The sequence below is a fragment of the Odontesthes bonariensis genome, chromosome 11, assembly GCF_027942865.1.
Source record: "Odontesthes bonariensis isolate fOdoBon6 chromosome 11, fOdoBon6.hap1, whole genome shotgun sequence".
NCBI lineage: Eukaryota > Metazoa > Chordata > Actinopteri > Atheriniformes > Atherinopsidae > Odontesthes > Odontesthes bonariensis.
Window position 1 is genome coordinate 24,630,992 of NC_134516.1, and position 72,089 is coordinate 24,703,080.

The window sequence follows — 72,089 nt, forward strand, 5'->3', positions numbered from 1 at the left end:
AAAAACCCGGAACGCTGCTGCTTTGTTTAACCTGGCAGCTCGCGGTCGGCTACCTAGCGAAATTCACTGCCATGTTTTCATCACGCATTGAGGCTTTTCAAATAATAATGATCATCATCATAATAATAATTGTAACGACCCAGAATGAGGGTAAAAGCACACGGACTGGCTTGTTTCCTCCTCTCCCTGTCAATCACTGGACCGCAGGTCATGTCACTCAGGTGTGGGCTGGTGATTGGGGGAGAGGAGTGGGCGTGGGCCTCTCTGTGTGAAAGTCTGGTGTTCTCCTGGGGCTGGTTGCAGAGCAGGGTCTGAGAGTCACCCGTGTTCTGTGATTTTACTGCTTGTAATAACTTAATAAAGAGCCGTTCGGCAACCGCCGGTCTCAGAGCCTCCGTGAAGTCATTACAATATGTTCACGAAAGTTAGACAACGTGTTAATAAATCACTACCATACCTGTCAACAGCCATGGAAAAGTGTGCCCTGGAAATGCAAACTCTCGGGTTGAGATGATGAGATGATAATTCCATAATCCGATCAGAATGGTGAGAACATGGAGAACATATCGTATCAGCCCATTCCAGATGTACAATGACTTTTCGTAGAAGCCTCGACTTTACAAAGTCCTTTCCTTAGCCAATAAGCACCTACGTACGCACCCCATGCTAGATTGTTGTTTTGGCCGACAGCGAGACATAAAAACCGCGTCTGATTGGTTGGAGACTGCTGCAGTTTCCGAATGAATGCAATTCTGAAGTGTTGTCGTTGTATTGTTAAATTATAACAAGGCTTCCATGAGAAGTGGTAGTTGATGAAACGTGACTGTGCCATTCTAAATATTGAAAAACGAATTTTAGGTGGGTATACTGAGCATTTTAGGTGAGTATACGGAAATCCCCCCAAAAAAGAGGTGGGTATACGCCGTATACCTGCGTTCAACTTAGACTACACCACTGCCGTTTTGAGGGAAATCCTCCTGGAACTGTGCGCAGAGCTGCGGCCGGCGTTGGAGCGCAACACAGCGAGGAGGCATGCGCTGCCTGTGCCCACAGGTGATGTGCACACTGGGGTTCCAACCGGAGCATTCCAGAGGGAGCTGGCCAACCGATTGGGACTGTGCTAGTCTACCCTGAGCCGAGCCATGCCAGCCGCGTGGGACAGAATTATCCGCATCTCAGCCACGTATATCAAATTCCCAACAGGCCAACATTAAAGCTCAATTTGAAGCGAGAGCCGGTTTTGTAATCGGAGCTATCGACTGTGCACACATTGCTATAAAAGCGCCATCACATGATGAATTTGTATGTTAACAGGAAACATTTTCATTCATATGTGATGCGTAAATGCAATTAACCAACATTGTGGCGAGGTGGCCTGGTTCAACGCACGATTCATACATTCTGAGTAACAGCATGTTGGGAACAGACTACAGGGTGGCACTGTGCGGGATGGCTGGCTTCTTGGTGAGTAACTTCATTCTTGTAATGGTCCTAATATTATTCCCCGTGACGCGCATTGAGTATGTGCGTCCCCAGTTTCTATCCCGTCTTCACAGCATCATAGTCGGTGGTAAAAGTTAGTTTCTTGCTGTTTTTTGCTGGGTAAACTTCAGCTTAAGACCTTTCTAACAAGCCCCTGATCGTCTCTGTGGGCAAAGAGCAGTGCCACCCATAGTTGCGCCGACTCTCTGTTGAAACAGTCGGTCACCCCCCCCCACCCGCCTGTTTTGGCCACACTGCAGCGGTGGGCAGCCAGTCTCCGCTTCAAATCCACCTTAATGTGGGACCACTTCTTCTTCACCTCTGCTTGTGAGGCTTCTCAGACCCCCCAGCATTAACCCACTCTCATTATCCCACCCACTCCTCTTAGTTTGCTGCTTATGCCGGAGGACAGCGTGTCAAATAACACATTTTTTCGGGCCTCCACTTCAAAAAGTAGCACCGACATCTCGCTTTCCGTGAAGTTCTTCTTTTTTCCCATCTTATTCATTCATTTTTCTTTATTTTCTGATCGTACACAGAGGGGAATCGCAGGTGCAGGGCTCATTTAAATATGATTTGAGTATTTAAGTAGGGGCGTGGACAGGGAGGAGTCGGGTGCTCCGACGTGCGCTCAATTCCATGTTGATTGGGATGTACAAACTAAATGTGCTTGGATTGATGCGTGCGCAAAGATTTGTACATCCGACGTTGGAGGTCATTTGGGTTTGAGTGTACGCCATGTTTCAGTAGGAAATCCACGCAAGTCTTTGTACATGAGGCACCTGTTGTAGTATAAGCAGCAGGATATCAGAGTCTCCTGAGGTGACACCACAGTCTGTAATACAGATGTTGGTCAATTGTTCAGAACAACATACTCACACTCACACGCACCAAATGAAGCACAAGCTGTGTTTGTAGAACCAACAGGAGGCCTTTGATGTCTGCAGTGATTTTAATGGCATTAAGACTCATTAGAGCGGAGTTATTGAATATTTCTGTAGCAGGTTCTGCACTTTGTAGACGGTCCCTTGGCCCTCGCCTCTGCCCCGGCTGCACATGGAGACTAATGTTATTTTCCTGATCCAAGGACAGCTTATTTGATCTGGAACGACGCTTCATTTTGGAGGTATTTATTCAGCAAGTGCGAATCTGTCAATATGTGTTTTTTTAGGTGTGTTGAATCAGTTTTTTGGGGTTGAGGAGTGAACCCTCAGAAAGAAAATTAGGCTTAAAAACATGAAGCCTCTTGTGTTTGTTCTTGTGGACAACTTTCCTGTTAGCTGAAACATTTCAGAGTTCTCCTCAGACTGTATTCAGTGGGCATAAAGGTGTCTTTAACAGAGGGAACGAGGATTTATCTCTGTGCTTCACCCCAGCAGAAGCAGCCAGAGAGGGGGCGGGGCTTGTTCCAAACGCTCAGCTGCTCTCCCATTGGTTATTACTTATGACATCAGAGACGGACAAAGTTCCTACTGGCTCCTGAAGCCGGTGTAGCGGAAGTGGTTCTGGAGGCAGCAGCGACACTTGTAATGTTCACAGCTTCTGTTTGACACCTCAGAGTTTATAAAACTCATACAACACTATCAGAACACATGGTCACCATAGGAACCTTTATAAGTTCAGGCTTTCTAAAGTAACGGGACACACACACATCAGTCCAATCCAGATGTTTTTCTCATCTTTTCATAGTTTCCTGTTATGCCTTCATAACTCAGATGGAATCAGTCAGTGAAAAACACAGCAGGCTGTGAGAGAAAGTAAAGGTGTTCACCAGACCAACCAAGCCTGAACCTGAGGGATGCATCACTGAAATTACTGAGCACATCATCAGACAGGAGAAGAAGAAGCCCATTTTCACTGATATCAGCATCAGACAGCAGATCTGGAGGTGCTTTTCTCTCTACAGCTGGCCTTCACTCCTCTGTGTCTTCTCTCCAACCATCTTTGTCCCAACCATTGCATCTGTGGTGTTCAGCACATCTGCAGCATCAGGCCCGCTGGCTCCGTTCTGCTCGTCTTCTGCAGACGGTGCTTTTTCATGGCAGGAAACCATCCAGTGTGTCAGGATTCTGCAGGAACCACTGGAAGACTTTCACTTCCTCCTTTAGTTGAACGCTTCATCAAACTGACATCATGCAGTTCCTCTATTCGCCACCAGAGGGAGACACATCTCCATCAATGCAGAGTCCCGCTCAGTATTACTGACAGTACTTCACAGCCACTGAGAGGACACATTTAAATCAGTAACATACAAAGAAATGATTTCTATATTTGAGCCAGGCTTCCACCTCCATATAAGACACACACTGTGTCCTCATACAACAAGCAGCTCTCCTGTCTGAGCTTCACATCTTTACAGTTAGCATCAGCACACACAGCATGTTGATGAAGATTCTCACTCATCAAGGTCATGGTAATCCTAAGAGCTCACATCCTCTGGCCTAAAAGGCCTCTAGCAAAGAGCCAGATAAGACCAGAGCCACCCACTCTCCAGATAAAGTGCCTTATGAGCTGCTGAAGTTCTTCAGGTAAATAAGTTTATATTAGTTTCTCTTTTGGTCAGAGGCTCTGGTGCTCTGGAGTTACACCAAGTGTTTCTGAATGTTAGCTGCAACACCTTTAAAACCTGTTTTATCTCCATGCAAACAACAGATAATCCTAACTGTCCTGTAGTTCGTAATGTGTAAGATCTCCATTTATTCCATCTCTTTCGCTGCAGTTTTAAAACTTCATTACATTTGTTTTGTTGTTGAACCACCAAACCAGCTCAGAAGACACAGTATTTAATGGCTATCAGGTTGAGTGGAGGATGTAAATGAACAAGTGGTTCACTTCAAGGCGAGTAAGGACATTCATCTTGAAAATCAACAGATATCAGCTTGCTGCACTTTTGCATGAAAGGATAACAAATCCAAGCCTGCAATTGTTATTAAGTTTTAAACAAGAGGCACAAGACTGAAGCGTTGGAACAGACAATTATAGCAGATAATAAAACACTTGTGATCTGTGGTGATTTCAACATGGACCTCTTAAAGGTACAAACTCCTAAACAAACTTGTGATTTCTTGGCTGCGTTATACGGTAGAGGCTTGTATCCACTGATCACAAAGCCGAGCAGAGGAGCCACAGATAGTGCAACATTAACTGACAACATTTTTTGGACACTGGTTTAAATAGTGGTTTGGTAATAAGTGATGTAAGTGATCATTCAGCTGTATTTGCAACATTTAATGATCCGCTACAGAGGAAGAAAACAGAAAAGCGTAGATATGAAAGGGTAAGGACTGTTAAAGCAATTAATGCTTCAGAAATGAGCTTTAAAACAAGAGTGGAATGAGTTTCATACAGATGAAGTAAATACTGCAGACAATTCATTCTTCAACTGTTATTTATCTCTCTGTGATAAACACTGTCCAACAGTTTTATGTTCACATAAGCATAGTTATGCTGAGAAACCTCGGATAACAAAGGCATTAAAAAATGCATGTAAGAAGAAAAATAAACTTTATGGAGACTTTATCAAAACTAGAACAGAGGTTGCTGAAAAACGCTGAGATGCACAAAAACAGGCTGACCAACATGTTGAGGCAAGCAAAGAAGCAACATTATGATAAAATGTTACGAATAAATCCAAATAATATGAAGCGCCCATGGAACATCCTACATAATGTAATGGTGAATAAGCCTTGATCACCAGATCAACCTAAGTGTTTCATAAAGGACAATAAGGTGTTTGGCAATCTGACTGAAGCGGCTGATGAATGTAACTCAGTACAGCGGCTCGTGAATCCTCTGGTGCACGTTGAGCATCGTCATGCTCTTGAATTCCTTCCTGCAGTCGTCACATTTCATGAGGTCCCTCATTTCCACGAGGTTCTCCTGGTGCTCCTTCAGGGCGGACGGGTACTGGAAGTGTTTGCCACAGTTTGAGCACCACACGGGTATCTTCAGCGACGACCCCTGTTGGTGGTCGGTGCCGCTCACTTCTGCTCTTGACTCTTTTCTCCAAAAGAAACGGGAGCTCTTCTTCTGGCAAATGGCGTAAATCTGGTGTCTTTTCAGCCGTGCATGTGTTTAAAATGCTTGTTGCAGTGGATGCAGTGATAGGGCCGATCGTCCGTGTGGCACTGTATGTGTCTGTTCAGTGTTCTGACACAATCAAATGCTTTAGAGCAAACGGGGCACACTTTGAGGGCTTTCTTTGCCACGTTTTGAACAGGTGCAGATGGGCTCTCCTCAGACGTCCCAGGAGGTGTTTCTAAATGAGCTTCCTTTGTGTCGCTGTCACAGTTCTGAGCGTCAGCGCCTGCCAGAATCTGCTCCAGCGTCTTGCTCTGCAGTGTGTCCTTAAAACATCTGAGGAAACTGGACAAGTGGAGGACAAAAGGAGAAGTGTCAGACCTAAAAAACTATCTACAGAAGATGAACAATATCTGAAAGTGATGTCCTGAAGAAAGAGGAAAAAATCCAGCAAAGACCTGACACAGGAGCTGAGAGATGCATCTGGACCTTCAGCTGATCCATCGGCTGTTGGCCCGAGCCTCATCAGAGATGGGCTCCATGGAAGGGTGGCTGTCAGGAAGCCGTTCTTAAGGAAGGGAAACAGTAAGCGTTGTTTCTAAGTGCTTGTTAAAATGATTATTTTAGATAGTAATTATTGTTTTTTAGGCGATGTGAAAACCGTTTGCTGTGACTTTCAAATCTGCTTCAAAAACTGGACGTGTTTCTTCAGATAAACTCCTGACCAGCTGTGAAAAAGCAGTGAAAATGTCTGGCCTGTATAAACTTTGTGATGTCATACAAGATCAGAGATGACATGGATTGTGATGTCACTACAGTGATGACATCACAGCTTTGTGAAGGCTTCTGTTCTGTTTCTTCTGGTCTGTGGTTCCAACCACAGATTCTGGATGGAAGTGAAGTCCGGATTCCAGAATGTTGATTTGTGTTCTCTGTTAATCTCTGGACGACTTCAGCTGATTACTTCCTGTCACTGTCACGTTGGAAGGTCCACTTCTGCCAGTTTTTCAGCAGCCAGTATCATGTTTTCCACCAGCAGTGTTTTCCAAGACAGAATAATGTCAGTTTGTTTCAAATGTTGCCAAAATAAACTATTACAATTACAACAAATGTCATCTCAGGGCACTTCAATAATAAAGTCCAATTCAGGCCAATTGGAGTTCAATTCATTGTAATTATAATCAGAATTAATCCAATTCATTCATTCAGAGCTATTTAAAAACTATTTCCTCTCTAAGGAAACCAACAGATGGCACCGAACTTGCCCTATTTCTAATTAGATAGAACTTTTTAATAGTTCTAAGATCATATCTTTCTGGTTTTATTTGCATTTTACAAAGAGTCCCGAGTAATTATGAAAGTGGGGTTTTAATTAGAAGAAAAAGCCTCAAAATAAAGTGATTTTTAGGAGTATGCAGGGATTCATTTCCATCTAATGAACAGCTCAGTTATATTAAACAGTGGGCCGTGTGAGCAGCAATCAGGGGAGTAAGGAGTTCACAGATCATAGACAGAGGCAACCGTCCAACTATTCAAAGCTTTTAAAATGAGTAATAAAATCTGACATGTAACCAGGGAAGGAAGGACAAGAGGCAGGGAGGTGGTCAGCCACTGTGTGGCCTGGTGTGGGAATAATCACCTCAGCTGCTGATTTTAGGAGGAGCACCAATAAGCCAAACAGTGTCTCCATCCCAGGAGAAGAGGTGGCTGAGGAACACCTGGGAGTTTACCTGTTGCATATCTCTTATAAGTCTGTGGTGCAGAGTGCCATCTTTCTTCAGCACCATCTGCTGTGGCAGCAGCATCAGAGCCAGCGACTCAAAGAAACTGAGCAAACTGCTAAAGAAGGCTGGCTCTGACCTGGGGACTGCTTTGGAGCTGTGTTTGAGGAGCACTCACTTCACCGACTGCTCCATTCAACATCCACCTGGAAACGCTCGGCAGCCTACCTGTACCTGCCTCAGTCTCCAGCTCCTGTCTCCGTCTGCTTCAAGAGGAATGAACTCTTAAATCTGGCTTTCCTTTGTTTTTTTTTAAACCCCTTGTCCTGTCCAGCATTATGGCAGCAGAATTGTAATTTGAATACCGTTTATGCCAAACACATTTGCTATGCCAAGGGAAACTTTATGAATGTAACGCTCCCCTTGATGCCCATCAGCTCCTTATTTTTATTGATTTATTTTTGTTACAATACTTAACATGATGTGATAGTGTGATAGTGCCGAACCGGACCGGGGGACAGAGAGAGAGGGAGAGTGAAGAAGGGAAGAAAAGGAACAGAAATATGAAGAGACAAACATAGACAACAATGAAAAATCAGACAACCAGCTGCTTCACCTGTAAAAACAAAACTGAAGACAATCCAATAACTTTATGGGGAATCCAGCCTTAGAGGCACCAGGAGCACCTGTAAGTAAGTAAGTAATTTTTATTTGTACAGCGCCTTTCACAGACCAGGGTCACAAAGCGCTTTACAGGTACAATAGAAAAAAAACACAGTTTAAGAAGTACATAAAAGTATAAGTTTAAAAAGGCCAAAGCAACTCAGTGACAATCATAGCAGCCCAAGACAATTAAGATAATTAAGAAAATTAAGAAAAAACCTGAACAAATAAAAAGGTCTTAAGTTGCCTTTTGAAGGCGTCAACAGACTCCATCGAGCGCAGAGAGAGCGGAAGATCGTTCCAAAGCCTGGGAGCAACAGCCTGGAAGGATCGGTCTCCTCTGGTCCGGAAACGCGTGCGTGGCACCATCAGAAGATTCTGATCTACAGACCTCAGAACCCTAGCTGGGGTGTAAGGCTGGATCAGATCTCTGATGTAGGGTGGAGCCTGACCATGCAATGCTTGGAAAGTTAAAACCAAAATTTTAAAATTGATCCTAGAGGAAACTGGTAGCCAATGAAGAGCTTTAAGAACAGGAGTTATGTGAGTCCTCCTATTTGAGCGGGTCAGAATTCTCGCAGCAGAGTTATGCACCAACTGCAGGCGAGAAAGCTCCTTCTTGTTCAGACATCAAAACAGACTATTACAATAGTCCAAACGCGAAGACACAAATGCATGCATAATCAGCTCCAAATCATCCCGTGACACCATTTTCCTAAGTTAAAAAAAGCAGCTTTTGGTCAAGCAGACAAGCAGAGAACAAACATACAAACAAAAAAGCACAAGCAGCAGCAATCACATGGCAACCTTCCATCAAGGAATCGAATCCTGTTCCTCCGCTTGACAGGCGAATTCTAACCTTTGACCAGCGAATTGTCAAGCATTTGCATGACTGAGAGGGTAAATTGACTGTGGAAGGGGTTCCATGGTGTAAAGGTCAGCACTCTGGACTCTGAATCCAGTGATCGGAGTTCAAATCTCGGTGGAACCTTCAGGTGTGTGCTGTCATGGTTGTGTTCTGGAAAGAAGATGAGTTTAGTTGGCTAGTCAGTTGTGAAATGACACCAGAGTGCTCAATTCCAGCTGAGAGGATTCTTTACGATGCTTCTATTTATCCATGCTCTCCCAGAGGAGTGTGTTACAATCCCACTTCTGACTCAATTTGTTGCGACTCCACAAACTCTTTCCGCTGGCAACAAAATTTGGGAAAACTTACCTCATTCTTTGGCTTCCGGAACACTAGTGAACAGGCATGGCTTCAGTTTCCGTAGTGTAGTGGTTATCACGTTCGCCTAACACGCAAAATGTCCTCAGTTCAAAACTGGGCGGAAACATTACTTGCTCCTACTTTATTTATTTCATCCTTTTGTGAAGATGTATGACTGCACGTTAATGATAGCAACATCAACATATTCATAATTATGGATAGGAGGGGAGCCTCATCTGCTATTGTTGACATGTAAAGTCAATTTTTGCAGGTTTTCAAAAGATTTTCTGATGCTATGGTGTGAAACGGACTTTGGCGAATCCCTAGCTGCTGAGCGAAAATGGAAGCCTTCGGTCAAGGAATCAAACCCTGTTCCTCCGCTTGACAGGCGGATTCTAACCTTTGACCATTGAAGAAGATACAGAATGTGTTGCTTGACTGTCGTGCCAATTCTGAGAATACAAGCTGTAAGAGTATCACTGAAAAATTGACAAAAAAACACGTTGCTAAAACCCTTTCATTGTCAAGCATTTGCATGACTGAGAGAGTAAATTGACTGTGGAAGGGGTTCCATGGTGTAAAGGTCAGCACTCTGGACTCTGAATCCAGTGATCCGAGTTCAAAGCTCAGTGGAACCTTCAGGTGTGTGCTGTCATGGTTGTGTTCTGGAAAGAAGATGTGTTGAGTAGGCTAGTCAGTTGTGAAATTACACCAGAGTGCTCTGTTCCAGCTGAGAGGATCTGTGGTATGTGACATCATACCTCTGTGTTGCTAGTTGAAAATGTTTTGGTTTCTTCTTGCATATTCATTTACGATGCTTCTATTTATCCATGCTCTCCCACAGGAGTGTGTTACAATCCCACTTCTGACTCAATTTGTTGCGACTCCACAAACTCTTTCCGCTGGCAACAAAATTTGGGAAAACTTACCTCATTCTTTGGCTTCCGGAACACTAGTGAATAGGCATGGTGCCAGTTTCCGTAGTGTAGTGGTTATCAAGTTTGATTCACACGCGAAAGGTCTTCATTTCGAAACTGGGCGGAAACATTACTTGCTCCTCCTTTATTTATTTCATCCTTGTGTGAAGATGTATGACTGCACGTTAATGATAGCAACATCAACATATTCATAATTATGGATAGGAGGGGAGCCTCATCTGCTATTCTTGACATGTAAAGTACATTTTTGCAAGTTTTCAAAAGATTTTCCAATGCTGTGGTTTGAAACGGACTTTGGCGAATCCCTAGCTGCTGAGCGAAAATGGCAGCCTTCGGTCAAGGAATCGAACCCTGTTCCTCCGCTTGACAGGCGGATTCTAACCTTTGACCATTGAAGAAGATACAGAATGTGTTGCTTGACTGTAAAGGTCAGCACTCTGGACTTTGAATCCAGTGATCCGAGTTCAGATCTCGGTGGAACCTTCAGGTGTGTGCTGTCATGGTTGAGTTCTGGAAAGAAGATGAGTTGAGTAGGCTAGTCAGTTGTCAAATGACACCAGAGTGCTCAATTCCACTTACCTGTGCATGCAAGTGTTCTGAATGTCCTGATCAAGATAAAAATATGTAACATACAGAACAAAAAGCATCCATCTCCAGCTGAAAACATGAAACCTGCAGACTACAAATAAAATGTTCCACTGGGGTGACCGACCCAAGTTGGTTATTAGGAGGAAATTTCATAAATATCCTCAAAACCAGTTTTTCTCAGTGTGCAGACTTCAGGTTTTTGTTTTAAGTTTTGTACAAAGAAAATAGACTCAAATGTAACCTCTCTTCAATGCATATTCAGAACTTATTTAAATCTCTTCCAGAAAAACTCTTGTTTTGATCGTTTTCTTTAAAAGAAAGATTTTTAAAAAGCTAATTGACCACGTGCTCTGTTTTACATATAACATCAGTTATAGAGGTAAACACACAAAGTTAGCATATTGACAGGTTTCAAATATATGTTTCAGTGGCGGCCGTGCTTTGGCTCACTGGGCCTTCAGTGCGGGTTTACCGTCCATTCAGAGTCGCCATTTAAATCCGTCCTGAGTGCCACATGGATCTGGATCTCACTAACCGTGCTGTATGCCAATAAACACAGAGAGACAGCTGTTAGAAGACTTTCTTCTGCAGGTTTCCTTCTGATTTATTTATTTTTAAACACATATTCAGCAGCAGGATGTTTATTCATCAATTAGCCTACTAATAATGAACTATGAGAGGCATTTCACGTGTTGAGAGCAGCTTCCATTGTTATTGTTATTATTATCACGTATATCAGCAGTTCAGAATATTTGATCATTTATTTTTATAATTTAATATTTATACATGTTAATAAAATACATAATACTCACAAGAGTTCCTGATTATTATCTATTTATGGACATAACACTGAGATGCTCCATATGTGAGTCCATTGCTGCCAGTTAACTGCAGCCTTGCACCTTTCAGCAGCAGCTGTTACCGCTGAGCAATCAGTTCCCTCTGCACTGAGGATCATATGAAAGCAGCTCCTGCAGCTTCAGGTTAGTGTCACAGGGCTCTGAACTTTGTGTTAGTGCAGTTTGGCAGCAGCAGGTCCCAGGCAAGCTTTAATTATATTGCACCAGAATGAGGTGAGTAACTTCTAGTCTATCCCAGTGCTTCTAAGTGGTGGCACTGAACCTCTGCTGCCTTAAATGTCTGAGGCAAGCAGAACCTCATTTGGTCGCAGCATTACACTATGAATATGCAGTTAAGCTCAACAGGACTGGGCATGTTAAGGGGAGGTGGTGGTTGGACCCCACTGGTCTCTAAATGTACTCAGAACTTCATATGAGATGTCCCTGTTTCTGCAGGGTTTTGTGGATTTCTTGTGTGCTGATTGGAAGCATCACCTGCATTCCTGCACAAAGCGGTAAGCTGATCCCAATCAAATCTCAGCAACTAAAAGCAGTTTAAATTGACTCGGGTGTAAATAGAAGGCTGATCTTAATTCTCTGTTTCCTCACCCATGTATTCAGTTTATGGACAAGCTCTATCTAAGCCAACGTATCAGAAACCAGCTGGAACCAGTGGTTCTGCAGCACAGCAGCTTGGTGCTCAGGGAGGTCAGTCTGGAGCTCCTGGCAGCAATTACCAGTTTGAAGATGGGAGCTGGAGCCTTTCATCTGACACCAGCGGCGAGGACGAGCCAGTCTTCACTCCTGTGACCGACGAGGATCAAGTCTACGCTTACAAATCTCGGTCCCGCTACAACCAGAAGCGTGTGCTGTTCAGCCAGTTCCGCTACAGCCCAACAGAATCTGAGCCAGACCACGGCAAAACATCTCAGCACAAGGTTCAAGTTCAGAGCGGCTTCTGAGGATCTTTCTGGTGAGGCTCATTTTACTCTGCATGTGTGCTCTCTGTAGCTGCTGGTAGGTGACTGACTTTCTTTGTCTTGCAGATCTGCATATTCTAGAGGCATCGCTGCTGCTACCGCTTGAATAAATGGCTTTAACTTGAATACCTTGTTGCTCCATCAAATGGCTCCTAGCTGTCTCTGGATCATCCAGTTGTGGGTTGGAGGGGATAATTGAGGGTCTGATGGGTTGACATGACTTAATCCTATAAATAAGGTGTTGGCATTAACTTAAAGGCCTACAGAAAGCTGACACTACACCCAATACATAATGATAATACATACACAGAGGAACAATAATGATCATTGGACTCTACACCAAAACATTTCATAAATGCATGAAATTTGCTATTTTGAATTTGCCGCTAGGAAACCTTCCTGGAATTCCAGACTGGGGGCGGGGCTTCCGTGCGACGTCACAAGTGCCATGGTTTTTCCTGGCTGCCTCAGTGTTGCCAATTTAGCGACTTTTGGCCATCTCTGGCGACAAAAAAAAATAATCTAGCGACTTTCGGGCTCAATCAAAAGCAAGCAAATAAATCAAAGAAGCACTGCAGGACGGCGGCAACCCGGCATACCGTCATTTCCTGCCAAAACATCAGTTTCAAGCTAGCTACAACGAGGGTAGGTTCACTTTCTGTTTTCAAAACAACAGCACGTAATGGCTTTCCCTATGATAAAAGGCAACGGGTATTTTATTTTGTTAAAATAACCGGAAGTGCGTTACTCACTGCGGCTAGCTTTAGCAGCGCCGAATTCGTCGGAACAAAATGGTAAACAGTCGGTATTTTGTCAGGTTTTCAACACGTTGGGGATCTAAACGACTACTTTCTCACCTGAAAAGTTTCAAATGTTGCGGGGACAGAGGAAGCAGAGAGACCTGCGGTCTTGTGTCTGTGTCTCCCTGTCCGCCTGCCTCCTCTCTGGTGAAATCAGCCGGAGCCATCCCGCCGTGTTCAGCTCCCTGCGGTGCGGACACTCAGGCGGAATTCACCTGGCGGAGAGCGGACACACCGCGGAATGGTTGCCCTGAAATCAGCCGACAGAGCGATCATCAAGAGCCCCGACGTGGACATGATCGCTCTGCCGGCTGATTTCCACTCTCCACCTGGCAGAGTGTGTCCGCTCTCCGCCAGGTGGATTCCTGTCCGACCGCAGGTCTCTCTGCTTCCTCTGTCCCCGGTGGTGTGAGCTGCTGGTGCTGAGGGCAACACACACACTTCTACTCGCAATAAAAACTGCACTGAACCCAACGTTTTATATTTCCAAGCGACGTCCCGCGGCACACATCGAAATTTACTGTGAAGAAGCTGTCCAGGTCTGGCAAACTGCTGGCTTCGCTACTAGAACTACTGGGGGTTGTTCCAGCAGCTGGCACTCGTGACGTCACGCACCTGTCGTTCCAGTTTGCCAAATTCGAGTCAAATGTGGTGATAGTTTATTGGGCCTAATCAGGACTATCCAGGGGCCTAAAATTATTTTAAAATCATAAAAAAATTCCATGGTATATAAGGAATCGATCTGCTATTTCAGTTTTGTGCAAAAAATCACCTTTCTGTAGGCCTTTAAGGACAGTTTCTGCTCAAAGGTGAGCTTGTGAAGGTCTCAATGGCTTCAGCTTGGAATGCATTCCCAACTAAAAATGGCTGAAAAGCCAACTGCAGCTCTCTGACAGCAGTGGGTAAAGATGTGGCCTTCAGGTCTATCAGAATATTCCACTGCTGCATATTGTGCTGAGGGGGAAACCTTTACACTCTGTAGCAATCCTCACCCTACAGCTCTGGGTAAGGGCAGACCCATCAGATGCTGGGGCCATGTGAAACCTGGACAGTAGTTTCTGCAAGTCCATGACCGAGGATGGCTTCATAACTATCTTATGTGGTTGCAAAGGTCTGTTACTTTGAATACGAGTAATGAAGCTTGTGCTGCACAAATCAATAGATGTGGCAGCTACTTGCATTTAGTGACTTGGAAACAAAATTTATAGGCTCAATGTTGTCAACTACTCACTACCTGGAAGTTGGATCAGGTGGTGGGGGCAAACATCAATTTTGTTCTACATTTGCATGCAAGAAGACAAGCCAGGTGTTGGAATATATTCAGTTAAGTCGTGAGCTGTACTGATTAATACTGGGCATAATGCAACATCAAATGTTCCATCTATATGTGAGAATCGGATGTCTTACCTGGACATATACTTGCACATAGTCGACATATATTGACATAATTAAAAGAAACTTCTCTGGACTTGTTCCCACACTTTAAGTCACTCACATTGTTAACCTGCAGGTTGCAGTTTAAATATTAACATGATAAAGTCTGGTCTTTGTTGGATTTTATTAAAGTAATTATGAGGACAGATGATGTGAACTACTGTAACAAATGTTAGTTTTCAGAATTAAAACAACCTGGGGATATAAATATTCTCATTTTCATATATAAATATGAAGTTCAGGTGTGACAGTCAACATTTTACAGTAAAAAAAGACTTTCTCAGAAACTTAGACCCATATTAAAAAAGATCATTATTCAAATAGACATATTTTCCCTTTTAAATGAGTTAAAAATGTAGCTTTAACTTCAGAGTATTTTCAGTACAGTTCCACCTCACTGATGGCTGGTAAAGCCTCCACAGTACAAAGAACAGAAAACAGTCGCCTACAGACTATAAAGTGCTCAAATGTCACATTTCCCATGTTGGAAGTTTGCTGTGTCACAGGGAGTCTGTGGGAGTCTTTGGTTGTTCTCACAAGGCAACAAGTTTTCAGGAGGAATGATGGAAATCCACAGAAATCATCAAGACAAATTTGAGAAACACTTCCAGATATGAACAAAATGATGGCACAAGGTGCTTTAAAGGCATGGTTGGTAATCCTGTTCAGAAACACATTTTGTAATACTGGGTGAAATGGTCCGTCTGTCCTGAGAGAAATCTATACAAGATGTATTTAGAAAAAGGGACGAAAATAATCAGACCTCTGTGGCAGCTGCAGGACTGAGAAAAAGCTGACCAATCCGAGATCAGCGTCCCGGATTGAGCTTAGAGGAGGGGACACTTTCGAATCTTGCTAGCTCTCTTGCTAGCTCTCTAGGATTACCTACCATAGCTTTAAACATTTAACCTCCGTTATGTCCTGTTTAATCAAGTTCATCTGAAATAAATCTAAGATCTCCTCCATATCACTTAATAAAAGAGCAGCTCTGCATCATGTTGTCTCACGTTTCTACATCTCAGCTCAGATATTAATCTGAGCTTTAAACATCTCAGAGTGCGCAGAAGGCAGTTAGCGTGACTTTAGTAAGAGTACACCCTCTGCTATGTTCCAAACACATCCATGCTTCTAGATCCTCTGGATGAGAGAGCTGCAGAGCTCCTTATTCCTGCCAAGGAGTCAACATTATTTTAGAGTTATTTCCAGAACTCAGCAGGTTAACTTACTAAGACTCCAGTCTTATGTCACGCTGAGCTCACTTTTTTCCCCTTGAAACCCAACTAGCAGCTCCCACTAGTGAAGTGGACAAGTGATGTGTTGGACCCCAATTTCATGACTGTGACGTCTTTGTGACGTATTAGAACCGAGGTTATGACCTGGAGTCCTTCAGACCAAATCTCTGTCACTCCCCTCACACTCCCCAGCCAGAGATTAGGGGCCCACAGTGATCTGCACGACTTTGGTCCAGATGTTTAACACCGTATCTGACCAAGCGTATTTCACCTTCTTTAAAACATCCCATGTTCATTCCTCACATGTTGCAACAAACCTTTTTAAATGTCAGAAGTGTTCATTTTCAGAGCTGAATTGAATGCAGCACGATCTGACTGGGTCCCAGGTGAGGTTTATGAGTGTAATTAGAGCAGGTAGAGCGCCAATATAAAGTCAGCTGCAGCCTCAGATGAGTTACAGCACAAAGCTTCTCTCAACAGCAGTCACTAGATGCTGTTTTTGGCCAGTTTTATCTGAGTTGTGTTGCTTCTGTTTTGTCTTGTTCAACATGTTGTTTAAGGTTTTCTTCAGGTGAGTCTTCATGTTTGATGGTTTAGGTTTTTGTTCTCCTATATACTAAAGTTTCTTTCTTTTCTATTGAAATCCAAACAGGATTTCCTGGCTTTTTGTCCTGCTCTTCAGCATTGGAACATGTTATCCCCCCCAGAAAAGCAAGTATATCAACATTTAGGTGCAGTTTATATAAAGGCAGCCAACATGGGAAGTTGTTTAGTCTGGACATGCTCAACCCATGATGTTGGTAGGAATGAGAGGGAAGAGGGTCTGCAACTATATTAATCATGCAGCACCAAAGCTTACAATATATTAGACTTCAGGTTTAATGACCCACTTGAAATTCAAATACTCCTTTAGCTTTGTTTTTTTTGTTACTAAACATATTGGCAGTGATTACAGAGGCTACTGAAAGCACGACTAACCATGCTGTCATACTTTGCTTCAACTAATTTCTGGGCTCAGGTCAAAACAGTGGCTCCTCTGGCTCTGGTAGTAGCACGTCTGGCTACGACAGCATCTCCTCTGGGTCTGGCTACGGCGGCGTCTCCTCTGGGTCTGGCTACGGCGGCGGCTCCTCTGGGTCTGGCTACGGCGGCGGCTCCTCTGGGTCTGGCTACGGCAGCGGCTCCTCTGGCTCTGGCTACGGCAGCGGCTCCTCTGGCTCTGGCTACGGCAGCGGCTCCTCTGGCTCTGGCTACGGCAGCGGCTCCTCTGGGTCTAATGCTGGCTTTACTGCGCAGGACGCAGACTTTGCTCGTTTCCTTGCTGCCTTAATGAACTTGAAGATCGACAGTTCTTTCCCACAGTCTGTCTGGACCTCCGACCAGGTCCCTAAGGACACATCTGAGATGCGCACTGTATACCCTTCATCCCACATCGTCCAGTCCAGCAATGGCTACCAACGAGCCCGCGACTCCAGTTCGTACGCCAAATACTCCCAGGATGCTTTTGACCACGCTGATGCCAAGACTGGGTCTAAAGGGCAGAAGTTGTACTAAGGTAAAGCTGGACTAGTGTCTGAAGTATTGAGTCTCCTGTATCAATACTGACCCCTTCTGTTTTCTGCAGGTGACTCTCATGGACACTTCCATGGAGATTCCAACATGTGGCTGAACTCTGGCAAAATAAACTTGACCAATAAAATGAGGTCTGTGTATTGAATACTTTAACTCGAGGTTTGTTTTCACTTCATAGCTTTAAGTCTTCACCACACCCACTGAGGCTGACTCTGCTTTTGAAGCACAAACTGAATACTTCTGCTTTAAATTCCACCACTACATGTTTCCTTCTCCTCATGGTTGAATTGCATTACACAAACCCAGACCAAAATAACTTGAAGCTCAGTACAGTGGCCCTGCTTGACCTTGCACCATGAAGGTGTTTCAGTTAAATCTGCACTCGCTGGCCTTTTCCAAGCTTTAATTGCATGTGACTCATTAGCCTATGCTACGTAGCCTTGCCCCTCTGCTTGGCACCACTTGGTGTCTTCTGTGTGCCTCATCAGAGCCATACATCTCTCTTAACCAACTGTCTCGACTTGCCCCCTGTGTGTGCGGCCTTTGTTCATCTCACCTGGGACACCAGCTGGAGGGCTATGACACTGTGCTTCACACAGACTCGGTCCTTAACATGGCATCACATCTTCCCATGTTGGTTTTCATCCTACACAAGACTTAAATATCTCCTCTGCTTTTGTTTTCCTGATCTACCACATGTGGAAGATGCCTTTTCAAATTCCCTCGAGTGCAAAGCTACATGATCAATTTGCAAAATATTTTTTAACTCCTTCGATTCAGATCACTTGCTATTAAACTAGCAATAGTTGGCACAATCAAACTTTCAAAGTACTCACCCACAGTAGGCTCTCCGATACGGCCCTCTAGAAAAGGTCTCCAAACAGTTCTAGCAGAGTCTCAGTGAATGGCAGTGTGGAAATTATTAGACCTTTTGCAGAGTGGACTGGAGAGCTGTCCAGGGTGTACCCTGACTCTTTCAATTGGCAGCAGGGATAGGCTAAAGCAGAGATACTCATTATGCGGCTCCTCAAGCTTTAATTGGTGGCTCGCACTCGCACAGTAGCTTATAACAATATGGTAACAATAACAAATTTGGTCAAATAACATACAGCGAATATTGCACAGTATGAAGTATTTTTATTAAGGCTTAATGGTGTTTCCTAAAGGGGGCTCTGTTAAACCTGGCAACGCAGCCCGTTTAAACCACCATCACACTTGACCGCAGTGCACGCTAGCTCCATTAGCGAGATGCAGGCACAATGGGTCGGTTTTTAATTAAAAAAGGACTAAACCATGCTCATCTTGAATGTCTCACTATGATTGCAACAAACTACAAATGCAACATGAAGAAAGTCAAGGACATGCATGCCAGCTTCCAGTATTAAGGATTCCAGTATTCAGGTAAATGCGGTCTTAATTGAAAATGTATTGGCTGTGTTGTTTCTTTTTTTGTGGGATGTTTTATATGTAGAAATGCATATTTGCAAAAGGGGACTTAGTATGTTGTCATAAAAGTTGCTCTTCCCTTGATTTTGCTCTGCCAATGTGGCTCTTGTGGAAAAAAAATAGTATCACTGGGCTAAAGGCTTCCACTACCCTAAACTGGATACATTGAGTAAAGTAAATGGATGGTAAGATAGTTCCAGTGAGGAACCTTGGAGTAATTTTTTTTACCAGAATTTAATCATTCAATGCACATAAAACAGGTTTCTAGGACTGCCTTCTTTCACCTTTGTAATATTGTTAAAATCAGGAACATCCTGTCTCAGTGATGCAGTAAAACTGCTCCATGCATTTGTTACTTCAGGATTTGCCTCCTGTAATTCTTTATTATTGCAGTCAGAGGATGCAACATCAATAGGCATGTTCTGGCACAACTGCAGAACCTGCCATTACAGAGTGGAAAGGCAACAAGTTGCCTATTAAAGCACAATAGTAGAGTGGTACAGGGTAGGGTTGTCAAAGAATATTCTAAATTTAAATAGGTTTTTAAAAAAAAAAAAAAAAAAAAAGTGAAAATTAATATTCAAATGTTGAAAAACATCTGCGCAGCCGCCGTCTGCCCTGAGTCAGCACACTGCATGACGGGGTCAGGGACAGGTCACAGGAGTCACACTGTCTGGTAAAGCGTCACTGCTGAAAGTTGATTCACTTGATGGCAGAAAGTTCAGGGCCCAACTTGACTGCAGGCACAAAGAAAGTGATTTTAACCCCCAATAATATATATATATAAAGCCCCACCTGGAAATACTTCAGATTTTGGTCAGTTGATGGAAATAATTTTAGAAGCCTTGACATTTGTATACGAGCTACAGTTAGCGTATCAGTCGACCACCAGCAACATGAGGTTACATCTTGAAAATAGACTTTGCATAACATGAAACAAAAATTGTTAAGTTTCAACTTGAATAAGCCACCTATACAAGTAGTTAAGTCTGTTAACTTTAGCAAAAAAAAAAAAAAAAAAAAAAAAAACCTAGGCAAGGTCATCATTTGACAAGACTGCTGAAGACAGCACTGGTTGTGGCTCAACTGTAGAAGAATATTTAAGGAGTATCCAGCCAAGTATTTCAAGCACAACGTTTGTTTGGCAAGCCTTCAGGTTGGCTACCGTGCACTCAGCAACCTATAGAAGGGGTTGTGTCTGGCTGCCATGTACAGGTGTAGAGAAATGGCTGTAAAGGATGCTGTAGCTGATCGCTATAGTCAATTGAGCAACTATTTAACACCTTCATTCAATTCCTCTCAAGATGCAGAGCTTTGAGAAGCCATGTTTGAAACTGAAAGCAGAACGTCCGAGTCAATTATGACAGGTGATGCCTGCCATTTGCCTTGAACCCAGATGGTGTACACAGGCCATCGTTTCCCTTAGTCAATCATTCTGAAGCAAGATCATTTGACAAGATTTTAATTCAAAGACTAAAAATAATCTTGTGCCGTTGGGATTCAGCTTTCCAATCTGAAACAGAACCAGATTAGTTAGAGCATTGAGATAAAGACATTTGCAGGTACCACTCAACATACCCTCTGCACATCATGTTCAGCTCTAGCGGGCACTTGGGAAGAACTTTTTCTGCTGCCCAGAACCATGGCTGTCAGTAATATGCTCCTTCAAGTAGTGGACATCCTGAAAGTAGTCTTTGCCCTTCTCATGCTGCTGGCTGAAGGTGCTGTAGGTTCCAGAGGGGTACAAGCCATACAAAAGCCTGTAGTCAAAGTTAGGAGATCCACCCACACCAAAGCGTGGCACCAGTACGGTTGCAGATCCCGGTCCAGACCCTTGGCGGTCATCCGGGTAGCCGAATTCCTCCGTTTGCTGCTGGTAATTCCCGAGTTCAGCTTCCTTGATGACACTGGAGGTCTCCCCTGACTGGAGGACAGGGCCAGGTGGTGACAGAAGGGCTGCAGGGAGAACGTCAGTGAGGCTGAGGGCTTGGGCTGACGCATCCTCAAAGACTGAGGGAGCAATAGCCCACTGGGTTTCTGTGTGGAGACATTTCACAATTAGTCCTTTTCACAGCAGAAGTTCTGAAACCACAGAGTCTTAACATATTCTTAACTAAGCAAGATTTGCTAGTGACTACATGAAAACACACAGACACCTTTAGGCTTCCAAACATATTTTGGGCCATCTACACTCCAAGCAGAAGATTTACCTTGTGGTCCAGATTGGGCAGCTCCAGGTTGCAGAGCGCCAGCGTCAGATCCTACGTCAACAGGCACATAAGTGACAGTAGAGTATCCTGTTGCAGGCAGGCCAGAGCTCAAGCTGCTCAATGCTGGACCCGTCTGAACAGCCTGTGGGACACCAGAAGCTTGCACAGCCATTTGCACGGGCACAACGGAGCCAGAGCTGCTGAATCTTGGGTCTGCCTGAAGAGCACCTTGGACAAGGCCAGGAGCTTGGACAAGGCCGGGAGCTTGGGCGACCAGTTGCGTTGGCACAAATGAGCCATAGCCACTGAGTCTTGGGTCTGCCTGAAGAACAGGTTGACTTTGACCAGAGACCAGCACAGGTGTCGCCATATAAAGGTCACTGGAAGCAGTGTAGGGCACGGTCACCGGGCGGCCAGCGGCTGCTCCCTGGTAAGAGCCAAAATTACCTGCAGCTCTTGTGCCGCTGCTGCTCTGGCCTGCTGATTTTGAACCTGGGTGCATGAGAACAAGTTTAGCAGAAGCTGATTCAAGCAAGCATGTAATGTTTTATCACAACAGATGATAGCACACCTTTAGTGGGAAAACCCCATGTAGCAGCAGTCAACAAGGCAAAGAGGGAAACCCTGAAATTATGTACAACAAAGAGTAAGAATGCAATATTAACTAATGTTTCCAATCAAGCAAAAACTGTAAAAGGCAGCTTGTGCTTATACCTCAGGAAGAATCCAGCAGCTGTCATGGTGAAAACAAGCTATGAGAGGAAACAGCAAGGGTGAAGGGTTATAAATAATGCCACAGACCAGCCCAGACCAATCAAAGCTTAACGTGCTAACAACAGACAGCTGCTTGTGAGGGACTATCAGGACAGGTGGACGCTGGAGGCTCATCTGGTTGGTCTGGTATCAGCCTCATTGTCTCCTCTCGCCTCCACCCTCCTGTCTGTGCTAAAGGCACTTAGTCACTGCCAAATATTTTACTGTCGTAAAATAGCTCTACCCAAATTGTCGTAATTCTCAGATTTTCTCTTTCAGTTAAACGTAGAAGCTGGAAATAACATCCTACATGTTGAGTTTTCACACCGACCCACTCACACATTTAACAGGTTAACTGAGGCCTGTAGAGTCTGAGATGTAGCTCTTATTGGTCCTTTAAAGGAGACATGTTTTGCCCTTTTTTGTACAATTTCCCGAGGTCTTACTGAAATGTGTGAGACAGGTCAGGAGCTCCTGGTCTTATTGGCCAAGTTTTTCCCCCAAAAGTGTATTTTATTTCCTAAACATGATGCTTTTCTAACTTTAACCCAGTACTTTTAATGTTTTACACCTTTCGACCAAGTAGTTTTGGAAAAAAAGGTGAAAAACGAATGAAGGAAACAACGGTCTCACAGCAGTTCAAAGACTGGTGTCAAACACAAGTCCCGTGTTTAGGAGATGGCTGACTATCCTCTGCATCCTTTTTAATCTCCCTTGGTCAGTGTTACTTGTTGATAATCCAGCGGTGCAGGATGATGTTTCCTGTTAGTTTTGGCAGAACTGGTGCTCAGCTGCTGGCACAGAGGAATAACTGGCCCAGCAAAGAGCCTCCAACAAATAACCAACCGGATGATCCAGAACTTCCTGCAGCTAAACAAAGATAAAACAGAGGTCATTGTCAGCTGTTAAAAATCTGAGCTCAGCTTCAGGCTGTGATGTTAAAAAGCACAAACCAAGCAGGAATCTGGGTGTTATTATGGACTCAGAGCTGAACTTCAGCAGCCAGATCAGGTCAGTTAGGAAGTCAGCCGACTATCACCTGGAGAATATTTCCAGGATTAAAGGACTTCCTTCCCTGGTTACCTGTCAGATTTTATTACTCATTTTAAAAGCTTTGAATAGTTGGACGGTTGCCTCTGTCTATGATCTGTGAACTCCTTACTCCCCTGATTGCTGCTCACACGGCCCACTGTTTAATATAACTGACCTGTTCATTAGATGGAAATGAATCCCTGCATACTCCTAAAAATCACTTTATTTTGAGGCTTTTTCTTCTAATTAAAACCCCACTTTCATAATTACTCGGGACTCTTTGTAAAATGCAAATAAAACCAGAAAGATATGATCATAGAACTATTAAAAAGTTATATCTAATTAGAAATAGTGCAAGTTCGGTGCCATCTGTTGGTTTCCTTAGCGAGGAAATAGTTTTTGAATTCCTCTGTATGAATTGGATTCATTCTGAATTGAATTAATTGGATTATAATTACAATGAATTTAACTCTAATTGGCTTGAATTGGACTTTATTACTGAAGTGCCCTGAGATGACATTTGTTGTAATTGTAATAGTTTATTTTGGCAACATTTTAAACAAACTGACATTATTCTGTCTTGGAAAACACTGCTGGTGGAAAACATGATACTGGCTGCTGAAAAACTGGCAGAAGTGGACCTTCCAACGTGACAGTGACAGGAAGTAATCAGCTGAAGTCGTCCAGAGATTAACAGAGAACACAAATCAACATTCTGGAATCCGGACTTCACTTCCATCCAGAATCTGTGGTTGGAACCACAGACCAGAAGAGACAGAACAGAAGCCTTCACAAAGCTGTGATGTCATCACTGTAGTGACATCACAATCGATGTCATCTCTGATCTTGTTTGACATCACAAAGTTCATACAGGCCAGACATTTTCACTGCTTTTTCACAGTTGGTCAGGAGTTTATCTGAAGAAACACGTCCAGTTTTTGAAGCAGATTTGAAAGTCACAGCAAACGGTTTTCACATCGCCTAAAAAACACTTAATTACTATCTTAAATAATCATTTTAACAAGCACTTAGAAACAACGCTTACTTACTATCTTAAAAAGTAATTTTGATTTTAAGTACTTACAAACAACAAGCTAAATTTTTTTGTTTTTTATCCTTTCATCAGTTTTATAAACCATGTGGTGCTGTGGCTTAGTTGGTCAAAGTGCCTGTCTTGTAAACAGGAGATCCTTGGTTCAAATCCCAGCAGTGCCTGTAGGCCTTCAGAGCAAGCTATGACTTAGCATATAAAACAGTTTATTATCAGCTTTCTACTAAATCCTTTTCACTGGTCCACTATAAATAGCACACAGCTTTTAAAGTCTCATTAATGCCTATTTTATGCTTTCAGAGTGTAATTTTCCTCTGTTCACATAACGTCAATTGGTTAGGGTACAGTACGGTGGAGGTTCTCCTCCTGTCACACTACATAACATCAAAATGAACGTACAAACCATGAAATAGTCAGAGTTAGAGTAAAAGCTGAGGGCAGGACGTCATTTCCTTGATATATGTAGCGGAAAATAATACGCAAAAGCATTAAAGAAGCCTTGTAAAAACACAGTAAATGACTTGGTGTGTAATAAGTACACCGCTTCATGAGATCTGGCTGTAACTGGTGAAAATGACTTCCTCATGAACAGCAGGGTCTGAGTTGAAAACCCAACAATATCTGCAAAATATGATGAAGTTTTGAACCAATTGGAGGCACTTCTACTCATGGCTTTAAAAAAGCCATGAGTAGAAGGGTAGGTTCACTTCCTGTAAAAGTGAAAACTTGGCCCAAGTTGTCGCAAATTGACCTGGGAACTGCTCCCCCATGACCCCCTCCCCTACTTAGGAGAGCCTTTAATATGTAAATGCCAGTGATTAGGTCGGGAGCTGCCACAGTCATTTTCAAGTGAGGTGGGCAGCATAGACATAATATAGGTAGACGCCCCATTGACTGCTTCAGCCCGTTGCCGTGACGTAAAACGTCGCCGCCATATTGCTTGAGGGCTCATTTGGACCAGAGGTCTGTCAAACAAGCGCAAGTTGCCGGGAGCATCGTTTTTTCTAGATAAAAATCACGATTGTCTTACATTTTGCAACCGATTTCACTGAGTCGTTTTTACATTCAATGGTGTATGATCTACGTGGAGTACCCCCCAAAAGATTTGTCTCAATGTTTGAATCTTTGAATCTCGCTAATTAGGCTCTAACCTCCACACATGTGCATATGTCTATAATAATCGCTGATAGACGTTCACTTTTCTTGTACTCCCAAAGCTTGTGCACGAATCTAAACTATCGAAATGGTGCTTCTTTAGCTACTACGTATTGACCATCATTAAGAGAAATAGCCTACAAATCAAATAGTGAGACACTGGCAGTCAGTCTGTTTTTTATAGTTGCGTTTCAAATATGTGCATTGAGAAACCACCTTGAACAATGCAATTTACAATAAACAACACTACAAAAAAAGACAATGGTGAACAAACATCAAAACAGCTGCAGCTTTCTATAGCAGTAAAGTATGCATATCTCAAAATATTTAAATAGTCTAATATAAATACCATAATATATAATATAATATAATGACTCAGTATTATGTATTATGTGATGGAATAACATACGTGTATATATATATATATATATATATATATATATATATATATATATATATATATATATATATACAGTCAAGCCCGAAATTATTCATACCCCTGGCAAATTTTGACTTAAATGTACTTTTATTCAACCAGCAATTTTATTTTTGACCGGAAATGACGCAGGCATCTCCCAGGAGATAATACAAAGATGTACAAGAGGCATCATTGTGGAAAAAAATATTCCTCAGCTTTTATTCACATTTAAACAAAAAGTGGCATGTCCAAAATTATTCATACCCTTCTCAATAATTAATAGAAAAGCCTTTATTGCCTTTAGTTTCCGTATTATCTCCCGGGAGATGCCTGTGTCATTTACGGTCAAAAATAAAATTGTTGGTTGAATAAAAGTACATTTAAGTCAAAATTTGCAAGGGGTATGAATAATTTCGGGATTGACTATACATATATATATACAATCATGCTCATAAGATTTTCACATCTAAGCAACAGCGCAATTGACAATAAAAAGTCATTTCCCAAACAAAAACTTCTGATACAGAAGACAAATGTAAACAAACATCAAAACACCTGCTGCTATTATAAATAAATACCATAGTATTTCAATAGTTTAATTCTAATACACATATAGTAATATAAAATATAATATAATAATTTAAATATGTATGTATATATTTGTATATATAAGCTTGTGTCTAGGCTTGTATCTTGGAGCTAGAACCCTTTAAAAAGTATAGTTTTGCTAAGCCTTTTTTTGGCTGTTGCCACTCTGTAATTCCAGTGTTTTGAGTTTGGCTATGTGGTGCAGCCTGAGTTTGTGAAATGTGGACACAACCAATGACAACAGTGAAAAGTGGTGGTTGTATATACCAAACTATGTGTCCTGAATAGAGTCCTGCACTGGAGCCCGAGGCCCGTGGGGCCCGACGGCCCTGAAAACAATTGAACGCAGCAGCAGCTGCTCTGCCCCGCGCCAGCACCTCCCTTATATAGGCATACGGACTCACACAGTCCTCCGACATGTCTTAAACACAGATGAGCTGGCTGAAGTAGTCCCAGTAGCAACAACAAAGCAAGGCTGCTCAATTTCTCCATTGATAAAATAAATTCACAACTCTACAACGTAAAAATTCATGTAGAATATAGCATATACTTTGTTGTCCACAGTAGTAGATCAACCCTCATCTTACTTTGAAGCTCACAGCTCCCAGAAGTGACGTCGACGCAGCTTTAGCATCACCGAAGCTATCAGGCTTGTGTTGATAATAATAAACTCCTGGACTATGTACAAACTTCCAAATGCATCGTTTTGTGAGTACAGATCATATTTGTACTACTGTAGAAGTTTGGTGTCATGGCATGTGATTATTAGTGTGGTCATTTTGGAGATACTGCCAGGGTCCGTTAGCGCTTGTACTAAGCTATTCTGGATAACTCGGTAACTCGGCTGATGTTCAGCCAAGATCGGAAAAACTTCGGGTGGGCTACTTGGCTGGATATCACGGGTCAAATGACCCGGGTGAATCTACTCCGAGCCGTGGTGAGAGCGCACGATTGCGTGATGTCTCCCCAGATGGTCTGTGTCTACGAGTTCTCAAGCTGCTGATCGAAACATGAGCCCCTATTTTAACCTGCTCTTTTATGTCCATTTTGATCTGTCAGAAACCGTTTGCTTATTCACAGAAAAATACAATGCTGTTTTTTTCTATCTGCAGAGCGTTATCCCATTTTCAGAGCGGCAGATTGAATTTACGAACGCACACATTGAATATAGCGTTCTATCGTTAAAACATTGTTATGGGAGGTTAAAAAAAAAAAAAAAAAGTCGGGCCGGGTTCGGGCCTGAGAATTCTGAAAACCTGTCGGACCGGGCCGGGCTGGGGCTCCACCCCCTCGGGCCAGGGCCGGGCTTGGGCCCAGATAATAGGCCTGTGCAGGGCACTAGAATGTGCTCCTCGAGCAGAAACACATCATCTGAGCCAATTTCAGCCCGAACAAACTGCTCTTTTACCGACACACTGACAGCTTGCCCTGATACAGACCGGCGATCTTGACGCAACTGACTCCCTAGCAAGATGGCGGCGACATTTAACGCGACCCAGAAGCGAAAGGGGCGTCTACCTATAATATGTCTATGGTGGGCAGGCCTGTTTCTACACGTTCACTATCACCTCCAACTCCAGCCAAGTTTGTTGCTGTGTTGTCTTGAAAAAGAAGAGGTGCACGCTGTCTGCTGGTGACAGGTGATGCATATCTGTTTTTTTTCTCCCAAACACCTCTTTTGTAATACCGCTTTTTGTGGGCAAAATTCAAGGATTCAAGGATTCAAGGATTCAAAGGTTTATTGTCATATGTGCAGTTAGAAACGTGTTTCCCTGAACAATGAAATTCTTTTCTTTGTTGCCCGCACTGGATGTCCAAATGTATAATAATAAAGATAAGATAAAGATAAAATAAGCATGCAACAGCAATATTCTAAAAGGTTTCTTAAATAAAATAGAAATATAGAAATAAAAATATAGAAATCTGGCCTGTATACATAATGTGCAGTAGTGCGCTCAGTGTTTTATTGTGTATGGCTTAATTCGGTGTCACAATGGTCACAATATCGCCGAGGTCTTTTCTTTGTCCTTGCAGAGTCCATTTTTGTGTCAAAACAGTGCAAATTGCCAGCTGTGGTCAGACAACATTAAATAGCAAAAGGACGGGAGGTTGTCTCGCGAGTATTCCGTGTAATGACGTATACGCATATGATTGGTGGAGCTTAACGGCTCGCATAAGCTCTCGTTCAATCACGTATGAGAAACATTGTGTCGTGCAGTGTAAACAAAAAGTTTAAGGAGCAGATCTGGCGGCAGAAAGGCAGACAGAAATCGCTGAGGTCCCGTGCTGGGAAAACTGCCCTGGTATGCGGAATACAATGGCTGGAAGACGACTTGCTTTCAACTCCCCAGCAACTCTCTGCGGGTCTACAGGTTTGTGTGTTTTTTTCTACTTGCACATGACCTTTTGATTGATTAATTTTAGTCTTGTTGACACTGTACAGCACTTGGGACAGTTCTCGCTGATTTTAAATGTGCTGTATATTAAACTTACTTACTCACTTGCTTACAGGCAGATAAAATGAAAGTCCTGTTGAATGCTATGACCGGGATGTCTCGTATGGTGGCCAGCACTGTGGATACGGTCGTGGAGAGGGTTCTGGAGGGAATCGACCAGAGATTCGCTAGGTTGGAGGCAAGATGGCCGTCGAGAACGGACTGGAGTTACATTCCAGAGAAGTTGAAGAGCGCGCCCCCAAGAGAAGGCGGATACAGAATCCGAAAATCGCGGTAAGAGTAGGTTATTGACTGTGGCTTTAGGCTAAACTCAACTTAATTGTGTCCATCACGTGAAAACCAGTGTGAGTTGCTTTATTTAAAAAAATGAATTTCGTGTTTTCAATTTATAGGAAGCAGTTCGCCGCCTGCATAACTCACAGTGGCATTATAATCCAGGTCAAGGGTGAGAATAAGTGAGTGTTCTCCCAATATCTAGTTGAGTTGGACCCGATGTTACGTTAATGCAGTTTTTTTTATTAACCATAGGCCTGTTGTTTTTACAGGCTACTGTCACCTCACAATATGGATGTAACGAGTCGCTTGAAGGAGGCGGTGGCAAACAGTCCGAACTTCAGAGAGGTAGACGGGGGACACTATCGAGGGTGAGCGGCGCTGACTTTTACCACGGCTGGCACTGATACTTTTAAGCACTGGTCATTTTATTCATTCCTCTTGTTTGTTTTTTCTAGCTGCGTGACGGACCTGTGTGCTGTGCTACAGGCGCGTCTTGAAGCCAACCCGAAATACTCACAGTCTCACCACAGAAGAGTGAAAGAGAGTAAGAACATATACGCTGTCAATATGACTTTCGTTACTTTATAGACAAGTTGTCAATATGCTGTGCATGGATAGACTATGTTTTGATTATTTATTGGTTATTCCAACAGCTCCCAGAAGCCAGCCTCTGATCCAGGATGAGGACGTCTGACAACTCCCGCAGACCCTGCAGGGACCGGAGTGATGCGAAGAATGCGGATTCCAAACGGCGGCGTTTAGGCTTATTGTGTATATTATAGGCTACAGCAGTGTGTGTATATAGTTTTCAATTCTTTATTATCAACATGGTTCTTATTACAATGTAAGCTATGTACATTGTGTGGTGTGGCAATAAAAGCGCTTTAAAAAAAAAAGTTTCCTTTTTCATTTCCTCAGTAGATTCACGTCATTCATGCCTGCATTAGCCTAGTCATAGTGCAGCTTATAAGAATGACGTGAATATATGAAGTACACAAACATCCCAGGAATATTAGTAATCATAATCACAATTATTAATCATAATTTCTGAATGATATGCCCATATAAAGTATGCATATATTAACCTTATTGGCCAATGGGCGGTCAGCTTTACAGGAGCTTTTTCATGTAATCACGTGCCTTTTTCGTCCAATACCAGCGAGGCCAGTGAGAGGTCCAGGCACTCTCACAGCGGGGTGCTAATCGCTGGGCCATTAGCACCCCGCTGTGAGCCCGCCGAGAGTCGGGTTCGTTTCCGACGATTTTCTCGCTCAACAAACTTAAAGTTTGTCTGCCTGCAAGCGCCCAGGTGCGTCCGAAAATTAGGCAAATTCGCGGATGTTCACTGCCGTCCACAGTGACACAAATCCCTCTTTTTGTGCAGTGTGGTAGTTAGCAGGGTTCTACTGAATGCTTTGCATTGTTGCTCTTCATCAAATGATGGACCTTTCAATGAGCATCATGGTTATTATGAGTCTGTTCTTTGGTCAGACTTCATAAAAATGTTTTTAGAAGTCACAGTTAGCTGTGGGAAAGTCTCTGGAGCTCATTTCCTGCTCTTTATTCTTTCATCAGTTTAATGAACCATGTGGCGCTGTGGCTTAGTTGGTCAAAGTGCCTGTCTAGTAAACAGGAGATCCTGGGTTCAAATCCCAGCAGTGCCTTAAGCTGTTATTATGTACGTCAACATGGTGCCATAACTGTGTACAGCAGTGCTTCAGGAGTGCTGGACTTCCAAAGCAGTCTGTACTTGGAGGCACTTCATCTCATGGCTTTAAAGGCCTACAGAAAGCTGACACTACACCCAATACATAATGATAATACATACACAGAGGAACAATAATGATCATTGGACTCTACATCAAAACATTTCATAAACGCATGAAATTTGCGATTTTGAATTTGCCGCTAGGAAACCTTCCTGGAATTGCAGACTGGGGGCGGGGCTTCCGTGCGACGTCACAAGTGCGATGGTTTTTCCTGGCTGCCGTGTTGCCAATTTAGCGACTTTGTCAGAAGACAGAAGCACTGCAGGACGGCGGCAACCCGGCAACCGTCATTTCCTGTCAAAATGGCAGTTTCAAGCTAGCTACAACGAGGGTAGGTTCACTTCCTGTTTTCCCTATGATAAAAGGCAACGGGTATTTTATTTTGTCAAAATAACCGGAAGTGCGTTGCTCAATGCGGCTAGCTTTAGTAGCGCCGAATTCGTCGGAACAAAATGGTAAACAGCCGGTATTTTGTCAGGTTTTCAACACGTTGGGGATCTAAACGACTACTTTCTCACCTGAAAAGTTTCAAATGTTGCGGGGACAGAGGAAGCAGAGAGACCTGCGGTCTTGTGTCTGTGTCTCCCTGTCCGCCTGCCTCCTCTCTGGTGAAATCAGCCGGAGCCATCCCGCCGTGTTCAGCTCCCTGCGGTGCGGACACTCAGGGGGAATCCACCTGGCGGAGAGCGGACACACCGCGGGATGGTTGCCCTGAAATCAGCCGGCAGAGCGATCATCAAGAGCCCCGACGTGGACATGATCGCTCTGCCGGCTGATTTCCACTCTCCACCTGGCAGAGTGTGTTCGCTCTCCGCCAGGTGGATTCCTGTCCGACCGCGGGTCTCTCTGCTTCCTCTGTCCCCGGTGGTGTGAGCTGCTGGTGCTGAGGACAACACACACACTTCTACATCTACTCGCAATAAAAACTGCACTGAACCCAACGTTTTACATTTCCAAGCGACATCCCGCGGCACACATCGAAATTTGCCGTGAAGAAGCTGTCCAGGTCTGGCAAACTGCTGGCTTCGCTACTGGAACTACTGGTATCAGACATGTTTATTGTTTATTGCACTCGTGACGTCACACACCTATCGTCGGTTTGCCAAAATTCGAATCAAAAGTGGTGATAGTTTATTGGGTCTAATCAGGACTATCCAGGGGCCTAAAATTATTTTAAAATCATAAAACAATTCCATGCTATATAAGGAATCGATCTGCCATTTCAGTTTTGTGCAAAAAATCACCTTTCTGTAGGCCTTTAACTATTCTTGAGTTACATAAGATTGAACTTGGACTATATCCAATGTTTTTACATATGAAGATAATTTGAATAACATCAAGCCTTGATTTATGCAGAGATCACATGAATTTCAGAAATAGATCACAAAAAACACTTCCTGAGGTGGTTCCAGTTCCTGCTCTTTATTCTTTCATCAGTTTTATGAATAATGTGGCACTGTGGCTTAGTAGGTCAAAGTGCCTGTCTTGTAAACAGGAGATCCTGGGTTCAAATCGCAGCAGTGCCTTAAAGGATAAGACCGGTTTTTTGACATTGGGCCCTTGATTTCACATTATAACATGATGTTCTACTCACCCCTGCTTGTTGTTTGTCATTTGGAGCTGTTCCGAAGATATTCGAGAGGCGTCTGGCTGCTCTCTTGAGATATTCGGCCATGAAACGGTTTCCTATGGGCAAGCTTATACAGGCACAAACTATGCTGTTTATAATTTATTAATTACTGTACATTAGCACTGATAACGTGGAGGTGCGTCGCTTACTTAAAAAAATCCGGGTTATTGTAATTTTGAATTTTTGTCGTAAAGTGGGTGTTACTGACGTCCTCGTGGTGCTACTGCCACAGACAGCCCACAGACCTGCTGCCTATTTATTCATTCGGCTAAAATTCAAAATTAGTAACCCGGATTTTTTTAAGAAAGCAACGCACCTCCACGTTATCAGTGCTAGTGTAGAGTAATTAATAAATTATAAACAGCATAGTTTGTGCCTGTATAAGCTTGCCCATAGGAAACCGTTTCATGGCCGAATATCTCAAGAGAGCAGCCAGACGCCTCTCGAATATCTTCGGAACAGCTCCAAATGACCAACAACAAGCAGGGGTGAGTAGAGCATCATGTTATAATGTGAAATCAAGGGCCCAATGTCAAAAAACCGGTCTTATCCTTTAAGGAGGACCTGGAGAACGGGGAGGAGGTGGCCACCTGTCCCAGCTGCTCGCTCATTGTTAAAGTCATCTATGATCAGGTAGCTGCTGAATCCTCAGGTTGCTCACCCTGCTCCAGTTGGTAAAAAAACAGCTTTTAGCAGGAAAAGCGGTTCCAGATCAGCTCCTGCTTAAACCTGGATGTGAAAGTCAAAACCGCAGAGGAACAACATTAAGTTCATCTTATTTTCTTAAAAGTTTAATGTTTTCGGTTATCAAGCCAAGTTGGAGATGGCAACCATCCCAAAGTCCATCCACCTAAGTTTAGGCTAACTGACCCGTCTGGGAGAAAATGGGCTTCTGGGAAAAGCCACATCAGGGTTTATTCTTGTACAGGACTCTTCTTCTTTGTGCCTTTTCATGGTGGTAAGATGGCCGGCCTGACGTGTGGGAAGTAAGTGGTTCATTCTAAGGCCATAAAAACGTTAGACACTGATGTGAGGTTGGTTTCTCTTGGTTCAGACTTTTTACTTACTCTGATTGATCCCATTTGGAGCTCCGCTGTGAGAGAAAAAGGTTGAAATGTTTAAGGAAATCCAGACTGACCGAAAGCCGTTTGTGTTTCAGGAGTTGTTCGTGTCCGGAGAAATCATCGAGGCTCCGTCGGCCTCGGAGCACAAACTGCAGCCGGCTCAGTCATGAAGGAGGAAACCAGTTTGTACAAACTTTATTGGAGCAAAGAGACGCTCGGAGTGACGCTGAGCCTCGTGTTTTCCTGTGCTGGCTGGTGGTTTCATGTTAGCTTTCCTGTTGCGTTCATGGGGAGGAGCGGCGTGTTTTCCCCTGAGCCAACGTCCTGCTGGAGGCCGGAGACGGCTGAACACCAGTTCAGACTTCCCCTTCGGAGGTCTTTCAGAGCTGCAACAGACTCTCTGCTGGTGTTTTCTGCTAAAACTCGCCCGTTTGAAGCTGAACGTCTCAGATTTCAGCTGTTTGTCTGGAATGTGGAAATCAGGCTTAAAATCTTGTAAATGTGGCCAAACGGAAGTAAAACCAAGTGCCTGCAGCTGTGAGTCGCCTTCATATGGAAGCTGTGGTTTATTAGCCCACTTCCGACTGTTGGGAGCCATGATGGCGACATGAACCAGAGTTTGTGTGCACGGATCAAATCTACATCTGAGGGCAGCTCGACCCTGCAGGATTAAAGATCTGTCTTTTAAAACTGTTTAATTGTATTTATTAAGATTCAACAAGGTAAAATTTGTCCCTCTCAGGCTACCGTACTTCTGTCTGAAGGTGGACTTTGTGCTGTTTGGGTCAGGAGAGACGTCCCCTGAGGAAATTCTACTAAACAGACATTTAAACCGTGTTTGAACAGTTTGCTTTGATAAAAAGAATAAGAATACAAGTTATAAAGTTGGAATGCTACCGAGTTTTACTGTGAATATTTTATTCACCAGAAAACTCATCCTGAAATATCTTAGCAGTTAGCGTTCAATGTGACTAAATTTAATTAAAGAAAACAAAAGACAGAAATGACATTTTCCACTCATCAAACATCAAAGGAAGTTAATATAGTTAATATAAAATCTCCTGAAGTTAACTGGAATTTATCTTTAATAATGAAGCAGAAAGTAAGAGCGAAAGATTCTTAACTTCCCAGTTTTAGGTCAAGTGAATGCAGCATGATTTCAAGTTCAAACTGATGGAAGAAGAAGAAGCCACTAACCTTTCAGCGGTGGATCCTGCGTTTAAATGAAGGCGTCTTTGGGTAAGGGCAGACCCATCAGATGCTGGGGCCATGTGAAACCTGGACAGTAGTTTCTGCAAGTCCATGACCGAGGATGGCTTCATAACTATCTTATGTGGCTGCAAAGGTCTGTTACTTTCAATACTTGTATTGAAGCTTGTGCTACACAAATCAATAGATGTGGCAGCTACTTGCATCTAGTGACTTGGGAACAAAATTTATTGGCTCAATGTTGTCACTTACTCAGTACCTGGAAGTAAGTTGGATCAGGTGGTGGGGGCAAACATCTAGTGGAGGACCCTGTTCATTACATCTTAAACACAAAGCTGAGTTTTGGATTTTTTTTTTTTTTTTTTTTTTTAATTAAATGTATACATTGAGGTTGGGTCATGGAAACTGAAAGGCGCCTCTCAGCCTCAATTGCAGAGGTGTGGCCAGAAGGTCATCATTGCCTATCAGGACAGTAGCATAGGACCTGCTTGTGAATATTAGCATGTAGGGAAACATTAAAGCTGAAGAAAAAGGCCTTTTGTGTTGGGTTGTTCAGGAGGTTGACCTGAAGCAGGTACCAGGTGGCCAAAAGGGCTGCATCATCAGTAGCTGCTCAAGCTAAAATTCAGGGATGGGAAGAATTTGTCATCTGTTCCCATTTCTTTGGTTGCATCTATAAAATAACAGTTTAACATGCATGAAATGGCATTTTTGCAGAAAATGGGTGATTCCCAGGGATGCATCTGGACCTTCAGCTGTTCAATGAAGCCTCATCAGAAATGAATCCATGGAAGGGTGGCTGTCAAGAAGCCGTTCTTAAGGAGGGGAAACGGGGAGAAAAGGCTGAGCTGTGCCAAAGGACACAAGAAGTGGACTGAAAATCAGTGGCAACAGGTCTGATGGAGGGATGAGTCCTCCCCAGAGCCCAGGGAGGGTTAGAATAAATGTATTAAATTAATGAATGAATCAAACAAGTCTCATGGATTCTGTTCATTACATCAGATTTTACAGATCAAACATCTATTTTGTTCTACATTTGGACGCAAGAAGACGAGCCAGGTGTTGGAAAATATTCAGTTAAGTCGTGAGCTGTACAACCACACAGTGGACTGTGCACAAAAGCATTCACTATCCTGTCTGGAACATGAACAAACATGTCTGATTAATACTGGGCATAATGCAACATCAAATGTTCCATCTATATGTGAGAATCAGATGTCTTACCTGGTCGTCCCTACAGCAAGGACACTGCCTGTGGGGACTACTTGCACATAGTCGACATATACTGACATAATTAAAAGAAAAACTTCTGTGGACTTGTTCCCACACTTTAAGTCACTCACATTGTTAACCTGCAGGTTGCAGTTTAAATATAAACTTGATAAAGTCTGGCCTTTGTTGGATTTTATGAAAGTAATTATGAGGACAGATGTGAACTACTGTAACAAATGTTAGTTTTCAGAATTAAAACAACCTGGGGATATAAATATTCTCATTTTCATATATAAATATGAAGTTCAGGTGTGACAGTCAACATTTTACAGTAAAAAAAATACTTTCTCAGAAACTTAGACCCATATTAAAAAAGAGCATTATTCAAAAAGACACATTTTCCCTTTTAAATGAGTTAAAAATGTAACTTTAACTTCAGTGTATTTTCAGTACAGTTCCACCTCACTGATGGCTGCTAAAGCCTCCACAGTACAAAGAACAGAAAACAGTCGCCTACAGACTATAAAGTGCTCAAATGTCACATTTCCCATGTTGGAAGTTTGCTGTGTCACAGGGAGTCTGTGGGAGTCTTTGGTTGTTCTCACAAGGCAACAAGTTTTCAGGAGGAATGATGGAAATCCACAGAAATCATCAAGACAAATTTGAGAAACACTTCCAGATATGAACAAAATGATGGCACAAGGTGCTTTAAACATTTAACCTCCGTTATGTCCTGTTTAATCAAGTTCATGTGAAATAAATCTAAGATCTCCTCCATATCACTTAATAAAAGAGCAGCTCTGCATCATGTTGTCTCACGTTTCTACATCTCAGCTCAGATATTAATCTGAGCTTTAAACATCTCAGAGTGCGCAGAAGGCAGTTAGCGTGACTTTAGGAAGAATACACCCTCTGCTATGTTCCAAACACATCCATGCTTCTAGATCCTCTGGATGAGAGAGCTGCAGAGCTCCTTATTCCTGCCAAGGAGTCAACATTATTTTAGAGTCATCCCATGTTCATTCCTCACATGTTGCAACAAACCTTTTTAAATGTCAGAAGTGTTCATTTTCAGAGCTGAATTGAATGCAGCACGATCTGACTGGGTCCCAGGTGAGGTTTATGAGTGTAATTAGAGCAGGTAGAGCACCAATACAAAATCAGCTGCAGCCTCAGATGAGTTACAGCACAAATCTTCTCTCAACAGCAGTCACTAGATTGCTGTTTTGGACCAGTTTTATCTGAATTGTGTTGCTTCTGTTTTGTCTTGTTCAACATGTTGTTTAAGGTTTTCTTCAGGTGAGTCTTCATGTTTAATGGTTTAGGTTTTTGTTCTCCTATATACTAAAGTTTCTTTCTTTTTCTTTGAAATCCAAACAGGATTTCCTGGCTTTGTGTCCTGCTCTTCAGCATTGGAACATGTTATCCCCCCCAGAAAAGCAAGTATATCAACATTTAGGTGCAGTTTATATAAAGGCAGCCAACATGGGAAGTTGTTTAGTCTGGACATGCTCAACCCATGATGTTGGTAGGAATGAGAGGGAAGAGGGTCTGCAACTATATTAATCATGCAGCACCAAATCTTACAATATATTAGACTTCAGGTTTAATGACCCACTTGATATTCAAATAGTCCTTTAGCTTTGTTTATTGTTACTAAACATATTGGCAGTTATACAGAGGCTACTGACAGCATGACTAATCGTACTGTCATACTTTGCTTCAACTAATTTCTGGGCTCAGGTCAAAACAGTGGATCCTCTGGCTCTGGTAGTAGCACCTCTGGCTCCGGCAGCGGCTCCTCTGGGTCTGGCTCCGGCAGCGGCTCCTCTGGGTCTGGCTCCGGCAGCGGCTCCTCTGGGTCTGGCTCCGGCAGCGGCTCCTCTGGGTCTGGCTCCGGCAGCGGCTCCTCTGGGTCTGGCTCCGGCGGCGGCTCCTCTGGGTCTGGCTACGGCTACGGCTCCTCTGTCTCTGGCTACGGCTCCTCTGGGTCTGGCTACGGCAGCGGCTCCTCTTGGTCTGGCTACGGCAGCGGCTCCTCTGGGTCTAATGCTGGCTTTACTGCGCAGGACGCAGACTTTGCTCGTTTCCTTGCTGCCCTAATGAACTTGAAGATCGACCGTTCTTTCCCACAGTCTGCCTGGACCTCCGACCAGGTCCCTAAGGACACATCTGAGATGCGCACTGTATACCCTTCATCCCACGTCGTCCAGTCCAGCAATGGCTACCAACGAGCCCGCGACTCCAGTTCGTACGCCAAATACTCCCAGGATGCTTTTGACCACGCTGATGCCAAGACTGGGTCTAAAGGGCAGAAGTTGTACTAAGGTAAAGCTGGACTAGTGTCTGAAGTATTGACTCCTGTTCAATACTGACCCCTTCTGTTTTCTGCAGGTGACTCTCATGGATACTTCCATGGAGATTCCAACATGTGGCTGAACTCTGGCAAAATAAACTTGACTTGTCTGTGTATTGAATACTTGATCTCAAGGTTTGTTTTCACTTCATAGCTTTGAGTCTTCACCACACCCACTGAGGCTGACTCTGGTTTTGAAGGGCAAACTGAATACTGCTGCTTTCAATTCCACCCCTACATGTTTCCTTCTCCTCATGGTTGAATTGCATTACACAAACCCAGACTAAAATAACTTGAAGCTCAGTACAGTTGCCTTGCTTGCCCTTGCACCATGAAGGTGTTTCAGTTAAATCTACACTCGCTGGCCTTTTTCAAGCTTTAATTACATGTGACTCATTAGCCTATGCTACGTAGCCTTGCCCCTCTGCTTGGCACCACTTGGTGTCTTCTGTGTGCCTCATCAGAGCCATACATCCCTCTTAACCAACTGTCTCGACTTGCCCCCTGTGTGTGCGGCCTTTGTTCATCTCACCTGGGACACCAGCTGGAGGGCTATGACACTGTGCTTCATACAGACTCGGTCCTTAACATGGCATCACATCTTCCCATGTTGGTTTTCATCCTACACAAGACTTAAATATCTCCTCTGCTTTTGTTTTCCTGATCTTCTACCACATGTGGAAGATGCATTTTCAAATTCCCTCCAGTGCAAAGCTACATGATCAATTTGCAAAATATTTTTTAACTCCTTCGATTCAGATCACTTGCTATTAAACTAGCAATAGTTGGCACAAAACTTTCAAAGTACTCTCCCACAGTAGGCTCTCTGATACGGCCCTCTAGAAAAGGCCTCCAAACAGTTCTAGCAGAGTCTCAGTGAATGGAAGTGTGGAAATTATTAGACCTTTTGCAGAGTGGACTGGAGAGCTGTCCAGGGTGTACCCTGACTCTTTCAATTGGCAGCAAGGATAGGCTAAAGCAGAGATACTCATTATGCGGCTCCTCAAGCTTCAATTGGTGGCTTGCACTCGCATAGTAGCTTATAACAATATGGTAACAATAACAAATTTTGTCAAATAACATACAGCGAATACTGCACAGTATGAAGTATTTTTATTAAGGCTTAATGGTGTTTCCTAAAGGGGGCTCTGTTAAACCTGGCAACGCAGCCCGCTTAAACCACCGTCACACTTGACCGCAGTGCACGCTAGCTCCATTAGCGAGATGCAGGCACAATGGGTCTGTTTTTAATTAAAAAAGGACTAAACCATGCTCATCTTGAATGTCTCACTATGATTGCAACAAACTACAAATACAACATGAAGAAAGTCAAGGACATGCATGCCAGCTTCCAGTATTGAGTATTAAGGATTCCAGTATTCAGGTAAATGTGGTCTTAATTGAAAATTTATTGGCTATGTTGTTTTTTTTGTGGGATGTTTTATATGTAGAAATGCATATTTGCAAAAGGGGACTTAGTATGTTGTCATAAAAGTTGCTCTTCCCTTGATGTTGCTCTGCCAATGTGGCTCTTGTGGAAAAAAAGAGTATCACTGGGCTAAAGGCTTCCACTACCCTAAACTGGATACATTGAGTAAAGTATCCATGGTAAGATAGTTCCAGTGAGGAATCTTGGAGTTATTTTTGACCAGAATGTATCATTCAATGCACATAAAACAAGTTTCTAGGACTGCCTTCTTTCACCTTTGTAATATTGTTAAAATGAGGAACATCCTGTCTTAGTGATGCAGTAAAACTGCTCCATGCATTTGTTACTGCAGGATTTGACTACTGTAATTCTTTATTGCATTCAGAGGATGCAACATCAATAGGCATGTTCTGGCACAACCTGCCATTACAGAGTGGAAAGGCAACAAGTTGCCTATTAAAGCACAATAGTAGTGGTACAGGGTAGGGTGGTCAAAGAATATTTTAAATTGGAATAGGTTTTTAAAAAAAAAAAAAAAAAAAAAAAAAAAAAAAAGACAAAGGTGAAAATTAATATTTGAATGTTGAAAAACATCTGCACAGCTGCCGTCTACCTTGAGTCGGCACACTGCATGACGGGGTCAGGTCACAGGACTCACACTGTGTGGTAAAGCGTCACTGCTGAAAGTTGATGGCAGAAAGTTTAGGGCCCAACTTGACTGCAGACACAAAGAAAGTGATTTTAACCCCCAATAAAGGATTTCCGCTTGGAAATACTTCAGATTTTTCAGTTGATGGAAAAATTTAGAAGCCTTAACAGTTGTATACGAGCTACAGTTACCGTATCAGTTGACCACCAGCAACATGAGGTTACATCTTTAAAATAGTCAAGAAAATAGACTTTGCATAACATGAAAAATTGTTAAATGTTTCAACTTGAATAAACCACCTATACAAGTAGTTAAGTCTGTTAACTTAAGCAGAAAAAAAAAAAAAAAACCTAGGCAAGGTCATCATTTGACAAGACTGCCAAAGACAGCACTGGCTGTGGCTCAACTGCAGAAGAATATTTAAAGAGTATCCAGCCCATTTCAAGCACAACGTTGGTTTTGCAAGCCTTCAGGTTGGCTACCGTGCACTCAGCAACCTATAGAAGGGGTTGTGTCTGGCTGCCATGTACAGGTGTAGAGAAATGGCTGTAAAGGATGCTGTAGCTGATCGCTATAGTCAGTTGAGCAACTATTTAACACTTCCATAGCAATTCCTCTCAAGATTGAGAGCTTTGAGACGCCATGTTTGAAACAACAAGCAGAATGTCCGAGTCAAATATGACAGGTGATGCCTGCCATTTGCCTTGAACCCAGATGGTGTACACAGGACATTGTTTCCCTTAGTCAATCATTCTGAAGCGAGATCATTTGACAAGATTTTATTCAAAGACTAAAAAGAATCTTGTGCCATTGGGATTCAGCTTTCCAATCTGAAACAGAACCAGATTAGTTCCAGCATTGAGATAAAGACATTTGCAGGTACCACTCAACATACCCTCTGCACATCATGTTCAGCTCTAGCGGGCACTTGGGAAGAACTTTTTCTGCTGCCCAGAACCATGGCTGTCAGTAATATGCTCCTTCAAGTAGTGGACATCCTGAAAGTAGTCTTTGCCCTTCTCATGCTGCTGGCTGAAGGTGCTGTAGGTTCCAGAGGGGTACAAGCCATACAAAAGCCTGTAGTCAAAGTCAGGAGATCCACCCACACCAAAGCGTGGCATCAGTACGGTTGCGGCTCCCGGTCCAGACCCTTGGCGGTCATCCGGGTAGCCGAATTCCTCCGTCTGCTGCTGGTAATTCCCGAGTTCAGCTTCCTTGGTGACACTGGAGGTCTCCCCTGACTGGAGGACAGGGCCAGGTGGTGACAGAGGGGCTGCAGGGAGAACGTCAGTGAGGCTGAGGGCTTGGGCTGACGCATCCTCAAAGACTGAGGGAGCAATAGCCCACTGGGTTTCTGTGTGGAGACATTTCACAATTAGTCCTTTGCACAGCAAAAGTTCTGATAGCACAGAGTATTAACGTCGCAGTTTCCTAGGATGTAAAGTTAAAAGCTCAACCCCCTCTCCAGAGATTTTGAGCAGGCCAAATGAAAAGTACAGGTGCAATGCTCGGGTTCTCTTTGGTGCCCCAGTAAGGCTGCTTAAAGTGAAGGGCCTTTCCTCCAAGCAGAAGGGAGCCATTATTACACACCTGAGCATCATTTTGTTTTAATACACATGTTCTGAATTTTTTACAATTCAAACACAGCAGGTTTCGGCTTCAGAATAGAGTTTGGCTAAATTTGCTAGTGACATGAAAACGCACAGACACCTTTAGGCTTCCAAACATATTTTTGGCCATCTACACTCCAAGCAGAAGATTTACCTTGTGGTCCAGATTGGGCAGCTCCAGGTTGCAGAGCGCCAGCGTCAGAGCCTACGTCAACAGGCACATAAGTGACAGTAGAGTATCCTGTTGCAGGCAGGCCAGAGCTCAAGCTGCTCAATGCTGGACCCGTCTGAACAGCCTGTGGGACACCAGAAGCTTGCACAGCCATTTGCACGGGCACAACGGAGCCAGAGCTGCTGAATATTGGGTCTGTCTGAAGAGCACCTTGGACAAAGCCGGGAGCTTGGACAAGGCCGGGAGCTTGGACAACCAGTTGCGTTGGCACAAATGAGCCATAGCCACTGATTCTTGGGTCTGCCTGAAGAACAGGTTGACTTAGACCAGAGGATAGCACAGGTGTCGGCATATAAACGTCACTGGAAGCAGTGTTGGGCACGGTCACCGGGCGGCCAGCGGCTGCTCCCTGGTAAGAGCCAAAATTACCTGCAGCTCTTGTGCCGCTGCTGCTCTGGCCTGCTGATTTTGAACCTGGGTGCATGAGAACAAGTTTAGCAGACGCTGATTCAAGCAAGCATGTAATGTTTTACCACAACAGATGATAGCACACCTTTAGTGGGAAAACCCCATGTAGCAGTAGTCAACAAGGCAAAGAGGGAAACCCTGAAATTATGTACAACAAAGAGTAAGAATGCAATATTAACTCATGTTTCCAATCAATCAATCAAAAACTGTAAAAGGCAGCTTGTGCTTATACCTCAGGAAGAACCCAGCAGCTGTCATGGTGAAAACAAGCTATGAGAGGAAACAGCAAGGGTGAAGGTTTATAAATAATGCCACAGACCAGCCCAGACCAATCAAAGCTTAACGTGCTAACAACAGACAGCTGCTTGTGAGGGACTATCAGGACAGGTGGACGCTGGAGGCTCATCTGGTTGCTCTGGTATCAGCCTCATTGTCTCCTCTCGCCTCCACCCTCCTGTCTGTGCTAAAGGCACTTAGTCACTGCCAAATATTTTACTGTCGTAAAATAGCTCTACCCAAATTGTCGTAATTCTCAGATTTTCTATTTCAGTTAAACGTAGAAGCTGGAAATAACATCCTAGATGTTGAGTTCTCACACCGACCCACTGACACATTTAACAGGTTAACTGAGGCCTGTAGAGTCTGAGATGTAGCTCTTATTGGTCCTTTAAAGGAGACATGTTTTGCCCTTTTTGGTACAATTTCCCGAGGTCTTACTGAAATGTGTGGGACAGGTCAGGAGCTCCTGGTCTTATTGGCCAAGTTTTTCCCCAAAAGTGTATTTTATTTCCTAAACATGATGCTTTTCTAACTTTAACCCAGTACTTTTAATGTTTTACACCTTTCGACCAAGTAGTTTTGGAAAAAAAGGTGAAAAACGAATGAAGGAAACAACGGTCTCACAGCAGTTCAAAGACTGGTGTCAAACACAAGTCCCGTGTTTAGGAGATGGCTGACTATCCTCTGCATCCTTTTTAATCTCCTGACTTGGTCAGTGTTACTTGTTGATAATCCAGCGGTGCAGGATGATGTTTCCTGTTAGTTTTGGCAGAACTGGTGCTCAGCTGCTGGCACAGAGGAATAACTGGCCCAGCAAAGAGCCTCCAACAAATAACCAACCGGATGATCCAGAACTTCCTGCAGCTACACAAAGATAAAACAGAGGTCATTGTCAGCTTTTAAAAATCTGAGCTCAGCTTCAGGCTGTGATGTTAAAAAACACAAACCAAGCAGGAATCTGGGTGTTATTATGGACTCAGAGCTGAACTTCAGCAGCCAGATCAGCTCAGTTAGGAAGTCAGCCGACTATCACCTGGAGAATATTTCCAGGATTAAAGGACTTCCTTCCCTGGTTACCTGTCAGATTTTATTACTCATTTTAAAAGCTTTGAATAGTTGGACGGTTGCCTCTGTCTATGATCTGTGAACTCCTTACTCCCCTGATTGCTGCTCACACGGCCCACTGTTTAATATAACTGACCTGTTCATTAGATGGAAATGAATCCCTGCATACTCCTAAAAATCACTTTATTTTGAGGCTTTTTCTTCAAATGAAAACCCCACTTTCATATTTACTCGGGACTCTTTGTAAAATGCAAATAAAGCCAGAAAGATATGATCTTAGAACTATTAAAAAGTTCTATCTAATTAGAAATAGTGCAAGTTCGGTGCCATCTGTTGGTTTCCTTAGCGAGGAAATAGTTTTTGATTTGCTCTGTATGAATGAATTGGATTCATTCTGAATATAATTACAATGAATTTAACTCCAATTGGCCTGAATTGGACTTTATTACTGAAGTGCCCTGAGATAACATTTGTTGTAATTGTAATAGTTTATTTTGGCAACATTTAAACAAACTGACATTATTCTGTCTTGGGAAACACTGCTGGTGGAAAACATGATAGTGGCTGCTGAAAAACTGGCAGAAGTGGACCTTCCAACGTGACAGTGACAGGAAGTAATCAGCTGAAGTCGTCCAGAGATTAACAGAGAACACAAATCAACATTCTGGAATCCGGACTTCACTTCCATCCAGAATCTGTGGTTGGAACCACAGACCAGAAGAGACAGAACAGAAGCCTTCACAAAGCTGTGATGTCATCACTGTAGTGACATCACAATCGATGTCATCTCTGATCTTGTTTGACATCACAAAGTTTATACAGGCCAGACATTTTTACTGCTTTTTCACAGTTGGTCAGGAGTTTATCTGAAGAAACACGTCCAGCTTTTGAAGCAGATTTGAAAGTCACAGCAAACGGTTTTCACATAACCTAAAAAACACTTAATTACTATCTTAAATAATCATTTTAACAAGCACTTAGAAACAATGCTTACTTGCTATCTTAAAAAAATGTGATGTTAAGTACTCATAAACAACAAGCAAAATGAGTCAAACCAAGAAATCCTCTCCTCCACTTCAGTGGTGTGACATGGCAGACGACGATTTGCCCGAGGGTTTCTACACGTGTCCCATTACTTTTGGCAGTTAGGAAAGTTATGAGGAACCCAGCAACTGTTGGAAAAAGAACAACCCCAGGTCTCTGCTGCAGCTGGGACTCCTCACTCAGAGGATGTCCAGCTCCTGCAGGATCATCTCCAGGCCTCCGTAGTTCCTCCAGTCAAGTGGAAGTTTCCAGTTTCACAAACCGAGGGGATTCCCTCTAACGCCTCTGCTGCCGACCGAGATCAAGGATCAGAGAAATGACAGAACTCTTACCGACAGAAGAATGACAAGATCAGCTATTTATAGCATGGGATGGATATTCTGAGGACAAAGCTGCTGAAGAAACATTTCTTTCTGACAGGAGAAAAAGACAGAAGAGTGGCAGCAGAGAGCGGCTGCTCCATGACTGAGGAAAAACTAAAGAAGGTGCAAAACTGTTTGACGTGTGAGCGTCATCTCCGTCAAAAGTGTGAGCAGGAGCTCAAGCAGTGCAACCGAGTCACTGCAGGATTGTGTGAAACTCTGAAAGCAGCAGCAGCAGAAAGTGAATATCAGTCAGTTCTGAAAGAGGCAGAGAGCTGGAAAGAGCAACTGAAAGAAAAGACTGCCGCCGATATTAATCTGGCCTCCAAACTAACAGCACAGGAGGAGGCAACAAAGACACAAGAAAAGAAGGTGGCAGATCTCATGAAGGCTTTATTTCTATCCGTCATCATCGAGCCAGAAGAGAACAAAGTGCTGTCAGTGTTCAGCTCTCAGACAGTTCACCTTCAGCTCCACTGACACACTGATGCTGGGAATTCCTTTTTATCAGTGCTGCAGTCTGTCCTTCACTCACATGGTGGGAACCTGAGATTTCCTCTGACTCACAGGTGCAAAGTGACGCTTTTCTAGGCAAAAAAAGAACACCACCACAAGTCGCATTGTGCCAGGAAGGGCTCTCGGACGTGAAACAGTGGAGGGTCATCGCTTCTCGGCCTTTTGGCTAAGATCAAGGCCCAATCCCAATTCACCCCTTGGCCCTACCCCTTACCCCTTCCCCTCCGTTTTGCGAGTTCACGTGTAGAGGTAGTGTTGTCCCAATACTCTTCCAAAGGCCTTCCCCTTAGCCCTACCCCTCCGTTGTAGCCCTTCAAACGGAGGGCTTCGGCCAGGCAGACTCCGTTTGAAGGGGTATGATATATTTCCCAGAATACAACGCGACTACCGGGAGATCGCGAGTCTTTTTAAAAATGGCAGAAGCAAAGAGAGCACCACACAAATGTAAGTTCTTCTATTTTTTTGCCATAATTTAAATGTTTTAATCGTTTTAGGTTGTGATAACTGGTGTATTGTGTGAGTTTAAAGTGGTGGCAATGTGTAGTTGTTTTCTGCTATAAACGCACATGGGAAAAGTCGCTATTTTACATGGAGTAATCGGTCAATGCATGTGAAGGTGCTGCAAAAGAGTTGTTTTTTAAATTGTAACGCGAGTATTTACAAGCAATGTAGTTGGTTAACCATAGAGAAGTTCCTTTTGAGTGACGTGAGCGTCATTTCGCTACCTATTATCACAAGTATTCATATACGTGACTGATTCACAGGGACTCAAGCACAAACAAAGAGCCTGATCAGGTTTAGCGCCGAAAACGAAGATCTGTTTCTAAAGTCATCCCCATCCCCAAAAAGAAGTAGGAAGTCCAATCCCATAATGGATTACCTGATACAGGAGAGCCTGAAGGAGCAGAAGCGCCACGAGCAGAAAACGGAGCGCTTTTTAGCTCGGTTTGAGCGCATGATAGCCAAACTTTACGGTGAGTTGATGCGCCATGCACCTATTGTACACACAGCCACCACTACCGCATTCTGAAACACCTTTTTTTTAATTTTTTACAATGGATGAAAGTACATGCTATAATGTCATATCGTGTCTTGTTCCACCAGAACATCACTGAGCCCATGCAGCACCTCCGATGTGCCCTCCGCTGTTCCTGCTCCGGTCATCTCGTTCTTCATGATTGCACTGTTGCCCGTTTATATTCATACTGTTTATTGTCCATATTTGCACCACACACTTTACAGCAGACACTTTAAGCTGTTATTTCTGAAAACAAGCTGCCTTACCAGTCTGTAATGTGAGCCTAATAAAATAAATTAAGGACAAAAGGTTTGTGAGCATGATTATCACATCAACATCATATGAACGACTGGAACGGATATTGGTATGAAGAGATTTATTATACAAGGGATAACAAAAAAATTGGGGTACATGTTGTGGTCCAATGGGCAATAATTTGTAGGATGACCCGTCTGCTGGAAAGAAAAACATGGAAAGATCAGGCTTTCATCCTCCCAAACCAACACATTGATAGCACACACAAGGCAGTGCATTTATTTATGTCTTCAAATCTGAACCTGGTACAAAGAAAACCGCTTCAAAAACGCATGAGCTGCATGTTTATCCCAAACGGAACGAGGCGAGTAACAAAGGCTAAACGTTAGCTTATGCTTTCAGCTAGGTTAGCCAGGTTAGGATACTACTCCAGTCAATGAATCAGCAAATCCAACGAGACAAGCAAATTGTTTCTATATTACACGATATCACAAATGTACAGTTAGAAGCACTTTCAAACACACACACACAATCATTTTCACACGCCGGCTCTGGAAGCTACCAGCTGCTCACTCACAAGCGTTATTTGCATTAATTTCTTATTGTACATACCGTAACAAGATCCAGCAATGCTCCCAGATGTCGAAGACGCCTTCGCCTGATGGCACTCCGTCGATTCGACGCAGATATTTCTAAAAATATCCGAATAGCCCAGGACAGCGCGAACACCAGAGCACCGGTCATGTTTGTTTACTTCTGGCTAAAGCTGTCGCTTTTGGTTACGTAACAACTGACGGCGCGGATTTATTACGTTCGTGAGTGTGAAGTGCTGTCCCAATTCGAAGGGGTGACATTCTTAGCCCTTCGCCTACCCCTACGTTTGAAGGGGCGAGGGGTAGGGGCGAGGGGTAGGTGAAGGGGTAGAAAATAGAATTGGGATTGGGCCCAAGTGTAGTATCTGTTCTTATCAGTTTAATATCTGATACGTCCTGTATATGAGGACTACATATTAAATGGATTTTTAGGTACAGGGGTTGAAAAAGGGGCTTGCTCCGTTCACTCCACGCATCGACCCGGTACTGCAGTGCCGCCGGGACTCTTCCCTGCTCTTGTGATATAACAAAACCAGCGGTGCGGGGTGGTAGTTTCAGGGAGCCTGAGATAAAACTCTGGCTTTTAGTCTGCGAAAAAAGAGAGTGAAAGTGAACTCGACTTTGAGATGGCTCTGGGATTGGGCCGACTGGGAGAATTGCTTGAAAAAAATCTCTACATCAAATGAGCGGTCAGAACAAAGCCTCAAGAGCCCTAGTCTTTTGCACAGAGTAAAAGACAAAGCAGCCGTTGAATAGGGCCCGATTGTTCCTACCTGGTCAGCCGAGGAACAAGCGTCTTGTGGTGGAAAGTTTAGTAAAGGCACAGAGTCAGTTATTTTATGAGGAGATAAGATGCTTTTAATAATATCTTGCAAGAGAGAACAACACAGTACAAAGTACAGAGCTGCTCTGACCACTTGGGCAAAAACAATTCAGTTATAATACAGATTATTACGTAATCGCTCCTTTGATATGTTCAAGCGTTTTTATCTATTTTCCCTCCCTTCCTGCAGCCAAGGCTACCTCGATACCGTACCATCTTTCCCACCATCCTCCTTAAAGTTGTTTAATCATATGGCGAGCACACAACGCCCTCATTGAAAGGAAGAGAGAAAAACAGGTGGTGTCTTGCAGGTTATACACAGTAACACTCAATACAATGCATATAGGAATTAATTTTCCCTTACACTATAGTATGAAGATATCTTACATGGTCATGCACATGTTTAAACCTGTTCCACCAGGCTCTGAACCTGTGAAGACCTCCACTTCCCTCCATCATCTTTTTACATATGTATCACCTCCAGTTTTAGTCCCAACTTAATCCTAGCAGTCATTCTGCTCAAATCTTATTTGATAGTTGGTTCAGTAGATATAATATCTGCTTTAGCGGAACCACACACCACAGGTTGCTGGTTTAGAGCTGGCAAATAAATGCAGAGGAATTCAATTTCACCCCATACCCAAATCCAGGATAAAGGGGTTCAGTGAATGTGGTGTTGAAGGTGTGGAGGTGGGTCAGTGTGTCAGAGGAGACTCTGTAGAAGGACAAGATTCCAGCAGGATAGTCCACATACACTGCTGCTCTGTGAGAGACGGAGGAGGAGGGAATGGGTGTCCCGCTGTTGTTGTGCCAGGCATTATATCCCCCATCAGTGCAGGTCAGACACCAGGACTGGTCATTCCCTCCAAACTTGGACCCATCGCTGTCTCCATTCCTCCCGATTCCTCTGTAACTCACTGCAACATAAACCTTCCCGACCCACTCCACCTCCCAGTAACAACGACCAGTGCCCTACAGCTGGTTATCTTTTGAACTACCCTGGTAACGCCTGCCAATGTGGTGGCCATGTCTTCTCCTAAGTCTTTAGGCTCTGCTTCCTCAGTGGAGAACATGGTGGACAGATTGAGGTGCTACTTACACTGCCTGACAGGGGTGGACTGGGACAAAAAAATCGGCCCTGGCATTTTAGACTAGACTGGCCCACCACATTGCACAACACAAACATTGTCAGGTTTTTTTGGTGTACTGAATGTGTATACCAACTGTGCAAATTTTGAAAAAATAAATACCTTGAGGCATGGAACGGGTTAATGGAAATTAGTGAGAGTGGACACTTAAAATACTTCCAAAACCTTCATTTATTAACACTATTGTGACTTTCTTTCATTGACATTGGAACTGGATCCACCTCAGGAAGTGGTTTTTGTGATTTATTTCCAATATTCATGTGATCTCTGCATAAATCAGGGCTTGATGTTATTCAAATTATCTCCATATGTGAAAACATTGGATTAAGTCCCAGTTTAATCTTCTGTAACTCAAGAATAGTTAAAGCCATGAGATGAAGTGACTCCAAGTACAGACTGCTTTGGAAGTCCAGCACTCCTGAAGCACTGCTGTAAACAGTTATGGCACCATGTTGATGTACATAATAACACCTTAAGGCACTGCTGGGATTTGAACCCAGGATCTCCTGTTTACTAGACAGGCACTTTGACCAACTAAGCCACAGCGCCACATGGTTCATAAATCTGATGAAAGAATAAAGAGCAGGAACTGGATCCACCTCAGGAAGTGGTTTTTGTGATTCTGTACCTCAAGAATAGTTAAAGCCATGAGTAGAAGTGCCTCCAATTGGTTCAAAACTTCATCATATTTTGCAGATATTGTTGGGTTTTCAACTCAGACCCTGGTGTTCATGTGGAAGTCACTTTCACCAGTTACAGCCAGATCTCATGAAGCGGTGTACTTATTACACGCCAAGTCATTTACTGTGTTTTTACAAGGCTTTTTTATGCTTTTGCGTATTATTTTCCGCTACATATTTAAAGGAAATGACGTCCTGCCCTCAGCTTTTACTCTAACTCTGACAATTGCACGGTTTGTAAGTTCATTTTGATGTTATGTAGTGTGACAGGAGGAGAACCTCCACCGTACTGTACCCTAACCATTTGACGTGTTATGTGAACAGAGGAAAATTACACTCTGAAAGTATAAAAAAGGCATAAATGAGACTTTAAAAGCTGTGTGCTATTTATACGCACTTTCATTAAGTGGACCAGTGAAAAGAATTTAGTACAAAGCTGATAATAAGCTGTTTTATATTCTTTTTTTTTTTTCAAATATTTTTTTTTTTATTAGAGCACACAGTCATAGTGTCACACAATTACAATAAGCATATAAATGAACAGTGTATATCCATACAAGAATGTGTGCAGCTAGGACACAGCGCCCTCTTTTTGTTTTATGTTATGACAAAGGAAAATGAAAGAACAGACAAATATGTAGGAAACAAAATACAGATAAAGAAATAATAAACTAAAAAGACAAAACCTAAGCAAATATCCCCCACCTACCCACCCATCCCCCCACCCAGCCGTACCCTACCGTCTATTCGGTAATTTGTTGTGATAAAGGGGAAAATTAATTGCCACTACGAGGTGTGATATTGAATAAGAGGTGACCAAATTTTGTCAAATAACAGTAATTTATCCATAAGAGTATATTTTATTCTCTCTAAATGGAGAGTGTTAGTAAGATCAGTAAGCCACATCTTTGTGGTGGGCACGTCTTTCTTTTTCCAATGCATGAGAAGTAACTTCTTCGCGACAATGAGACAATAAGAGAGGAAACATTGTTGGAAGTTGTTTAACCTTTTAACATTATCTAACACTCCCAGAATAATGGTGAGTGGTTTAGGATCTAGTTGTACGTTAAGTATTACAGATATTAAACTGAAGACATTAAACCAAAAGATCTTGACCTTGTCACATAAAGCAAAGCTGTGAAGCAGCGTGTCATCTGTTGCATGGCATCTGTCACATATAGGGGACAACTCAGGGTAAATTCTGTGTAACCTTTTCTTAGAGTAATGAAGACGATGTAAAATTTTAAATTGGATTAGGCGGTGCCTGGCATTATTGGAGCATCGGTGAATGTGTTCCAAACTCTTTTCCCAGAGAGTGTCCGAGATCTCAGTGCCCATCTCTTCCTCCCATTTTGTCTTTATTAGGGTGGAGTTCACTGGACTAATAGAATGCAAGGTGTCATATATGTAAGATATCGATTTTTCTGAGCAAGATGTGGGCCGGAGGCATCGATCAAGACAAGAGCCTTTAAAAGTCTCAAAGTCTTGCAGATGTGTTCTCACATAGTCTCTAATTTGCAAAAACCTAAAGAAACTACTTCCTGGTAGATTATATTTACTCTGTAATTGTGCAAAGGATGCGAACATGCCCTTAATGTATAAGTCTCCTATTGTATGGATGCCTATATTCCTCCAGAGATTGAAGGTATTATCCATAATGGATGGTGGAAAGGTAGGGTTTCCAGCGATAGGAAGTGCATAACAAATAGGTTTCAACTTAAAGTGTGACTTAATTTGTTTCCAAATGCGCACTGTACTATGGATCATCACATTGCAATTGTATAAAGACTTCTCAATAGTGCAAGGTGCTAGAAGAATGGCACCCATAGAGTTAGGCTGGCATGACTCTTGTTCTAATTCGAGCCAGTTTGGTGGGGTTGCTGTGTCATCCAGCCAGTATGCCATAATCTTAATTTGTGAGGCCCAATAATACGATAAAAAATTTGGGAGTGCCAAGCCCCCCTCCAATTTAGATTTACAAAGGTGTTTCTTGCCAATTCTATGAGTTTTGTAGTCCCAAAGGAAAGGGAGCACGATCAAGTCTATTTTCTTAAAGAAGGATTTAGGAAGAAACACTGGAATATTCTGAAATAAATACAGTAACTGGGGCAAGAAAATCATTTTAATAGCATTGACTCTGCCCAGTAATGATATTGGTAAGGACTTCCAAAACTGTATATTTGACTGTAATTTAGACAACAGTGGTGGGAAGTTCTCTTTAAATAAATGGGAGTGGCACTTTGTGATCTGAATTCCTAAATATGTAAATTTTTCAGGAGAAATACGAAAAGGGAGGTTCTGTAACCAGGCATCGGTCTGTACATGTACGGGCATTAGCTCGCTTTTATTCCAATTTATCCTATAACCAGAGAAGGTCCCAAAAGAATTGATTTTATCGAGTATTTGCGGAATCGTGACTTGTGGCTGAGAGATGAATAACAAAACATCATCAGCATATAATGAAATTTTATTCAAAGAATTTTGTGTGTTGTAACCATGAATTAAAGGGTCTGAGCGGATACTCTCGGCAAGGGGTTCAATTGCTAAGGCAAAAATCAAGGGCGATAGGGGGCACCCTTGTCTCGTTCCTCTATGTAGATTAAAACGGGGAGACAATATTTGGTTTGTGAGTATCTGAGCACAAGGGTCCTTATAGAGAAGTTTTACCATTGAAATAAATTTTTCCCCAAAATTAAATCTTTTTAAAATTTCAAACAGATAAGGCCACTCGACTTGGTCAAATGCCTTCTCAGCATCGAGTGAGAGAATGGCTAACTCTTCTTTTGGTCTGTCTGTAGCATACATGATGTTAAATAATCGTCTAAGATTGAAAAAAGAATTTCTGCCAGGTATGAAACCAGTCTGATCTGGATGCACTAATTTCTCTAAAAGGGGGCTTAATCTATTTGCCAAAATTTTTGAAAATAATTTCCCATCTTGGTTTAAGAGGGAAATAGGACGAAAAGAGCCTACTTCTTCTGGGTCCTTACCCTTTTTATGTATAACAGTAATGACTGCTTCTGTTAAGGTAGGAGGTAGGACACCATCGGTGTGGGCTTGAGTAAACATCTTATGTAGATAAGGGCAAAGAGTTTCATTAAATTTTTTATACAGTTCACCTGGGAGGCCATCAGGGCCAGAGGCTTTATTGCTTTTAAGTGAAGTGATGGCTTTTTTAACTTCTTCAATAGAAATTTCAGAGTTCAGCTGAGCCGACTCGTGTTCATCTAGCTGAGAGAGATTACATTTATCTAAGAAATTCTGCATAGCTACATAGTCTGTGTCATTTTTGGAAGTGTACAAGTTTTTAGAAAATTGGAGAAACCGATCATTAATATCCTTGGGTTTGATGAGAACTTCACCTTTTTCAGATTTGATTTTATGTATTGTGCGATCATTTTCCTGTTTTCTGAGTTGTCGGGCTAAGAGTCTGTGTGGCTTGTCATTAAACTCAAAATATTTCTGTTTAGTATACAAAAATGCCTTACTAAGCCTTGCCGAGAGTATCTTGTTATATTCATATTTTAAGGCTGATATTTTTTTATGTAAATCACTGGAAGGAGTCTGGGCATTCTCTTTATCCAGAAGGTTAATTTGGTTGTCTAGTTTAAGTAACCTAGCCTTGTTCCTTTTCCTTCTGAATGCTTCAAATGAAATAATAGAGCCTCTAAGAAAAGCTTTGAATGCCTCCCAGAGAGTAGAAGGGGTCGTTTCTGAATTATCATTAGTATCAAAATAGAGGGATATTTGAGTTTTTAAATAATCACAAAACTCTTTTTCGGTTAATAACAGAGGGTTTAGCCTCCAGTTTGTCTGCGGCTTCGCCATGTTTAAAATATTCAGAGTACACGTGAGGGGGCAGTGATCTGAGATCAGAATGTTGTGGTATTTCGCATTTACGGCATATGGCATCAGTTTTGCATCTATAAGAAAATAATCAATCCTGCTGTATGAGTTATGCCTTGCCGAGTAAAAGGAGTAATCCCTGCCAGTCGGATTAGCAGTTCTCCAAATGTCAGACAAATTAGTATTGTTGATAAATGTATTAAGAAAGACACTTGAGTTGCTTTTCTCCATTCTCCGAGTGGAAGATCGATCTAAATACGGATCTAACACGCAATTGAAATCTCCTGCGATAATTAAATTAGTTTGGGACAAATCTGGTATAAGAGACATCACCTTCTGAAAGAATGATGGATTGTCTATGTTCGGAGCGTATATATTCATCAAGGTGAGAGGTGTAGAATATATTTCCCCAGTTACAATCAAAAAGCGACCTTCCTTATCAGAAATGGTGTCTTTGTGGATGAAGGGGACGCCTTTCCTTATCATGATCGCTGTACCTCTCGCTTTAGCATTAAAAGATGAGTGGAAAATATTATTAATCCATTTACACCTTAATCTGGTATGGGAGTCCTTTTTCAAATGGGTTTCTTGTAAGAATATCAGATCTGGCGCTAATGATTTAAGATGAGCAAAGATTTTACCTCTCTTTATCGGGTTGTTCAGTCCACGCACATTCCAGCTAGCTAAAGTTAGACCTCCCCTTACTCTTGTATATAGATCATTTTGTGTTGACATATCAGAAAAAAAACCGAGTAGATATCTGTCTCAATTAGACCACCTTTAGGTTGTGATTTTACATTAGCTAGACGGCTAAGTCCCATCCCTCCCTCTCCCTTCCCACAAACTCCCTTAAATCCCCTTGAACAAACAAAGTAAACCAAAAACGAAAACATTTCTAGCCAGTACCAAACGGGTATGGCGCGAGAGTACTTCGGGAAGTGATCAAAGCGTAATAAGAAAGATAAAAATAATAATAATAATCCAACCAAAATCTAATACTTCCCTGAGCTGTTACTGTTAACCCTTGTTAACCTTAGTAACTAACGTTCTCAAAATAGATAGCTCGTCAAATGTCTTGAGTTTGAATACAACAAAAACATTTTCACTGTAGCATGAAAGCAATTTAACTGTAACACTGTCCTACCCTGAATTTAGGGGAATGAAACCAGTATGCATATCTGCTGGGGTGGTTCACCTGTTCAGATTCAACACATTAAACATATAACATTCAGAAATGCAGGCTATTACTCTCTCCGCGAACAAACGAGCGAAGTGCGGAGAAGAGGGCGAGAGAGAGAGAGAGGAAAGAGTACCATCAAGTTCACCACATCGGTGACATCTCACCGACAGTCAGTGTCCTCTCGTAGCCCTCTATTCAGGAATATGAATGTCCGTATGCGGCTCGTTTTCCACTCGGTCGGGCAGCCGGTGTGTCCCGTTAGATGTCAAAGTCTACTGTGGCTGTCCAAAGTGTTTCTCGGCGTAATCTTGAGCTTCCTTCGGGTCGGTGAACGACATCTTCACTCCTCCGTGCGTCACCATCAGTCTGGCCGGATAAATCAGTCCGTATCTGACGTCTGGTCTTCCCCGTAACATTCCTCTAACTTTAGTGAATGCTGCTCTCTGCTTGACCACAGAAGAAGGAAAGTCCGGAAATATGAATATTTTCCGCCCCTGGTATTCCAGATTATTCTTTTCTGCGGCCCTGCGTAGTATTTCCTCACGAACATGGTAGTAATGCAGCCTTAAGATGAAGGGACGCGGGGGGTCTTCGGGTTTCGGTTTCTGGCGGTTTATCCTGTGTGCCCGGTCAATCAGCGGTTCCTCCGGCAGAGACAGCGCTTCGGTTAGGAGTTGTGCGATGAAATCTCTGGGCCGTGGTCCTTCTTTTCCCTCCGGTATTCCTATGATCCTAATATTGTTCCTCCTCGAGCGCGCCTCGAGGTCCTCACATTTTTCATCCAGGTGTTTAAGTTTCGTTGTCAGGAGGTCCACTGTAGATTGCAGTGTGGAAAGCATGTCGGAGTGGGATGAAGCGCTTTCTTCTAGCTCTTTAAGAGCGGCTTCGTGCACAACTGATTTGCCTCTCAGCTCCGAAATAGACTTCTGGACATTTTCACTTAGTGATGAAATTTCGCCCCTAATGGTAGCAGAAACTTCTGTGATGCGGTTTTCTATGGTAGCACAGACCTCTGATTTGATCCGGTTCACCTGTGTGCTTAAAGCACCGATGGCCTCGAGTACCGTCTTATTAGAGGGTTCATCCATACTACTGTCGTCAGCTTCCGGGGTCTCAGGGTCTGGCGTGCTCGAGGCTTCAGGGCCTGATTCTGGTGACTCGTTCTTCTTGCCTCTCGGTTTAACCATTGTGAAAAATGAGCAGAATATTATGCTCCCGTGAATCCTGTTGCGTTTATGTTCTTCAAAAAGTGGATAACGTTCAGTAATTTTGCGTTTTTGTTCAGTTTTAGACGGATTTTTGACGAGCTATCTGGAGGTGCAGCTTACCCTTCCATTGCTCGCTAGCGCCCCCAGCTGTTTTATATTCTAAGTCACAGCTTGCTCTGAAGGCCCACAGGCACTGCAGGGATTTGAACCCAGGATCTCCTGTTTACAAGACAGACACTTTGACCAACCAAGCCACAGCGCCACATGGTTCATAAAACTGATGAAAGAATAAAGAGCAGGAACTGGAACCCAGTTCGGAAGTCTGGAAGTTTTGGAAGTCCTGAGGGGTGTTCCACGAAGCTGGATTCACAGAAAGCCTGGCTTTTCTCGATAGTTCTGGCTAATCTAAGAGAGAGTTCCGCTCCACCAACGTGGCTCTTTTCTTTCAGTTGCTCTTTCCAGCTCTCTGCCTCTTTCAGAACTGACTGATATTCACTTTCTGCTGCTGCTGCTTTCAGAGTTTCACACAATCCTGCAGGGACTCGGTTGCACTGCTTGAGCTCCTGCTCACACTTTTGACGGAGATGACGCTCACACGTCAAACAGTTTTGCACCTTCTTTAGTTTTTCCTCAGTCATGGAGCAGCCGCTCTCTGCTGCCACTCTTCTGTCTTTTTCTCCTGTCAGAAAGAAATGTTTCTTCAGCAGCTTTGTCCTGAGAATATCCATCCCATGCTATAAATAGCTGATCTTGTCATTCTTCTGTCGGTAAGAGTTCTGTCATTTCTCTGATCCATGATCTCGGTCGGCAGCAGAGGCGTTAGAGGGAATCCCCTCGGTTTGTGAAACTGGAAACTTCCACTTGACTGGAGGAACTACGGAGGCCTGGAGATGATCCTGCAGGAGCTGGACATCCTCTGAGTGAGGAGTCCCAGCTGCAGCAGAGACCTGGGATTGTTCTTTTTCCAACAGTTGCTGGGTTCCTCATAACTTTCCTTACTGCCAAAAGTAATGGGACACGTGTAGAAACCCTCGGGCAAATCGTCGTCTGCCATGTCACACCACTGAAGTGGAGGAGATGGTTTCTTGGTTTGACTCATTTTGCTTGTTGTTTATGAGTACTTCAAATCACATTTTTTTAAGATAGTAAGTAAGCGTTGTTTCTAAGTGCTTGTTAAAATGATTATTTAAGATAGTAATTAAGTGTTTTTTAGGCGATGTGAAAACCGTTTGCTGTGACTTTCAAATCTGCTTCAAAAACTGGACGTGTTTCTTCAGATAAACTCCTGACCAGCTGTGAAAAAGCAGTGAAAATGTCTGGCCTGTAGAAACTTTGTGATGTCAAACAAGATCAGAGATGACATCGATTGTGATGTCACTACAGTGATGACAGCTTTGTGAAGACTTCTGTTCTGTCTCTTCTGGTCTGTGGTTCCAACCACAGATTCTGGATGGAACTGAAGTCCGGATTCCAGAATGTTGATTTGTGTTCTCTGTTAATCTCTGGACGACTTCAGCTGATTACTTCCTGTCACTGTCACGTTGGAAGGTCCACTTCTGCCAGTTTTTCAGCAGCCAGTATCATGTTTTCCACCAGCAGTGTTTTCCAAGACACAATAATGTCAGTTTGTTTAAAATGTTGCCAAAATAAACTATTACAATTACAACAAATGTCATCTCAGGGCACTTCAGTAATAAAGTCCAATTCAGGCCAATTGGAGTTTAATTCATTGTAATTATAATCCAATTCATTCAATTCAGAATGAATCCAATTCATTCATACAGAGCAATTCAAAAACTATTTCCTCGCTAAGGAAACCAACAGATGGCACCGAACTTGCACTATTTTAATTAGATATAACTTTTTAATAGTTCTACAATCATATCTTTCTGGCTTTATTTGCATTTTACAAAGAGTCCCGAGTAATTATGAAAGTGGGGTTTTAATTAGAAGAAAAAGCCTCAAAATAAAGTGATTTTTAGGAGTATGCAGGGATTCATTTCCATCTAATGAACAGGTCAGTTATATTAAACAGTGGGCCGTGTGAGCAGCAATCAGGGGTGTAAGGAGTTCACAGATCATAGACAGAGGCAACCGCCCAACTATTCAAAGCTTTTAAAATGAGTAATAAAATCTGACAGGTAACCAGGGAAGGAAGTCCTTTAATCCTGGAAATATTCTCCAGGTGATAGTCGGCTGACTTCCTAACTGACCTGATCTGGCTGCTGAAGTTCAGCTCTGAGTCCATAATAACACCCAGATTCCTGCTTGGTTTGTGCTTTTTAACATCACAGCCTGAAGCTGAGCTCAGATTTTTAACAGCTGACAATGACCTCTGTTTTCTCTTTGTTTAGCTGCAGGAAGTTCTGGATCATCCGGTTGGTTATTTGTTGGAGGCTCTTTGCTGGGCCAGTTATTCCTCTGTGCCAGCAGCTGAGCACCAGTTCTGCCAAAACTAACAGGAAACATCATCCTGCACCGCTGGATTATCAACAAGTAACACTGACCAAGTCAGGAGATTAAAAAGGATGCAGAGGATAGTCAGCCATCTCCTAAACACGGGACTTGTGTTTGACACCAGTCTTTGAACTGCTGTGAGACCGTTGTTTCCTTCATTCGTTTTTCAGCTTTTTTTCCAAAACTACTTGGTCGAAAGGTGTAAAACATTAAAAGTACTGGGTTAAAGTTAGAAAAGCATCATGTTTAGGAAATAAAATACACTTTTGGGAGAAAAACTTGGCCAATAAGACCAGGAGCTCCTGACCTGTCTCATACATTTCAGTAAGACCTCGGGAAATTGTACCAAAAAGGGCAAAACATGTCTCCTTTAAAGGACCAATAAGAGCTACATCTCAGACTCTACAGGCCTCAGTTAACTTGTTAAATGTGTCAGTGGGTCGGTGTGAAAACTCAACATCTAGGCTGTTATTTCCAGCTTCTACGTTTAACTGAAATAGAAAATCTGAGAATTACGACAATTTGCGTAGAGCTATTTTACGACAGTAAAATATTTGGCAGTGACTAAGTGCCTTTAGCACAGACAGGAGGGTGGAGGCGAGAGGAGACAATGAGGCTGATACCAGAGCAACCAGATGAGCCTCCAGCGTCCACCTGTCCTGATAGTCCCTCACAAGCAGCTGTCTGTTGTTAGCACGTTAAGCTTTGATTGGTCTGGGCTGGTCTGTGGCATTATTTATAAACCTTCACCCTTGCTGTTTCCTCTCATAGCTTGTTTTCACCATGACAGCTGCTGGGTTCTTCCTGAGGTATAAGCACAAGCTGCCTTTTACAGTTTTTGTTTGTTTGATTGATTGGAAACATGAGTTAATATTGCATTCTTACTCTTTGTCGTACATAATTTCAGGGTTTCCCTCTTTGCCTTGTTGACTGCGGCTACATGGGGTTTTCCCACTAAAGGTGTGCTATCATCTGTTGTGGTAAAACATTACATGCTTGCTTGAATCAGCTTCTGCTAAACTTGTTCTCATGCACCCAGGTTCAAAATCAGCAGGCCAGAGCAGCAGCGGCACAAGAGCTGCAGGTAATTTTGGCTCTTACCAGGGAGCAGCCGCTGGCCGCCCGGTGACCGTGCCCTACACTGCTTCCAGTGACGTTTATATAGCAACACCTGTGCAAGCCTCTGGCCTAAGTCAACCTGTACTTCAGGCAGACCCAAGACTCGGCGGCTATGGCTCATTTGTGCCAACGCAACTGGTTGTCCAAGCTCCCGGTTTTTTCCAAGCTCCTGGCCTTGTCCAAGGTGCTCTTCAGGCAGACCCAAGATTCAGCAGCTCTGGCTCTGTTGTGCCCGTGCAAATGGCTGTGCAAGCTTCTGGTGTCCCACAGGCTGTTCAGACGGGTCCAGCATTGAGCAGCTTGAGCTCTGGCCTGCCTGCAACAGGATACTCTACTGTCACTTATGTGCCTGTTGATGTAGGATCTGACGCTGGCGCTCTGCAACCTGGAGCTGCCCAATCTGGACCACAAGGTAAATCTTCTGCTTGGAGTGTAGATGGCCCAAAATATGTTTGGAAGCCTAAAGGTGTCTGTGTGTTTTCATGTAGTCACTAGCAAATCTTGCTTAGTTAAAGGGGAACTCCGGGGCATTTGAAGCGCGTTTCCATTGCTAGAGGTTGTCAAATACTGATAGTAGGACACAGACAGGTGCAAATCTGCGCTCCCTGTGTGGAGATCGCGCTGTTCGCGCAGCCTGTCATGCGAGGCTAATGCGTGGTGGCTAGGGGCAAGCGCTAACCCTTCCACGTAAAACAACAACTTGCACACTGCAGAAACGTCACACCACTTTATAAACCATCCGACAATAAAGTCACAAGCCTTACCATCAAAACCATATGCATGGTTCTCACATTACTGGCATGGGGACGTTACAAAACAACTTTATAAACAGCATGTCACTTACCTCTTGTCGGTATGCGCCCGCATGTGAAAGCCCAAAAGAGTCAATGGACGATACTCCCATATACAAAGCAATTATCTTCTCTAGAAAAACTGCGTTCAAGTATTTAAAACATTACAACAATATTACTGGGCATGTATTGTTGTAATGTTTTAAATACTTGAACAGCGCGATCTCCACATAGAGAGCGTAGATTTGCACCTGTCTGTGTCCTATCAGTATTTGACAACCTTTAGCAATGGAAATGCGCTTCAAATGCCCCGGAGTTCCCCTTTAAGAATATGTTAAGACTCTGTGGTTTCAGAACTTCTGCTGTGAAAAGGACTAATTGTGAAATGTCTCCACACAGAAACCCAGTGGGCTATTGCTCCCTCAGTCTTTGAGGATGCATCAGCCCAAGCCCTCAGCCTCACTGACGTTCTCCCTGCAGCCCCTCTGTCACCACCTGGCCCTGTCCTCCAGTCAGGGGAGACCTCCAGTGTCACCAAGGAAGCTGAACTCGGGAATTTCCAGCAGCAGACGGAGGAATTCGGCTACCCGGATGACCGCCAAGGGTCTGGACCGGGATCCGCAACCGTACTGGTGCCACGCTTTGGTGTGGGTGGATCTCCTAACTTTGACTACAGGCTTTTGTATGGCTTGTACCCCTCTGGAACCTACAGCACCTTCAGCCAGCAGCATGAGAAGGGCAAAGACTACTTTCAGGATGTCCACTACTTGAAGGAGCATATTACTGACAGCCATGGTTCTGGGCAGCAGAAAAAGTTCTTCCCAAGTGCCCGCTAGAGCTGAACATGATGTGCAGAGGGTATGTTGGGAGTGGTACCTGCAAATGTCTTTATCGCAATGCTCTAACTAATCTGGTTCTGTTTCAGATTGGAAAGCTGAATCCAACGGCACAAGATTCTTTTTAGTCTTTGAATAAAATCTTGTCAAATGATCTCGCTTCAGAATGATTAAGGGAAACAATGTCCTGTGTACACCATCTGGGTTCAAGGCAAATGGCAGGCATCGCCTGTCATATTTGACTCAGACATTCTGCTTTTGGTTTCAAACATGGCTTCTCAAAGCCCTGCATCTTGAGAGGAATTGCTATGAAGGTGTTAAATAGTTGAACCCTTTGCTCAATTGACTATAGCGATCAGCTACAGCATCCTTTACAGCCATTTCTCTACACCTGTGCATGGCAGCCAGACACAACCCCTTCTATAGGTTGCTGAGTGCACGGTAGCCAACCTGAAGGCTTTCCTAACAAACGTTGTGCTTGAAATGGGCTGGATACTCTTTAAATATTCTTCTGCAATTAAGCCACAGCCAGTGCTGTCTTGTCATGATGACCTTGTCTAGGTTTTTCTTTTTTCCCGAACCCTGCAGATGGAATGCTAAAATAATGGGAATCCAATGGATAATGAACATGATTTCTTCTCTGGGTATCCCTATACTAGGGCTGTAAAAAATGATTGCACATTCCCTCTAAAACAATGTATTCAGACATCTGTTTTAACACATCAATGACACATGCGCATCTGGGGGCTTTCAATCAGCCAAACTGCCAGGCAACGGCAGCTTTACATCAATAACGGGACAAACCGACTTAACTACTTGTATAGGTGGTTTATTAAAGTTGAAACATTTAACAATTTGTTTCATGTTATGCCAAGTCAATTTTGGTGAATATTTTCAAGAATTAACCTCATGTTGCTGGTGGAATGATAAGCTAATTGTAGCTCGTATACAAATTTGTCTCAAGGCTCCAAACTTTTTCCATCAACTGACCAAAATCTGAAGTTTCCAGGTGGTGCTTTATATATTTTTGGGGGTTAAAAACACTTTCTTTGTGCCTGCGGTCGAGTTGGGTTATGAACTTTCTGCTATCTTCACATAAGTCAACTTTCAGCAGTGATGCTTTACCAGACAGTGTGACTCCTGTGACCTGTCCCAGACCCCGTCATCCAGTGTGCCAACTCAAGGCAGATGGCGGCTGCGCAGATGTTTTTCCATATTCGATATTAATTTTCACCTTTGTCTGTTTTTAAAACCTATTCGAATTTAGAATATTCTTTGACAACCCTATCCTGTACCTACTATTGTGCTTTAACAGGCAACTTGTTGCCTTTCCACTCTGTAATGGCAGGTTGTGCCAGAACATGCCTATTGATGTTGCATCCTCTGAATGCAATAAAGAATTACAGTAGTCAAATCCTGAAGTAACAAATGCATGGAGCAGTTTTACTGCATCATGAGACAGGAAATTCCTGATTTTAACAATATTACAAAGGTGAAAGAAGGCAGTCCTAGAAACCTGTTTTATATGTACATTGAATGATAAATTCTGGTCAAAAATAACTCCAAGGTTCCTCACTGGAACTATGTTACCATCCATTTACTTTACTCAATGTATCCAGTTTAGGGTAGTGGAAGCCTTTAGCCCAGTGATAATATTTTTTTTCACAAAGGCCACATAGGCAGAGCAAAATCAAGGGAAGAGCCACTTTTATGACAACATACTAAGTCCCCTTTTGCAAATATGCATTTCTACATATAAAACATCCCACAAAAAAAGAAACAACAGCTAATACATTTTCAATTAAGACCAAATTTACATTGGAAATAATTTGCCTGGAATACTTAATACTCAATACTAGAAGCTGGCATGCATGTCCTTGACTTTCTTCATGTTGTATTTGTAGTTTGTTGCAATCATAGTGAGACATTCAAGATGAGCATGGTTTAGTCCTTTTTTAATTAAAAACCGACCCATTGTGCCTGCATCTCGCTAATGGAGCTAGCGTGCACTGCGGTCAAGTGTGACGGTGGTTTAAGCGGGCTGCGTTGCCAGGTTTAACAGAGCCCCCTTTAGGAAACACCATTAAGCCTTAATAAAAATACTTCATACTGTGCAGTATTCACTGTATGTTATTTGACAAAATTTGTTATTGTTACCACATTGTTATGAGCTACTATGCGAGTGTCAGCCACCAATTAAAGCTTGAGGAGCCGCATAATGAGTAGCTCTGCTTTAGCCTATCCCTGCTGCCAATTGAAAGAGTCAGGGTGCACCCTGGACAGCTCTCCAGTCCACTCTGCAAAATGTCTCATAATTTCCACACTTCCATTCACTAAGACTCTGCTAGAACTGTTTGGAGACCTTTTCTAGAGGGCCGTATCAGAGAGCCTACTGTGGGAGAGTACTTTGAAAGTTTCATTGTCCCAACTATTGCTAGTTTAATAGCAAGTGATCTGAATCGGAGTTAAAAAAATATTTTGCAAATTGATCATGTAGCTTTGCACTCGAGGGAATTTGAAAATGCATCTTCCACATGTGGTAGAATCAGGAAAACAAAAGCAGGAGATATTTAAGTCTTGTGTAGGATGAAAACCAACATGGGAAGATGTGATGCCATGTTAAGGACCGAGTCTGTATGAAGCAGTGTCATAGCCCTCCAGCTGGTGTCCCAGGTGAGATGAACAAAGGCCGCACACACAGGGGGCAAGTCGAGACAGTTGGTTAAGACGGATGTATGGCTCTGATGAGGCACACAGAAGACACCAAGTGGTGCCAAGCAGAGGGGCAAGGTTACGTAGTATAGGCTAAAGAGTCACATGCAATTAAAGCTTGGAAAAGGCCAGCGAGTGCAGAGCCAACTGAAACACCTTCATGGTGCAAGGTCAAGCAGGGCCACTGTACTGAGCGTCAAGTTATTTTGGTCTGGGTTTGTGTAATGCAATTCAACCATGAGGAGAAGGAAACATGTAGTGGTGGAATTTAAAGCAGAAGTATTCAGTTTGCCCTTCAAAAGCAGAGTCAGCCTCAGTGGGTGTGGTGAAGACTTAAAGCTATGAAGTGAAAACAAATCTTGAGATCAAGTATTCAATACACAGACCTCATTTTATTGGTCAAGTTTATTTTGCCAGAGTTCAGCCACATGTTGGAATCTCCATGGAAGTGTCCATGAGTCACCTGCAGAAAACAGAAGGGGTCAGTATTGATACAGGAGTCTCAATACTTCAGACACTAGTCCAGCTTTACCTTAGTACAACTTCTGCCCTTTAGACCCAGTCTTGGCATCAGCGTGGTCAAAAGCATCCTGGGAGTATTTGGCGTACGAACTGGAGTCGCGGGCTCGTTGGTAGCCATTGCTGGACTGGACGATGTGGGATGAAGGGTATACAGTGCGCATCTCAGATGTGTCCTTAGGGACCTGGTCGGAGGTCCAGACAGACTGTGGGAAAGAACTGTCGATCTTCAAGTTCATTAGGGCAGCAAGGAAACGAGCAAAGTCTGCGTCCTGCGCAGTAAAGCCAGCATTAGACCCAGAGGAGCCGCTGCCGTAGCCAGAGCCAGAGGAGCCGCTGCCGTAGCCAGACCCAGAGGAGCCGCTGCCGTAGCCAGACACAGAGGAGCCAGACCCAGAGGAGCCGCTGCCGTAGCCAGAGACAGAGGAGCCGCTGCCATAGCCAGAGACAGAGGAGCCGCTGCCGGAGCCAGACGTGCTACTACCAGAGCCAGAGGAGCCACTGTTTTGACCTGAGCCCAGAAATTAGTTGAAGCAAAGTATGACAGCATGGTTAATCATGCTGTCAAACCTGAAGTCTAATGTATTGTAAGATTTGGTGCTGCATGATTAATATAGTTGCAGACCCTCTTCCCTCTCATTCCTACCAACATCATGGGTTGAGCATGTCCAGACTAAACAACTCCCCATGTTGGCTGCCTTTATATAAACTGCACCTAAATGTTGATATACTTGCTTTTCTGGGGGGGATAACATGTTCCAATGCTGAAGAGCAGGACACAAAGCCAGGAAATCCTGTTTGGATTTCAAAAGAAACTTTAGTATATAGGACAACAAAAACCTAAACCATTAAACATGAAGACTCACCTGAAGAAAACCTTAAACAACATGTTGAACAAGACAAAACAGAAGCAACACAATTCAGATAAAACTGGTCAAAAACAGCAATCTAGTGACTGCTGTTGAGAGAAGATTTGTGCTGTAACTCATCTGAGGCTGCAGCTGATTTTGTATTGGTGCTCTACCTGCTCTAATTACACTCATAAACCTCACCTGGGACCCAGTCAGATCGTGCTGCATTCAATTCAGCTCTGAAAATGAACACTTCTGACATTTTTTTTTTTTAAACTTATATATATAGATAAGATATATATATATATTCAGATAAACAGAGGGTCCGCCGCCGGCGGACCCTCTGTTTATCTCCTGCCTCTCTCCGGCGCGTTGCCACGGTGAAGCTCTCCGGATCCGCTCCTCGAGTGAAGGTTCGCTGCTGTGCTGCTCACCCGTCTCCAGCCCTCTTTTCCGCACGTCCTGCGCTGCGTCTTCGGCGCTATTATAGATCTTGGGCCCGTCTGACCAGTGGATCCTTATCCTACTCAGAGGTGTCTGAAAGCGTATCTTTTAGAACCTTTTTGATTTCGGAATAGGATTTACGTTTCTTCATCACCTCGGTGGGGTAATCGTGGTCAAAAAATATCTGTCTCCCATCGACGATTATTTTCTCTTTCCAGGCTTTTGTCAAAATGTTCTCTTTAGTCTCATACTTAAGAAAGTTGACCACAATGGACCTCGGAGATGCTCCCAGTGGCGGCTTCTTTCCGAGACTTCTGTGCGCACGTTGGATATGGAGCTCGGTTCCCTCCGGTAACGCGAGCTCTCGGCGGAGGAGACCCTCCACCAGTTCTTTCACAGACTCATTGTCCCGTTCAGCCACATTGTAAATTCTCAAATTGCAGCGTCTTCCATGTCCCTCCACTTCGGTCAGCTTCTCTTGAAGTTTTGTTTGCTGTTTTAGTAGAGTGAGGATGGCCTCCTTCGCCTCGGTGTTCCATTCCTCCAACTCTGCCACTCACACCTGTGCCTCGGTTATATCCTTCCGCTGCTCTTGTATTTCCGCGACGTTTTGTGCCAATTTTCGGTTAGTTTCCTCCTTAAAGCCGGCAAACTCTCGCCTCACCTCCTCTTTAAATTCCTCTTTGAACGTCGTAAGGTCCTGTTTCATCTCTTTTTTGAGGTCACGTATCTCCTTCGTAATGGCAGCCAGACCCTCGAGTACCGACCGGGCCTGGCTGGAATCGTCGTTTTCCTCGCTTGCCGTCTCGTCTTCAACCTCGTGTTCTTCTTGGTCTTTGGACATAGTTTTTTTCTTTAAACTTCTCTGCCCTCGTCCCCCACTCATTGCTTGTCAGTTTGAATTCGAGTTTTCAATATTTTCGTAGTTCGGGGGAGATTCTTGTCTAATCGACTCAGGAGCTCCGTTTTATGCTGCCATCTTGCTCCGCTCCCTGCCCGCCAACACTTCTGACATTTAAAAAGGTTTGTTGCAACATGTGAGGAATGAACATGGGATGTTTTAAAGAAGGTGAATTACGCTTGGTCAGATACGGTGTTAAACATCTGGACCAAAGTCCTGCAGATCACTGTGGGCCCCTAATCTCTGGCTGGGGAGTGTGAGGGGAGTGACAGAGATTTGGTCTGAAGGACTCCAGGTTATAACCTCGGTTCTAATACGTCACAAAGTCGTCACAGTCATGAAATTGGGGTCCAACACATCACTTGTCCACTTCACTAGTGGGAGCTGCTAGTTGGGTTTCAAGGGGAAAAAAGTGAGCTCAGCGTGACATAAGACTGGAGTCTTAGTAAGTTAACCTGCTGAGTTCTGGAAATAACTCTAACATAATGTTGACTCCTTGGCAGGAATAAGGAGCTCTGCAGCTCTCTCATCCAGAGGATCTAGAAGCATGGATGTGTTTGGAACATAGCAGAGGGTGTATTCTTCCTAAAGTCACGCTAACTGCCTTCTGCGCACTCTGAGATGTTTAAAGCTCAGATTAATATCTGAGCTGAGATGTAGAAACGTGAGACAACATGATGCAGAGCTGCTCTTTTATTAAGTGATATGGAGGAGATCTTAGATTTATTTCAGATGAACTTGATTAAACAGGACATAACGGAGGTTAAATGTTTAAAGCACCTTGTGCCTTCATTTTGTTCATATCTGGAAGTGTTTCTCAAATTTGTCTTGATGATTTCTGTGGATTTCCATCATTCCTCCTGAAAACTTGTTGCCTTGTGAGAACAACCAAAGACTCCCACAGACTCCCTGTGACACAGCAAACTTCCAACATGGGAAATGTGACATTTCAGCACTTTATAGTCTGTAGGCGACTGTTTTCTGTTCTTTGTACTGTGGAGGCTTTACCAGCCATCAGTGAGGTGGAACTGTACTGAAAATACACTGAAGTTAAAGTTACATTTTTAACTCATTTAAAAGGGAAAATGTGTCTATTTGAATTATGCTCTTTTTTAATATGGGTCTAAGTTTGAGTCTTTTTTTTAACGGTAAAATGTTGACTGTCACACCTGAACTTCATGTTTATTAAAATGAGAATATTTATATTCCCAGGTTGTTTTAATTCTGAAAACTAACATTTGTTACAGTAGTTCACATCATCTGTCCTCATAATTACTTTCATAAAATCCAACAAAGACCAGACTTTATCATGTTCATATTTAAACTGCAACCTGCAGGTTAACAATGTGAGTGACTTAAAGTGTGGTAACAAGTCCACAGAAGATTTTCTTTTAATTATGTCGACTATGTGCAAGTATATGTCCAGGTAAGACATCTGATTCTCACATATAGATAGAACATTTGATGTTGCATTATGCCCAGTATTAATCAGACATGTTTGTTCATGTTCCAGACAGGATAGTGAATGCTTTTGTGCACAGTCCACTGTGTGGTTGTACAGCTCATGACTTAACTGAATATATTCCAACACCTGGCTCGCCTTCTTGCAGCCAAATGTAGAACAAAATAGATGCTTGCCCAAACTTACTCCAGGTAGTGAGTAAGTGAGCCTATAAATTTTGTTCCCAAGCCAACTCACTAAAGGTAGCTGCCACATCTTTTGATATGTGTAGCACAAGCACAAAGAGTACAAGACCTTTGCAACCACATAGGATAGTTATGAAGCCATCCTCGGTCATGGACTTGCAGAAACTACTGTCCAGGTTTCACATGGCCCCAGCATCTGATGGGTCTGCCCTTACCCAGAGCTGTAGGGTGAGGATTGCTACAGAGTGTAAAGGTTTCCCCCTCAGCACAATATGCAGCAGTGGAATATTCTGATAGAGCTCAAGGCCACACCTTTACCCACTGCTGTCAGAGAGCTGCAGTTGGCTTTCAGACGTTTTTAGTTGGGAATACATTCCAAGTTGAAGCCGTCAAGACCTTCACAAGCTCACCTTTGAGCAGAAACTGTCCTTAAGTTAATGCCAACACCTTATTTATAGGATTAAGTCATGTCAACCTGTCAGGCCCTCAACTATCCCCTCCAACCCACAACTGGATGACCCAGAGACAGCTAGGAGCCATTTGATGGTGCAACAAGGTATTCAAGTTAAAGCCATTTATTCAAGCGGTAGCAGCAGCGATGCCTCTAGAATATGCAGATCTGCAAGACAAAGAAAGTCAGTCACCTACCAGCAGCTACAGAGAGCACACATGCAGAGTACAATGAGCCTCACCAGAAAGGTCCTCAGAAGCCGCTCTGAACTTGAACCTTGTGCTGAGATGTTTTGCCGTGGTCTGGCTCAGATTCTGTTGGGCTGTAGCGGAACTGGCTGAACAGCACACGCTTCTGGTTGTAGCGGGACCGAGATTTGTAAGCGTAGACTTGATCCTCGTCGGTCACAGGAGTGAAGACTGGCTCGTCCTCGCCGCTGGTGTCAGATGAAAGGCTCCAGCTCCCATCTTCAAACTGGTAATTGCTGCCAGGAGCTCCAGACTGACCTCCCTGAGCACCATGCTGCTGTGCTGCAGAACCACTGGTTCCAGCTGCTTTCTGATACGTTGGCTTAGATAGATCTTGTCCATAAACTGAATACATGGGTGAGGAAACGGAGAATTAAGACCAGCCTTCCATTTACATACCTAGTCAATTTAAACTGCTTTTAGTTGCTGAGCTTTGATTGGGATCAGCTTACCGCTTTGTGCAGGAATGCAGGTGATGCTTCCAATCAGCACACAAGAAATCCACAAAACCCTGCAGAAACAGGGACATCTCATATGAAGTTCTGAGTACATTTAGAGACCAGTGGGGTCCAACCACCACCTCGCCTTAACATGCCCAGTCCTGTTGAGCTTAACTGCATATTCATAGTGTAATGCTGCGACCAAATGAGGTTCTGCTTGCCTCAGACATTTAAGGCAGCAGAGGTTCAGTGCCACCACTTAGAAGCACTGGGACAGACTAGAAGTTACTTACCTCATTCTGCTGCAATATAATTAAAGCTTGCCTGGGACCTGCTGCTGCCAAACTGCACTAACACAAAGTTCAGAGCCCTGTGACACTAACCTGAAGCTGCAGGAGCTGCTTTCATATGATCCTCAGTGCAGAGGGAACTGATTGCTCAGCGGTAACAGCTGCTGCTGAAAGGTGCAAGGCTGCAGTTAACTGGCAACAATGGACTCACATATGGAGCATCTCAGTGTTATGGCAATAAATAGATAATAATCAGGAACTCTTGTGAGTATAATGTATTTTATTTACATATATAAATATTAAATTATAAATATAAATGATCAAATATTCTGAACTGCTGATATACGTGATAATAATAACAATAACAATGGTAGCTGCTCTCAATACGTGAAATGCCTCTCATAGTTCAATATTAGTAGGCTAATTGATGAATAAACATCCTGCTGCTGAATATGTGTTTAAAAGATAAATAAATCAGAAGGAAACCTGCAGAAGAAAGTCTTCTAACAGCTGTCTCTCTGTGTTTATTGGCATACAGCACGGTTAGTGAGATCCAGATCCATGTGGGCACTCAGGACGGATTTAAATAGCGACTCTGAATGGACGGTAAACCCGCACTGAAGGCCCAGTGAGCCAAAGCACGGCCGCCACTGAAACATATATTTGAAACCCGTCAATATGTTAACTTTGTGTGTTTACCTCTATAACTGATGTTATATGTAAAACAGAGCACATGGTCAATTAGCTTTTTAAAAATCTTTATTTTAAAGAAAACGATAAAAACAAGAGTTTTTCTGGAAGATTTAAATAAGTTCTGAATATGCATAGAAGAGAGGTTACATTTGAGTCTATTTTCTTTGTACAAAACTTAAAGGGGACATATTATGCAAAACTCACTTTTTGCGGGTCTTTGTGTTCATATTTGGGTCTCTACTGTTCCTTTAAACACTCCATCCATTTTCTGTAGGTCAGTAGAAAGACTTTGGTGTCAAGAAAAAAATGCTGCTGTGAGCCATTTGGATGGCTCCCTTATTGTGACGTCGCAATAAGGGAATTTGCATTTACCTGTCGAGTCCCCACCCACTCCCCACCCTCTACACATTAGTTGAAGATCCGCCATCTTGTATCGAGCATCAAGCATACATGGCTACGAAAGGAAAATCACACATGAAGTGTTGTGTTGTTGGCTGCACCTGTTGTTGGCTGCACCACATGTTTTCTCAACAGCGGGACCTCGCGCTGCTGCCGCCGCGGTCACCTGTGTGCTGGTGGCCGGGAGAGGCTCGTGCTCACTGGCTGCAGCGGCGCGGCGCGGAGAAGCAGCTCACACAGGCTGACCTGTGTGAGCTGGGAGGTATCACCGGCAGAGACTGGAGCTGCTGCTGCTAGACACCTGCAGTCTCCAGAAACGCACCACAGGTGAGTCAGGCTGGAGACTGCAGAAGCTTTTCACTGAAAACAAATGAACCCTTAATTCATAGGGAATAGATTGATAGATAGATAGATAGATAGATAGATGGATAGATGGATAGATAGATACTTCATTGATCCCGAAGGAGATTAAAGCATCCAGTAGCAAGACATAATAAAGCAATACAATTATAAACAATCTAAGAATTTAAAAAAACAGTTTAAAAATACGCTCAGAAAATAAAGTACAGAATTGTACATTTAGGGGTACGATGGCTTGTCACTGGGGCAGTACCCTCTGAAGGATAGTTTTGTACCCTTATACTGAAGTAGCCTGACACAGACTGTCTATTGTACCCCAGCATGTAGAAAAAAAGGTACATATATGTACCTTTTACCACTTGAGTACATATATGTACCTTTTGGACCCTCAAAACAAAAGGGTAAACAGTACAAGCAGCCAGAGGCTTCTCATGAGCGGGGCGGGGCGTGGCCAGCAACAGCTTATTTGCATAAAAGTGACAGAG

At 43.2% G+C, this 72,089-nt stretch overlaps 1 long non-coding RNA gene and 6 other non-coding genes across 7 annotated transcripts; 4 read left to right on the forward strand and 3 right to left on the reverse strand.

Moving 5' to 3' along the window:
* The first annotated feature begins 24,058 nt into the window (after positions 1–24,058).
* trnat-ugu (transfer RNA threonine (anticodon UGU)) lies at positions 24,059–24,132 on the forward strand. The gene has a single exon. It is a non-coding gene; the product is annotated as a tRNA-Thr (tRNA).
* A 6,319-nt stretch (positions 24,133–30,451) lies between these two features.
* trnat-agu (transfer RNA threonine (anticodon AGU)) lies at positions 30,452–30,525 on the forward strand. Its single transcript has one exon. It is a non-coding gene; the product is annotated as a tRNA-Thr (tRNA).
* A 1,557-nt stretch (positions 30,526–32,082) lies between these two features.
* On the forward strand, positions 32,083–32,156 carry trnat-ugu (transfer RNA threonine (anticodon UGU)). Its single transcript has one exon. It is a non-coding gene; the product is annotated as a tRNA-Thr (tRNA).
* A 14,916-nt stretch (positions 32,157–47,072) lies between these two features.
* LOC142391882 (uncharacterized) lies at positions 47,073–47,667 on the reverse strand. Its single transcript, XR_012770616.1, has 2 exons — positions 47,581–47,667; positions 47,073–47,165 (listed from the first exon to the last, which is right to left on the reverse strand). It is a non-coding gene; the product is annotated as an uncharacterized LOC142391882 (long non-coding RNA).
* A 228-nt stretch (positions 47,668–47,895) lies between these two features.
* On the forward strand, positions 47,896–48,078 carry LOC142393756 (U2 spliceosomal RNA). Its single transcript, XR_012772168.1, has one exon. It is a non-coding gene; the product is annotated as a U2 spliceosomal RNA (small nuclear RNA).
* A 1,929-nt stretch (positions 48,079–50,007) lies between these two features.
* On the reverse strand, positions 50,008–50,081 carry trnat-agu (transfer RNA threonine (anticodon AGU)). The gene has a single exon. It is a non-coding gene; the product is annotated as a tRNA-Thr (tRNA).
* A 6,553-nt stretch (positions 50,082–56,634) lies between these two features.
* Positions 56,635–56,708, reverse strand: trnat-ugu (transfer RNA threonine (anticodon UGU)). The gene has a single exon. It is a non-coding gene; the product is annotated as a tRNA-Thr (tRNA).
* Between the last annotated feature and the right edge of the window lie 15,381 nt (positions 56,709–72,089).